Source organism: Lampetra fluviatilis, chromosome 4 (assembly GCF_964198595.1).
Source record: "Lampetra fluviatilis chromosome 4, kcLamFluv1.1, whole genome shotgun sequence".
In the NCBI taxonomy this organism is placed as follows: Eukaryota; Metazoa; Chordata; class Hyperoartia; order Petromyzontiformes; family Petromyzontidae; genus Lampetra; species Lampetra fluviatilis.
In genome coordinates this window covers 7900369-7972457 of record NC_136278.1, presented here as the reverse complement: position 1 = coordinate 7972457, position 72089 = coordinate 7900369, and the positions used below count along the sequence as shown (strand labels likewise).

Genomic DNA, 72089 nt, shown 5'->3' with positions numbered 1-72089 from the left:
TACATTGACTCGGCCTTAAATTAGTACTTGGTGTGGTGTGTGAACATCACAACTGGGGAAACAAAGGGCGCACTGCTGGCTACACCACCCCTTCAGGTGCCGTGCCGGCCTTCATAGGCGCTTGCAGGATAATGACTATAGACTGGAGTTGGTAGCAGTTATCATCCAATTTTTATTTTTCTTGGTCGTAGGGTTTTTATTTGCTTGGTGTGTATGTACGTGTGTGTGTGTGTGTGTCCGGCAAAAACAACCCCCTACCTCCTCGTGGTGCCGGGCGGCAACGCTGTGGTGGGCAGTGCCGTGGGGGGAGGGCCAATTTAAATTGGCCTTTCCCTTCAAGGCGTTGATAACCACCACAGCGGCCAAATGGGGGCTCTGGACAGGTGCAAGAGGCTGTTAACCCCTCCACCTTCAATTAATTACCACTAAACCACGATGGAACTTTTTTAATTAATAAGCTTGTGCCGGAGGCCCCGGGGGGATAGGCGTCTATGACGTCTCCTGGCCAAACCCCATTTGGCGGAGCTAGGAAACTGAATCGTTACCCTTGGGGCTCCCCCAGAAACAAAAAAACACTACGTGTGGCCCCGTGGAGTGTTCAAACGCTCACTGCGGAGGAGAGGCTGCCACTCCTTTGTCGGGAGCTGGACCGGTACCACTTGGATCTCTGTGGTATTCAGGAGGTCCGGTGGACCGGTCTTTGGCTCGATGCCACCATGAGGGGTGGACAGTCCTCTTCTCGGGGCAGGAAACTGACAAACAACAGGGAATGGCTCTTCTTCTGAACAAAAGAATGAAGGGGCGTGGGAGCGTGGCAGTGAGGTGTGGGAAGCTGTAAGCCCCAGGCTACTTTGGGCTCGCCTTCCCATCAACCAGAGGCATAGGAGTGGTGGTCGTGGTTACTTATGCCCCCAACGAAGACAAACATCCGTGGAGGGATGCAGGCAAGGCCGATGAGTCAGATGCCTTCTATAACCTCCTGTCACAGGTGCTATCTAAAATGGCCCATCGGGATAGAGTCATCTTGTTGGGTGACTTCAATGCCCGAGTTTGTCATGATGCTGGCACCTGGTCTGGAGTGATTGGAAGGCATGGGCTAGATCAGCTCAATAACAACGGCAGGAGGCTGCTAGATTTTTGTGAAGCCCATGGGCTTGTAATTACCAACACGCTGCGTTGGCTGGGCGATGTAGCCCGTATGCCCAGCCACCGCATGCCTAAACAGCTTTTGTTCGGCCGGATCGAGGGGGCTAAACGGGCGCGGCACGGGCTAGAGAAGAGATGGACTGATGTGGTACAGGAGGATGTGGAGCTGAGTGGACTTGCCGATGACTGGTACCAGCGGTGTCAAGATCGGCTTCTGTGGAGGAGGCTCGTGAAGGACGATACTGGGCAGTTGGAGGCAGTCGCCCTCCAACAACAACGGAGGGCGGAGGAGCGACGCTCACAACAACGAGCGGAGCGCCGGGTGGCTAAAGCACAGCAAGTTGGCACAGTAGGGGCACAGGTGGTGCATCAGCCAGTCGTCTCAGTCAGTCGACTTGTGGAATCTGGGTCTGCCCCGTGACCTCCTGCCAGCGGGCGTTCGACACTTCACGTGGCCTCAAGGTGCACATAGCCTGGCACAAGCGTCGTGGTGACGTCACCCCACTTAGTGGCGAATGGCGGTTGTTGTTGTTGTGTGTGTGTGTTGTTCTTATGTCGTGCCATGCGTAGCCCACCGCGTATATGGGATTTGGTTCTTATATATAATCAATGCACAGCGTTGTTGGATGCTGTTGGCATGAATGACGCTACTATACACAATTAAAGTGTTATTATTGCTATCTTAACGGCATGGCCTATCAAGCCCCATCTTAGCGCCATGACCAGTAGCAGGTGGCACAAACGTTGACGCAATTGCAAGGCAGGCAGATACACACTGGGTGCACATTGCATGTGACATGGGCATGGAAGGCATGCTGTGGTAATACTGTTGCTTTACAGTCTGATATATTAAAAATAATATTCAGGTGCTTCGATTTCCCCCCTCATTAATTGGCCGAGAACGCATTTATATGGAGAGGCCTGCAGAGTCATGGGACCTCCTTTGCCAGTATCAAAATATACTAATAGGGGTTTTTCCCCTTTTTTCTGGCAACAAAACTGACACCTTTTGCAAGGAATCATGCTTACATTAACCACAATACTTGCAGTCAAATGCAAACAAAAAACAATACTCTGATAATGTATGCATTGTCTTTGAAACTGATTGGTCCCATGATGGAGCTGCTCACCCCGAGCTCTCATTACTCTGGTAGTTGCGTTGCCTTTGAACTGTGCGCCTTTTGGCGTCATCTGGTCGAACACCATATGAGACTAGGCTCTAAATAAAGCTGTCTCTGGTGTGGACCAATCAGTTTCAAAGACAATGCATCAATTATCAGAGTATTGTTTTTTGTTTGCATTTGACTACAAGTATTGTGGTTAATGTAAGCATGATTCCTTGCAAAAGGTGTCAGTTTTGTTGCCAGAAAAAAGGGGGAAAACCCTATTAGGACCGCAGAGCTTAGGGGGTGGAATTTGGGCGCCAGCTCACCGTCCGTGGTTCCTCCTCTTGGCGCCTCCGAGTGATTCTCTCTCACTTCGAGAGCGAGCGGTGGCACATTACGAGTAGAAATTATCATTATTATTATCATCACTCAATCAATCTTTATTTTACGCGCTGCTAATTTGGCGCGAACCGAGCGGCGATGGTTTCGCCTTCCCCCTCGATGTTTTCACTCGAGCACAAAGCGTGCATGTTTCGGCAAGAGTTCACTTTGTCTCCCATCAAGGTCGTTGTAATGGGGTACATCGCGGCTCGAGCGCAACTCAACTCTGCGTTTCTGTTCCTGCGATCGAGTTTTATTAAATGAAAGGGGCAGCTTCTCGTTACGTTTGCACTCCAGTACTTGGTTTCACGATTTTTCTCGCATGTGGAAGCGGTTAATGAAACTCATTCAACAGCATAACTTCCAGTGCGATCGTCTTCGCTTGACAAGCCGGAGTTTATAATGTCACTGCACGGGTTTATAATGTCACTGCGAGCCACATTTGCACCACCAGCGCAGATAGGAAGGATGTCTATTCAACGCAGTCCCGTTGAAGCTAATAATTCGCAAAATATATTTTTTTTAAATAAAACTCCGCTCACTTTAAAAGTAACACATATTCTCTCTGCCTGGAGATGTGCTACTCTGGCCGAAATCAGTCTGAGAGTCGGGTAGAGTCATTGTTTTCGAAATTAAGAGGCAATAATTAGCAAAACAGCCATCACCATTGACAGTGTCCTCCGCCACATTCAAAGATACTGCTCTTGAAAACGTCTTCAGACTCACCGATGCTTTTTCTCGGCAAAGGACCGGTGACAATGTCAATTAACGGTGTTTAGTTTGACACGGGAACCTACCATTTTTGCACCATACGTATTGTAACAAGAAAACCTACGTGGACCGGTTAGTGATGTACGATCAAACAACAGTGTCCGACACCATGCTGGGGAGACCTTAAGCCAAGAAATGATTTTAAAAGTAATTCAACATTATGAGAAACTGTCTTGAAAAGAGAGTAAGGGGCCGTCCATAAATGACGTCACGCAATTGTTGACGATTTTTGACCCCCCCCCCTTTGTCACACGGTGTCACAAAAAGTCAGACCCCCCCTCTGCCCCCCCCCACCCAAATAAAACACGCTTCAAATCGCTTTAAACTATTGCCATTGTAGTGCGTATTTAATGTGCCGCTGCACTCTGATGTTGGAGGAGAAAACATTTATTAAAACGTCTATTTTATTAAGTAAAACGTGTTGTCTATATTTATTTAAAGTTGCGCATTTTGATGTGACGTCATATTTCTCAAACCCCCCCCCCTCGTCACACATCGTCACAAATGTCTGACCCCCCCCCCCCAGGTGCGTGACGTCATTTATGGACGGCCCCTGAGTAGCGTAGATTTACTCGACCGTGTTTAACATCACCCACCCCTCTTGTGAAGAACGAGAAAATGGCGATGGTTTCAGCCCCCCCACCCACCCACTGCCCCCACCAAAGACTCCACTTGTCCCCCGTTTATTGTCTAGATATTGAACAATTTCACAAAACTACTCGTACGCCTGAACTAAAAAAAACAAGCATTGGAAGCAGGGGCGGTTTCTTCATTAGGGCGATTGGGCGACGCACCACCAATGTCATTCAACCACAGAGTCACGCTAGCCGTCACTGTGCCTCTGGACATAGTCCAATAAGCGTCATGCTACGTTCTGTGGAGTACCGCCTCTTTTTGGGCGATTTCCCTCCAGCTGAGAATCGCCCCGAGTGGTCCCATAGACTTACATTCAAAGGTGTTTTTTTTCGAACAGGGGCGCTGCAATGCATTCTCTATGGCTTCCGGGAGGGCTCGCCCTAACGTGCTTACGTCATCATACGTGCTTACGTCATCATACATAAGCGCGTTTCATCCAACAATATAATTTGTCGCCACCTAGTGGAATCTTTAATAAAATAAACTTGAGTGGTTTGTTTTAATAGTGAGTATAGAAACAAACAAGATGTATTGTAAGAGTCACTTTATTTTTCATTAATATTAAAGAAGTGAAGTTGCCTTTACATGCTTAAGCTGGTAATTTATCCATTGCATGGGTGGACCTTATCCTTATCAATCATCCAGACATTTGCCCCCCCCTGAGAGATTTAGCAGGAGCCGCCACTGATTGGAAGGATTGTTCAGAGCATTTAGACAATTCTAAGATCCTCTAAGAACAGCACGGTGAACACTTTTGATCGTGTTATTTTAATTACTATCGTTTAGCGATTATGGGTTGTACATAGCTCATCATCAACATCACACGTCTCTGGTTCCATCCGATCAGAACGAGCCCTGACTCGGCTCTGCACGACACACATTTACTCCAGAGTTGCGATCGACTCGCAGACGGACACAATTAATGTTTTTAGTTTTCTTTCAATCTAAGTCGAATCCTGAATTTTCTTGCATCACCCTCGCCGCTGCCATCGTGGCTGGCTGGCTGTGTTCTCATAGCCGCGACACGAGCAGCTGTCCGACTGCGCTCTGAACGCACTGTGTGGGCCGGCTGATCCCTTGCGGAACAGAGCTGTCACCCTCCCCAGGCATGTGTGGGAGACGTGCCCTCGTGGGAGGCAGGGCGGTTGGGAGCGTGGCACGGGAACGCGGCGAGCGCAAGGAGCGCATTCCTGCGAGGCCGTGAGCGCGACGCGGCACTCACAGACGCAGCGATAAACTCCACGACCGCACTTTATTTGCCGCGTGACGGGCATGGGCCCGGGCAAACACAGCCCCATGAACCCCCCTTGAGTACACTCACCTAAACTTAATAACCCGGCTACAGTCTACATTATGGACTGCCAGTACACTCACTCAGATTAAGAACCAGGCCACAGTCTACATTATAGACTGCCAGTAGACTCACTCAGATTAAGAACCAGGCTACAGTCTACATTATGGACTGCCAGTACACTCACTCAGATTAAGAACCAGGCTACAGTCTACATTATGGACTGCCAGTACACTCACCTAAACTTAATAACCCGGCTACAGTCTACATTATGGACTGCCAGTAGACTCACTCAAATTAAGAACCAGGCTACAGTCTACATTATGGACTGTCAGTACACTCACTCAGATTAAGAACCAGGCTGCAGTCTACATTATAGACTGCCAGTAGACTCACTCAGATTAAGAACCAGGCTACAGTCTACATTATAGACTGCCAGTAGACTCACTCAGATTAAGAACCAGGCTACAGTCTACATTATAGACTGCCAGTAGATTCACTCAGATTAAGAACCAGGCTACAGTCTACATTATGGACTGCCAGTACACTCACTCAGATTAAGAACCAGGCTACAGTCTACATTATGGACTGCCAGTACACTCACTCAGATTAAGAACCAGGCTGCAGTCTACATTATGGACTGCCAGTACACTCACCTAAACTTAATAACCCGGCTACAGTCTACATTATGGACTGCCAGTAGACTCGCTCAGATTAAGAACCAGGCTACAGTCTACATTATGGACTGTCAGTACACTCACTCAAATTAAGAACCAGGCTGCAGTCTACATTATAGATTGCAGTAGACTCACTCAGATTAAGAACCAGGCTACAGTCTACATTATAGACTGCCAGTAGACTCACTCAGATTAAGAACCAGGCTACAGTCTACATTATAGACTGCCAGTAGACTCACTCAGATTAAGAACCAGGCTACAGTCTACATTATAGACTGCCAGTAGACTCACTCAGATTAAGAACCAGGCTACAGTCTACATTATGGACTGCCAGTACACTCACTCAGATTAAGAACCAGGCTACAGTCTACATTATGGACTGCCAGTACACTCACTCAGATTAAGAACCAGGCTACAGTCTACATTATAGACTGCCAGTACACTCACTCAGATTAAGAACCAGGCTACAGTCTACATTATAGACTGCCAGTACACTCACTCATATTAAGAACCAGGCTACAGTCTACATTATGGACTGCCAGTACACTCACTCAGATTAACAACCAGGCTACAGTCTACATTATAGACTGCCAGTACACACTCAGATTAACAACCAGGCTACAGTCTACATTATGGACTGCCAGTACACTCACTCAGATTAAGAACCAGGCTACAGTCTACATTATGGACTGCCAGTACACTAACTCAGATTAACAACCAGGCTACAGTCTGCATTATAGACTGCCAGTACACTCACTCAGATTAACAACCAGGCTACAGTCTACATTATAGACTGACAGAACACTCACCCAGCTTAATAACCAGGCTACAGTCTGCATTATAGACTGCCAGTACACTCACTCAGATTAACAACCAGACTACAGTCTACATTATAGACTGACAGTTCACTCACCCAGCTTAATAACCAGGCTACAGTCTGCATTATAGACTGCCAGTACACACTCAGATTAACAACCAGGCTACAGTCTACATTATAGACTGACAGTAGACTCACTCAGATTAAGAACCAGGCTACAGTCTACATTAGTGGTATATTATTTTTGTATTCACTTTATTTTTACTATTATATTTCTATATACGTGACTTCACCGAAAAAAACTAATCATATTTAAATATATAGTTTTGCTACTATTATTGACGTCTAAAAACAAGAGTGCGCAAAAGTCCCCACCACCAGAATTTGTGGTAGACCGGCATGGATTCACCGATTCCATTGGCATGGATTCACCGATTCCATCTGTCCACCACGTGCTCTGCTGGCGGTGATTTTGCTCTCTGGTTTATGGACGTTGTCTCATTGAATTAAATGGTAGGGGCTCACCGATTGGACCCGTTTACCGTGTGCTCTGCTATTGCTGACCGGCGCACCAATGTTTTTAAAAATTCTGCTCTGAAGGACGGCCATTGCCACTGTTAGCTTGCCGCATATTGTTTCAGTTACAATTAAAATAGGATTCATATTCTTAAGTTTTTTTCGGTAAAGTCACGTAGGTAAAAAAATTAATATTAATAAAAGTTAAATAAAAATAAAATAAAAATCACGACGTTTCGGAGGCAACACAAGCTTCCGTCTTCAGGTGGAACCGTCACAGCCACGACTGCTGCATCAAGTGATGATTTTTATTTTATTTTTTATTTTACTTTTATTAATTTTGATTTTAATTTTTTACCTACGTGACTTTACCGAAAGAACCTAAGAATATGAATCCTTGCAGTCACGAAAGCTTCAAATCTAGAATTAAAATACGAGTTGATCAATGGAAAATTCTGATCCATGCGTGCTGAACCACGCTGCTACTACCAACACCGATGCTCCAGCCCTTTGTCCAGCATTGTTGGGCTGGCCGGACAGCCACAATAGCCGCACTCCTGCTCTATGAAGCTCTGCACACACCGTGTGGGTCATGGTGGATGTTTTCACCAAACTTCACCACGTTGTAGTAGTAGGTTTTTACCCTTTCAACTGGTACAAAAACTGACACCTTTATACAAGGCATCATGTTTGCAATAACCACAACACAAGCAGTCAAAATGCAAACAAAAAAGAAAACAACTTTGATGATGATAATGATATGCACTGTCCTTGAAGTTGATTGGTCCACACCCGAGACAGCTTTTCTTAGAGCCTAGTCTCCATTGGTGTTGGACCAGATGACGCCAAAAGGCGTACAACTCAAAAACAGCGCAATATCAGAGTATTGAGAGCTCGGGGTAAGTATTTACACAGTGCATATCATTATCATTATCAGACTTGTTTCTTTTTGTTTGCATTTTGACTGCTTGTGTTGTGGTTATTGCAAACATGGTGCCTTGTATAAAGGTGTCAGTTTGTGTACCAGTTAAAAGGGTAAAAACCTACTACTATATTTTGCCACTGTTAAAGGAGATGTCTCATAGTGTTCACCACGTTGGTCAGTGCGGGACGGTGATATCATTAGTTGCTGCAGCGGCGGCGGGGTTCACAGCACAGCGCACTAAACCACTCCGCTCCACCCTGTAACTTATTAGCCACATATATACACACTTGCGATCAATCTCAACACAAGCTCGTAAAGACAACGTGGTCGCTTTGAGCAGGAGCTTTGGAATGCGAACCCCGGGAGTGAACATTGTTCCGAAAGGGCCATCGGGAAACATCAGTCTCCAGCTTCCTTGTTTCCTCTGTGGAATTATCAATGCATCGCTTGGTCCGATTGTTTCGATCGGCGGTTGTGTCTTTCAGGGTCGTTGTGCAGTGGCGTCATTGCCCGCGATGAATGGGGGATGCAAGTTGGGAGTAACCGCGGCAAGATTTGCGGGACACCCAGCTCGCTCGTGCCGTGGTTGCGCTGCTAAATGTTGCCTTATTGGGATTCGTGGAAGCACAAATTTCAACGCATTGCGTGCGCGGTACATGAATGGCATCTTTGCTGTAGCAGATCTTCACAAAAAATATGAGCACAGCTTGGGGCGAATTAATATGATCGTAAGCTGAGTAAATAAAATGAAGCTTCATATAATTGTCGTCAAGAAAATTAAGCAATTGAAGCAGTTTTAATATCGAATGCCAATTACAATTTGCAAGTACAGTACAGCAAGCGGTAACTCTATTTTATTTTATAATTATTCTTACACGCTTCTTATAGCGTCCAACCCCTACTTTGTGATTTTTGGAAGAGCAGCAAGAATACAAAACTCCGTGCTCATGAGAGCCTAGTTTCTTGAGGAAGCATAGCTTAGTGTTACATGGACATATTTATACTGGGATGAGAAACACGGTGTTCATTATGCTCACGTACGCGCTACTAATAATATTAATTCCTCATTTGAAATTTCCACAAAGCGAGAGCTGGGAGCGGCACGCGACCTCTGGTGAGATTTCTTGATCCCCTCAATCAATATTGGCGACGGCCAAAATAAGCCGAGCGGAATTCCTACGCGATATTATTATACATTGTATGTATTTTTAAGCTATGATTAAAGTGACTATAACCTTTAAAATAAAAAATAAAGACAGGATGCATTATCCATAAGAGCCATTTTTTGTTTGTTAGATCGCGTCAATATAAATGTGTCTTGCAAAACTCGCCGCCGCCCGACACAGCCAATTAGGAAGGGTTTTGTCACGTAAACAAAAAATGCCGATTATGGACTAAATTTTTGATTTAAAGCTTTCGTGACTGCAGGAATTCATACTCTTGGCTCTTTCGGTCAAGCCACGTAAATTAAATACTGTATAATAGATCACGACGTTTCGATCGCAACACTTCTTCTCATCGTCTTCTTCTCACCTGAAGACGAAATAATGACGATACACAGACTAGCCACCGCTGGAAAAATAACTCGTCGCGCTGTGTCATTTGCGGGGGGTTGTTTTGGCCATACTTCGCCGTAAGGGGGTATTTTATTAAATGAAAGGGCAGCACTGGCTAGCAAGGGAATTCAGGTGGCTGGATTCAGAGAGAAGTGACTGGCAAGCTGCGCTGAATTCGATTCCAGCCACGCCTACCATCAGGGGCACGTGATATCTGGAACTGGTTCTGGGTCACCTCTTGACCAACATGTGATCAGGCTCGTGAGGCACGCAAGGAAGCCACTGCTGCTGCTGCTGTTGCTCCAAACGTTCGCCCTCCTGGTCGGCCCAAAATAATCGCGTGCCCTGGACCCTAATCAACGGTCAATATTTACCTTTTTTGTTGTTGCAAATCTCAGTCGACTGAATGAACCTTCGAATCGCGTCAAACTTGGCGACAGGGTCAATTAAAGACTGCTAAAAGATTTGCTGATGAAAGTTTTGACGGTACGCTATTTTATCAGGGGCCGGTGTGTTATGTTGCACCGGTGTACCGCTGATACGTCCATGTACTGACCAGCATGGTGAAGTATGGTCGAATCACCCCCATGAACAAACGGCAGCATAGGGAGGCCTTCGTCCGGAAGTGGATTAACAAAAAGGCCGCACATTTTTATTATTAGAATGGAATATTTTAAGCAAATACATCTGGATTTCTATACTTGTAATTCACTTGTGTTTCACAAGTAAGCCAACTAAAGCTTTGCCTAAAAATAAAAATTGCCACAAAATGCATCTCAGCACAAAGACATAGCCTTTCCAAAACTCTGTCTCTCAACATTTGTTCTTTTGGCACTGCACGCACGAATGCATAAACACTTTAATAACTTGCACACGTTTTCACATTAAAAAAAGGCACATTGAGTTCAATCTAGAGTACATAATGCCTTCAAAATACCCAATGAACCCAGAGTAAATTAGGCGCGTGGCTAGGTTTTTTATATGGCTGTGTGGGTGAATCGGTGTGTACATCAGTTGTTAGATGATGAGTAGGTTAGGTAACTATGTTGGTCGATGTGTGATGAGTAGGTCGGTAGTTATGTTAGTATATGGGGAGTAGGTAGTTAGCAATGTTGGTAGATGGGTGAGTAGTTAGGCAAGTAGTCACTAGGTATGTAGATAAGTTGGTAGATGTTGAGTAGGAGGAGGTGGGTAGGTATGTAGGTATGTAGGTAAGAAGATGTGGGTGCGTGGGTAGGTGTGTGAATAGGTAATTTAGTGGCTTGGGTAGGTGTGTGGGCAGCAGAACAAGTAGGTGGGTAAGTAAGGTAGCTAAGTGGCTGGGTAGAAAGGTGGATAGATACGTGGGTGAGTAGGTGGAGTAGGTAGGTTAGTGGATAGGTCGGTGGTTGGACAGGCGAGTATATATGTAGGTATATTAATCTGTATATATTCACGTTTGTATATATTGTATGTAATCTGTATTGTATATATAACACTGTGTAACATTTATTTTTGTTCCTGAGTAGTAAGTGTTATTTCCTAATTGCTTATGCCTCATAAGTACAGAAAATGGCTATTATTCCCCACAAACTTTGCTTTTGTGACCAGGACAGTGATATTTTGAAATTGACCTATTTTCAATGAGAAAACGGGCGAATTTGTGTCTTTTCCTTCACATAGAGTCAGAAAAAACAACATATGAATCAAAATTAACATGAAAGCTGTCTCTGATGTGGACCAAACCCGTTTCAAAGACAATGCATATATTATCAGAGTTTGTTTTTGGTTTGCATTCTGACCACAAGCATTGTGGTTAATGCAGACATGATTCCTTGTAAAAGGTTTCAGTTTGGTGTTTCAACATCTCAACACCTGTTTTGTTGCCAGAAAAAAGGGGAAAACCTATTCTCATTTTATACAATGTGTATATAATCATGTTTGTTCATATAATCAGTGTATATATTCGTGTTTGTTTAACGTTGTTACCTCTACCAATACAATTCACCAGCCCACCCCAGCCCCTTGCCCCGTGGACTTGGCTCTAAGCCCATAATTAATTACTGTCGAAATAAAAAAAAACATCTTCACTCAATTTGCAAGGGGTCCAATTTTATATGGCAGTGAAAATTACATACGTAACATAAGTAATCGGCATCATAGATGCCTACAGTGCAGCCCAGAGGTCGCAACCGGGTACCCGATACCCGTACCCTACCCGATACCCGGCTACCCGTACCCGGCCGGGTACGGGTACCCGTTTGCGACCCTGGTGCGGCCGGGTACGGGTAGGGAATCAAAACCCGTTTGCGAACTCTGGTGCAGCCCCATTCAGTCAAACTCAATTGGATACGTTTCACATATAGTTGTGCTTGATATTAACTGTATGGGGTGCTACGGTGGCGAGATGTCAGTGACCTCGCCTGGTATGCAGGAGGCCGTGGGTTCGATTCCAACCCTGACGCCTGTCTATTTGAAGTTTGCATGTTTCTCCCCGTGGTCGTGTGGATTCTCTTGGGTCTCTCGGGTTTTCCCTCCATACTTAGAATCAACAACATGCGTTCAGAGTATATGGCTTCTTTACATTTAAACGTGATGATAAGCCACTTCGTTGAGATATCGTGTGTGGCCAGGCCGCTTCTTAAAAAGAGCTACATAGGTCAGTGGGCCTTACCTGGTAAAATAATAATAAAACGTTTTTGTTAATGGCCATTAACACCCCCCCCCCCCCCACATTTCTCCCACACACTAAAGCAAGGAGTGGGATGCAAGCATACATTTTGTTTTATCGCTGCTGACTTCCACCACAAAGTGGTACGCATTTCTTATCGACCCCCAGAGGAGTGATGATGGGCCGAGTCAACCATCCCAACGACGAGTTTGAATTCGCAACCTTCCGATTGCCAGCCGCTCCCCCCCCCCCCACAGCGCGCACAGAATGTGGCCCGTCTCACTGGTAACTGCGAGCATGGCACCGAAACCTTTGCGCATTGATCGTGTCCATGTGGTCGGAACGCCAAAAAACACCGTGATGCACGCGAAATGGCATTTGCTGTTTAAACAAAATAGCGGCCTGCGCTGATTAAAGCAATAGGCACACGAAGTCTTTAAGGCCAAGTACAGGGCCCGTGACTCAGCGCGCTGCAATGCGACCCGAGATTCCACTGGTTTCGTGCGCGCTTTTTTTTTAATAAATGGAATCTTCCCGCTGGGTAAAAGTCAAGCAAGTGCAAAAATGACATTTTGTGTTTGAAGTTTTTTTTTTGCGGACCAAAAATGTGGCCGATATGACCGCGTTTTTATATTTTTTTGCTTGCGCTGAAAGTTCGGGCAACGATCGTCGCAGATAATTAATAATAAATTAATGCTTCTAAGATCCGTTATACATTTGCTGTGTAAACTGTGCTTTTATTACAACCGTAAACCGGAGAGGTCTTTTGCATGTTTCCAGGCCCATCCTGTGACATTAAAGAAAACAAAGCGTTACTTCAGCCAGCATCCATATTTGTGTCACGCTATGTACGGTTACATTTGGAGCACACAGGATATTTACAAATCAATCTTGAACCCCGTGCTACGGTTGGCACTTATAAAGGGCGCGGTGGATACGGCTCACAGGGAGCGCGTTCGCCGTTTGCTGCGGAGATTCACGGTTCTAACTCCGGCGGCCAACCCTGGTTAATACCGCGGTGTGTAACAACCGTAAGAATATTTAAAACAATCTATAGGTTTTACTGGCAAAAAGGTCCCATGACGTAACCGTAAAAATACTACGCGTTGTCTGCGTCGCAGCGGACGTTAAAGATCCCGTGACGTCACTCGCAAGAGTGGGCCACTGTGTGCCAGTGTCGTGGTTCAAATTTTAAAAAGGAGCCTGCGGATAACTTAATTGGAATCTCCTCACCTGCTGATGGACGCTTGTGTTGCGACCGAAACGTCGTGTTATTTTTATTAGTTTTTCTCCCTACGTGACTTTATCGAAAGAACCAGAGATTATGGGATCTAAAGGGCAATGATTGCCCCCCTTCCTCCCCACCCCAATGCAAAAACGTTGTCAGGACCCTCCTGAAAAGGAGCCACGAGACTGGCTGAGGCTTTCCTGGTGCCTCAACAAGCGTAAGAGTCGGAACAAGGAGACTAAATATCACATGGAAATACAAATATGCTGCCATTGCGCTGAGAACCTGTTTCAATTCGAGAAATAATTGATTCCATGGAAATGAACACGTGATTAACGACTGCCCCTTTGACCGACTGTTCATAGAAGCGTTGGGTGTCAGAGATCATAATTTTGTATGCTGCATATTTTATCAAGATTTTATTTTTTTATAAAATCTATGGTGACCTGCACGCTCATCTCCTGTTTACAAACATCGCTTCTTGACATCAATTCATCCGAGCTATGGGCAAGATTGCCGTAGTATAAAACATTATTTGGTATTAATGTTTAAACTCGTGCACTGTATGGATGTTCTGCTTCAGTGAACCTTTAAAATGAAAACCAGGTTCATTTCCCGAAGACAAGACGGCCAAAATGTTGAGCGCTTTCATTCCCCTCAGTGACAGACAAGGGAATAAAAAAACTCCTTGGATTTCTTATTTCTTATTATTAATACTAGCCTGTTATAGCCCGTCCAAGGACGGGTGTATTGCAGTAAACCTAAAACATTCAAGCGAAAAGCAGACCACGACGTCATATTAATTGCATCAATTCGTGTGCAATTTGTAAGGCCGCGGTGACACAGACCTATTTCATTTGAAGGTTATTATCCCTTGTTCATCATGACGTCCTTTTTACTTAGATGTCTCAACAGCGTTACAGAGATTGCGTGATGCGAGGGTTCTGGCTTTGAAGCGAGGGTTGTAAGTTGACGCTAAGGAGGGGGGAGGAGGCGCCTCGCCCCCTACCCCCATGTCGAGTGACGTCACCCGCTCATGATTATTAATGAGGGGGGGGGTGTCCGTTTGGAGGGCGTCACCTGGTCATGATTATTAATGAGGGGGCTGGTCGACGTGGAGTGACGTCACGCACGTTACACACGAACAGACATTCTTGGCTCATTATAGTACAATTTTATGGGAGCGGTGGCACAGTGGTTAGCGCACTAAGCGACAAACCCGACAAGTGCCACAGCCAACATGAGTGGCAAGCGATCTGTGAACTGCTCCTGACCCCCACGCCACCCTCCCTCCGCACTGACCAGAGTGGTGAAGTATGGAGTAATAGGTTTTTACCATTTCAACTGGTACAAAAACTGACACCTTTATACAAGGCATCATGTTTGCAATAACCACAACAAAAGCAGTCAAAATGCAAACAAAAAAAACCAACTCTGATAATGATAATGATATGCACTGTCCTTGAAGTTGATTGGTCCACACCCGAGACAGCTTTTCTTAGAGCCTAGTCTCCATTGCTGTTGGACCAGATGACGCCAAAAGGTGTACAACTCAAAAACAGTGCACTCTCAGAGTATTGGGAGCTCGGGGTAAGCATTTACACTATGAGACATCTCCTTTTTGTTTGCATTTTGACTGCTTGTGTTATGGTTATTGCAAACATGATGCCTTGTATAAAGGTGTCAGATTTTGTACCAGTTGAAAGGGTAAAAACCTATGACTTTATTTTGCCACTGGTAAAGGAGATGTCTCATAGTGGTGAAGTATGGTTAAACAACCCTCACGACCAACACGGCATGCCGGGAGGTCCCCATCTAGCAGTGGATTGACAACGGATGAACATTTCTCCTTTTTCTCTCGGAACAAGTTAGAAGCGCGCAGCATACGGTGCGTGCATTAGCGGGCGACTGTAAACGATGCAATTTTTTTTTTTACAATAAATTCCGCTGACACTTCGGGAGTCATGGGATGAGTTGACTCATACCCGCACGAGTGTCACCCCCCTCCCCTACCCCCTCCCCTACCCCCTCACCCCCTTTGATTGTCCGCAAATTGTCAGCGTTAACAGTCCGTGACTGACTTGGGAAACCGTGGTGAAATGCCAACTCGTTGCCTCAATTGTGTTTTTGTTGGTAATACTCTTCTCATGCCATTCGATCCGGCGTTATTGCTCAACCTCTTCCAGACATTTACGACGTCTCCGCAGTTGCAACAAAGAAGGCAAAATGCGGCGCAGGCAGGGCATGTGGTATGAATCGTAGCGCACGTCCCGGAATTGTCTGCGTCATTCGTTAGGCGTGAAACCGCTGCCGGGGCAGACGAATGCAATGAGATTCACATCTTTATCCTCCTCCTCCTCGTCGCTGTGGCGAACAGCTGCTGCTCTACCGTGACACCAGCTATGAATGCCCGAGAATTTGAAACATCGTGTCAGTTTTGCTCGTAACTCTTTAGCACAGTTGCGAACGCATCGGTCCTGTCGGTCGTTCGTCTGTCTGTGTCTCTGTAGCCAGAGTGGGTGGGTGGGAGGGGGGGGGGTCACGATAACTGTCGGAAAGATAATCGAATATTAATCAGAGTTTAGTTGAGAAATGTGGAGCTCTTTCGAATGTTTCTCTGAAGAAAACGTGCCAGGTTGGTCAAATGTTTGTGGCGAGTGACGAAAATCTTGTTTAACGGCTGAAAAGGAGTCACGAGTTTTTTTTAAATGTCGATGACTACAAATTTCCGAAGACAAACGTACGCTGGAAAGCGCTACGTAATCTATGCATGTGCATGACTTTTCTTCCTTGTTTATCTTACTGCGTGCGCAACTCGGGGTGGTGGGATCGTCCGCCCGAAGAATTACGTTTGCCAGAAGAGGTTTTTTTGAGATTGAAGGCCCCTTTCTCTGGAGTTGGGCAAATGTTTAGCCAGGAGTGGAAAACCATCCTGAATGCTTGGCATTTTTATGACTGTAGGTGAAACATGTCATGGCATTTTAATTGTGAGCATTGTAAAGTTTGACTATGGAAGGTATTTGGCACAACACACTCGCACATTCCTTTGAACATCGTACTGTTTATATTATTATTATGTCTTACTGATAAATGTCAGCTTGTTCTGATATGTTGCCCAATATTTGACATCTGTTTGACAGAAATTTAATATTGCTGGAAATAGTATTGCTTTGTCTTAGCAGTACAATTTAAGTGAAAATGTTTTTTTATACATACATAGAACAAAATATACTCTGGAGGGAGATGTGACGGAGGAAAAGGCAGCATTATGATTTAATAATATGCACGTTTTGCCATCCCTCGTGGATTTTTTGGACGTAAATTCATGTTTTTGAAACACGTTTGCAAACTACAGTACAGTATTTTGCGACGCTCTTCCATTAACCTCCATTACTGGATTCTTAGTGAATTAAGCGTAATAAAAAAAAAGTGAGGAAATAATTGTACATGCTGCACCTGTTTAATGGCTAATCCTCATGCCAGCCAAGTCACGGCTGCAGTATAAAGCCCGCGGTTCAGCGTAAACGATCTTTCTAGCTCAGCAGAAACGTGACTACTTCTACCCGACAGGATTGTCCTTAGTCAAACGTGGATGCTTAATGACATGCACGGTCATTTTGCTCTCCATGCTAATCATGAATATATTATTCTGCACCCTATGCCGGCCCAGAAAACATAATTTAGCAAAGTTGTGCACCAGACTGTACGATAAATGTAAACAAATGTGAATGTGTGGCGGGGTAGCGGCGGTGTGGTTTTTGGCACGATGCACGCACTATGCACAACGGTAACCCGAGTTCGATTCCCAGCCATGGAGAACTTCGGGGGTCAGCACTATCTGACCCGGATCCTGGGACTTCCCTTTCTCCAATTTGCACTGACCAGCACGGTGAAGTATGGTCAAACAACTCCCCCACGACTGAGATGGTGCATCCGTGGATTGACAAAGGGTGAATAATTGGTTGCGCTAATTGTAAAACTAATGAGGGTGACCAGGAAAGATTTAACCGCACGAAGGTTGTGCTGCTGCTGCTGCTCACAAACAGCAGGAAGGCGCGACTCCCGTCATGCCTTGCAAGTGTAGCGCCAACGATTCAGAGACGGAGTTTCTAGGAGACACTTTCTTTACTAACAACTTTCACGGTCTCGTCCACACACTCTCCACAGTAGCTCACCCTGGCCTGCACACAACACCGGCCGTCTAACACTGACGGCGCTGACTGAGATAGCCAACTACTATCTTTCGTAGCGCAATTTCTAGCGGAGACGTTGAGCGATGACCGAGACGAGATGACAGCAACGACGAGACGAGTCCATTCCCAGAACCGGCAGCCTCGAGCCCCCCGCTCTCGGCTCCTTTTATGCTCCCAGCGCGGCCTGGCTCCGCCCTGGCCGCGCCTCCCTTCGCGAACCCGCTAGCAGGTTCCAGGGGCCTACAGATGAGGTCCTCTGTGACCCTTGCCCTAGTTCCTCCTCTCTGCCAACACACCGTACTCACACCCTCACCGGCGTGTGCACTGTCTGTCCACCACAGCTGCCGCTGCTGTCCACCAGCCGGCGCTAATACACTACACAAGCATGTCACGTGATCGCCACATTTGCACGTACAATGCTTTCAGCCTTGTCCAAACCACCAGCTCAAGGGTTGAACGTGTTGTTAAATCGATTTGTTTCCCGCCTGCACGCATTTTAATGTTTGTGATAATTTGCAGACAGTGTTGGGATTTGAGTCGCTTGGACGAAAGTGCAAGCGTCTATTAAAGCATTTAACAATTTGCTGCGTATGCAAACTGGACTCCCGTAGGAAGTGTAATGCAATTATACAAGACTGGCGGGACCTCTGCGACCTCCCAAGACTCATTTGGAGGCCTCTGCTCCCGTGCCGTTAGCTCCGCGTGTGTGTGACGTTCATTGTGGCAGCTCGCCGTAGCCTGTGAAATGCTCGTTGTAATCCGAGCCGACGCGAAACCTGAAGGCATTGCTTGCAGCCTGGGCAGGTAGGGCTTGTGACTGCGCACAGGTAGGGCTAGAGAGCACGCAGCGGCCAGGTAGGAATTTCCTTAATATCTTACGTGTTTTTTCTTTCTCCCACTCGTAGCATCAATGGGCTCCATTCAATGTGTGTATGAAGAAGCATTTGATACGAAAATCAGCAAAAGTCGGGGAGGGGGGGTGGTGGAGGAGGAGGAGGGGGGTCCTTGGTATCCTTTGCCGGGAAGCAGCCCACACAGGAACAGAACAATGTAAGTATTGATACACGTTTGGATTATACCATGGGAACAAGAGGAATTATGCAGATGCCAATTGTGTATGCGTGCACAGCACATGCACAAGAGTGCTCTCTCTCTCCCTGCCATTCAGGTCCGCCCCCGCTAAATGTTACCTAATACTCGTGCTCATATAGGGTCTATACGTATAGACAGGGGTACAGTTTCTCATGAAATGAGAATGAGACGTATTATTATTTCCCATCCCAACCAAGCCGTCATCCTCCCTCCTGATACTGCGATGCAAAGATTCCGTATAGCCGTAACGTCCGACCGGCTTTGTCTCCCTACTGGCAATGTTTACGCATCGCACCAGGTACTCATTTGAGGCTGAGTCGATCTAGGGGAGGCCCTGGACCGGTTAAGATAATCGTCACCAGTGTTGGCGGCGAGCGGCAATCGAACTCCGTTTTTCTCCCGCGCAAAGCGAGGCAACGGATCCATCTCGCGCCTGCTCACAATTTAATTTCACCGCTCAATCGCCTCGGTAGGCATCCACAAAGACTCCGTTCCATTCCGCTAAGAATCCGTTCCATTCCTTGGCTGCTACTCCGTCGTTATTCTTGACAATTGGTCATCATCCCATCAAACGGCATGTCCTTTCCAAGCCCACTCACTTTATTATTGGATATCCGATAAGGTGTAATTACTGTGTTGTGGTCACGTGATATAATACAAATACTGTAATGAAGTTTATAAAACAGCACACTTGGCTTCAGCCGGAGTAATTCCATCCTTGCATGATTGATTTCCCTACTTTAAGTCGACCCGTTAAATAAATTCACTGGGCAGCCAATAATAACTTGGATTCACACTTTGCACACAGCCACATTGCAATTCTGAGTAAGTACCCTCGAGTGAGCTCCGCATCTTACACCATTAATAAAGTGTGCGTAAAATAAAATGGACGATCCCTTTAGTCTATCCACAGCTGGATGAAGGAAGGGCCTCCCCGCCTCTTTCGGTCGTGAGAATACTTTGACTAAATCTTACTCCGCCACGCCGGTTCGTGCGCGTTGGTGAAAGGGTCCACAACTGGCTCAGATATCACTTTCCGCCAATGTTAGCCGTAGCTGGGAATCAAACTCTGGTTAGCGACGTTCGTTGCGAAGTGGGCTAATGCACCACCTCCGATTAGCACGGTTGGCTACGTTCGGTGCGAAAGAAGTTCAACAGGCAGTACATTACCACGTTTTAATGGTCCACACGCTGTGTTTAGTGATCGTTTATTAAATTCACTATTGATGCCGGGAGTAGAGAATATACGGAGATTAACAACATGAAATGTCGCAATAAGTGTTGATGGCCGATGGACAAGACTTAAGATGGAGTGGTAGTCAAGGGACAGAACGTGTCCGGGAGGGTTTAACCACCGAGATGGAGGGAGTTTAACCACCGAGATGGAGAGAGTTTAACCACCGAGATGGAGAGAGTTTAACCATCGAGATGGAGAGAGTTTAACTATCGAGATGGAGAGAGTTTAACCATCGACATGGAGATAGTTTAACCACCGAGATGGAGAGAGTTTAACCATCGAGATGGAGATAGTTTAACCATCGAGATGGAGAGAGTTTAACCACCGAGATGGAGAGAGTTTAACCATCGAGATGGAGAGAGTTCAACCACTGAGATGGAGAGAGTTTAACCATCGAGATGGAAAGAGTTCAACCACCGAGATGGAGAGAGTTTAACCATCGAGATGGAGAGAGTTTAACCATCGAGATGGAGAGAGTTTAACCATCGAGATGGAGAGAGTTTAACCATCGAGATGGAGAGAGTTTAACCATCGAGATGGAGAGAGTTTAACCATCGAGATGGAGAGAGTTTAACCATCGAGATGGAGAGAGTTTAACCATCGAGATGAAGAGAGTTTAACCATCGAGATGGAGAGAGTTTAACCATCGAGATGGAGAGAGTTTAACCACCGAGATGGAGAGAGTTTATCCACCGAGATGGAGAGAATTTAACCACCGAGATGGAGAGAGTTTAACCATCGAGATGGAGCGAGTTTAACCATCGAGATGGAGAAAGTTCAACCACCGAGATGGAGAGAATTTAACCACCGAGATGGAGAAAGTTTAACCATCGAGATGGAGAGAGTTTAACCACCGAAATGGAGCAACGGAAGGGCTCGTGTGTGGGTGCTATAGTGGGATTGTTAGATTTCAGGACCGTGGGAAATGGTGACGACTTGGGGAGGCTTTTATCCAGCAGCGGATTGACCATGGCCAATTATGATCATGACGATGCCTAGAAAAAGCAACGCAGAAAAGGAGTGAGGTGCAGAATTAGTCTCGATTTTGTTCAAACAGATTTTCCTTTGACTGTAACCAGTATAGGTTTTGGAAGGAAACCAAACTTACATTGGGGCCCATTCGGTGCAGACATGGGTTTATTTTTTTGTTGTTGTTGCCCTGAACACGGTCCCTTGGAAAGGACTCGCAGAATCAGCCGTTCCATTCCGCGAGTGGATGCAGATTGAACGCGATCTCTCTTTAAACAAAGAAGTCTAGAAAAAAAAATCAAACCGCTGTTGTCAGCTGCATTCGGGGCCAATAAAATTGCCAACGCGAGTTTTTTACAATTAAAATTCAATTCACTTTTTGGGGGTGGGGGGGGGGGATAATTGGCGAGGTGGGTTCGACGGCGTCATGTGGCCCTCGCTTAAAGCAAGCCCGATGTGTAAGCGAGCCCGATGTGTAAGCGTGCCCGATGTGTAAGCCAGCCCGATGTGTAAGCGTGCCCGATGTGTAAGCGAGCCCGATGTGTAAGCGAGCCCGATGTGTAAGCGTGCCCGATGTGTAAGCGAGCCCGATGTGTAAGCGTGCCCGATGTGTAAGCGTGCCCGATGTGTAAGCGTGCCCGATGTGTAAGTGTGCCTGATGTGTAAGCAAGCCCGATGTGTAAGCAAGCCTGATGTGTAAGTGTGCCTGATGTGTAAGCAAGCCCGATGTGTAAGCGTGCCCGATGTGTAAGCGAGCCCGATGTGTAAGTGTGCCTGATGTGTAAGCGAGCCCGATGTGTAAGCAAGCCTGATGTGTAAGTGTGCCTGATGTGTAAGCAAGCCCGATGTGTAAGCGAGCCCGATGTGTAAGCGAGCCCGATGTGTAAGCGTGCCCGATGTGTAAGCAAGCCTGATGTGTAAGTGTGCCTGATGTGTAAGCAAGCCCGATGTGTAAGCGTGCCCGATGTGTAAGCGAGCCCGATGTGTAAGTGTGCCTGATGTGTAAGCGAGCCCGATGTGTAAGCAAGCCTGATGTGTAAGTGTGCCTGATGTGTAAGCAAGCCCGATGTGTAAGCGAGCCCGATGTGTAAGCGAGCCCGATGTGTAAGCGTGCCCGATGTGTAAGTGTGCCCGATGTGTAAGCGAGCCCGATGTGTAAGCAAGCCCGATGTGTAAGCGAGCCCGATGTGTAAGCGAGCCCGATGTGTAAGCGTGCCCGATGTGTAAGTGTGCCCGATGTGTAAGCGAGCCCGATGTGTAAGCGTGCCCGGTGTGTAAGCGTGCCCGATGTGTAAGCGAGCCCGATGTGTAAGCAAGCCTGATGTGTAAGTGTGCCTGATGTGTAAGCAAGCCCGATTAGTGTAAGCGTGCCCGATGTGTAAGTGTGCCCGATGTGTAAGCGAGCCCGATGTGTAAGCGTGCCCAGTGTGTAAGCGTGCCCGATGTGTAAGCGAGCCCGATGTGTAAGCAAGCCTGATGTGTAAGTGTGCCTGATGTGTAAGCGAGCCCGATGTGTAAGCGTGCCCGATGTGTAAGTGTGCCCTATGTGTAAGTGTGCCCGATGTGTAAGCGAGCCCGATGTGTAAGCGAGCCCGATGTGTAAGCGTGCCCGATGTGTAAGTGTGCCCGATGTGTAAGCGAGCCCGATGTGTAAGCGTGCCCAGTGTGTAAGCGTGCCCGATGTGTAAGCGAGCCCGATGTGTAAGCAAGCCTGATGTGTAAGTGTGCCTGATGTGTAAGCGAGCCCGATGTGTAAGCGTGCCCGATGTGTAAGTGTACCCGATGTGTAAGTGTGCCCTATGTGTAAATGTGCCCGATGTGTAAGTGTGCCCGATGTGTAAGTGTGCCCGATGTGTAAGCGTGCCCGATGTGTAAATGTGCCCGATGTGTAAGTGTGCCCAATGTGTAAATGTGCCCGATGTGTAAGCGTGCCCGATGTGTAAGTGTGCCCGATGTGTAAGCGTGCCCGATGTGTAAGCGTGCCCGATGTGTAAGCGTGCCCGATGTGTAAGTGTGCCCTATGTGTAAGCGTGCCCGATGTGTAAGTGTACCCGATGTGTAAGTGTGCCCTATGTGTAAGCGAGCCCGATGTGTAAGCGAGCCCGATGTGTAAGCGTGCCTGATGTGTAAGCGTGCTCGATGTGTAAGCGTGCCTGATGTGTAAGCGAGCCCGATGTGTAAGTGTGCCCTATGTGTAAGCGAGCCCGATGTGTAAGCGAGCCCGATGTGTAAGCGTGCCCGATGTGTAAGCGTGCCCGATGTGTAAGCGTGCCTGATGTGTAAGCGAGCCCGATGTGTAAGCGAGCCCGATGTGTAAGCGAGCCCGATGTGTAAGCGTGCCCGATGTGTAAGCATGCCCGATGTGTAAGCGTGCCCGATGTGTAAGTGTGCCCGATGTGTAAGCGAGCCCGATGTGTAAGCGAGCCCGATGTGTAAGCGAGCCCGATGTGTAAGCGAGCCCGATGTGTAAGCGAGCCCGATGTGTAAGCAAGCCCGATGTGCTCAGACATCATCTCAGTTGGGGTTTTTTTTCTCTCTCCTTCTCTCTCTACCACCGTGATGCTCCGTGGACGGCAGTCGTGTGGGTCTGGTTATACAATTATCACTAATGGCGTTTGGAAACCCTTTGACAGGGGTAGGTAGTCACAAGCGCACCTGCACATACCGGCTTGCTTCAGTGCAACATTAATGCTGTGTTACATTAAACACGCTCTTCTGGAACGCGGCCATGCTAACAGTTACAATAAGCTAACGTTTTTTAGTCTTAAATTAAAGCCAGACAACGGGAATTGATTTATAATAGCACTTTGGGGTTTTTTTCGCCGCACTTCAAGGTATGTAAACTAGCAATTGTTGCATGGTATGTATACAAATTTCAGTTGTTGTTAATGGATATACCCTACCGGCTTGTAATATTTGTGATGTTAATTTTCTTTGCAGCCCTTGCAGAAATTCACGTGGTATTGCAGTTAGTATATATATTTTTTAAATTTATGGATACATGAACTTTAAGCGTTAAACAACACACATAACACGCGTGAAGAGCACCAGAAGCCGTTGTGCAAATTCAAAAAATCATCAGAATTTCCTGCGGTGGTGTATCGTTGGTCCTCTCGTCCGAGCTCACGGTCAAGATTCGTTCGAGCAAATGCGACCGACTGGCAGCAGCAGTGAGCGACAACAGTGGACTGGTTTCGTCCTCATTGGCACTCATCAGCACGGTATAGTTGTCAACCAAGCCAACTTCGTTTGAAGCGTATAATTGCTGCACGAGCGTCTGTTTTAATGCACATGGCAGCTGATTGTGGTTGAGTGACCAGCGTTGTATTTTGGTCGGCTTTAAAAGATAAACGTGGTCCACAAATGCAGTAGTCGGGTCGATGTTAACAACGAAGACAATCTGACAACCGTATTTTTGGGACGTTAATTCCCCAAATATGAAGGCCCAAATGTTGTTAGTTGGGTTTACTCTTCAGTCAGGCCGAGTCCAAATGTTAACATTGCTTTAATCTCTTGCCGAAAACATCATCATCATCATCAGTGAGCCAAGTTCTTCGCCTTGCCTTGGACTGTGATCCCACGGTGAGTAAAGTACACGAGTTGATATTCGAGCCACGAGTTTCTCATCATCGAGACGTTAATGCAGCTCGCTGCTGCAGCAACAACAGCAACGATTTAAATGCGAATGTATGTCATGCAACTCGCATCTCAAGTCATGTTGCCCTAAGTGAATGGCTGTCTTGGTTGTATCCGTGATTTAACCAGGAGATGAAATAAACCCATTGAGACGCGTATGAAAAAAAAAACACTGCCTCTTTTGCAAGAGGCGACCCTAGTCAGAGGGGGAGGTGGATGGGTTGTCAGGGCAGGGAAACAAAGAAGGGGGAGGGGGAAAGAGAGGAGAGAACCTCCCAAGCAACAGCTGATGTCGTCCAAAGAGCAAAAACCAACACGCGAACTCCGATCGTCCTCGCAGCAGCAGCGACGGATGTTGGTTTCCTGGCCGTCGAACAAAGGCGGTCACCGCATCGCGCGCTCTCAGATGCGCTACAGCGGCCGTCTGGAACGCTCTTCCTTCCGAAATTTGGAAACCACCAGAGGCTGTGCACCTTTAAATCGTCCGGATTGAAAACTCATTTCTTTCGAACGGCTTGTTGCTGTGCTGAGTTTGTTGTCCTTCCCCCGCACCTCCGACGAGCACGCTTGGCTACGTACGGTGCGAAAGGAGTGCAACGTGCCGTACATACGAAGCAGCAACCCTGGGCCCAACACCAACAAGAGCAGCGGCGACGGGCCCCAGGTGCAGGCGGGGTACCGTGGGCCATGCCCGGCAGTGATAACGAGGCCCGCGGGCAAGTCGAGCAGGGGCCGGACCCTTCCTATCCTGCGTTTTGATAAAAAAAAAAACATTTTACTTCTGATTCAAGCAGGCATGTCCGGATCGGCGAAATATTTCCACGCCCGCCATATACCAACACCCAGAATGCCCCTCTCGCGGTGGGGTTTTTTTGGGGCACGGGATAAGTCAGTCGACAAAAGAGCCGGCAAAATATTCAGTGCTGAAAACCAATCATTCGAAAGATCCGTTCCCTTTGGGGCAAGCGTCACGGCACCCAATCGCTGGACCCAGGGCTTCCATTGCAGACGGAGCTGTCCGGGACTGCGTTCCAGAAAGCAACGTATCCCCCCAGGTACCCACCGGGCGCTATAAAACATTCTTGTGGGCACGCACACGGTGACTAGATATTGACGCAAAGCTTTCGTGACTGCATGAATTCATATTCTTTGGGTCTTTCGGTAAAGTCACGTAGGAAAAGGTGGGTGATGACGACGATCGCTCGTGATGCGATCGAAACGTCGTAGTTTTTGTTGTCATTTTCTTTGAACCCATCTACGTGACTTTACCGAAAGACCCACAGCAGGTGACTAAATATTTTCCTGAAAGCTCCTAGGGCTGGGTTGTCGGCATAAGGGACTAAACCACTAGAGTACAAAGTTACATATATATCTACGCATAATAATTCGATGTTATCGTCGCCTCAATTTCTGTAATCTAACGAACAGGTTTATAGGACAAAGAGTAGGGCGAGATGGTTGGACGTGGCGTGCCAAAAGTAATTCCCGACGGAACAGTGATTCCCGACTGTTCCGTCTGGAATGAAGAAGTGGATGTTGCCCAAGGTCGTGCACGAGCGGCGTACGAGGACCGGGGCGCGTTCACCATCCCCGGCGTGTCGGAATGAAAGCGACGGCAAAAAAAGGAACTCCAATCGAGTGAATCCAGGCGACATACTCACGCCGCAGTGGCGAGATGTTAACAATCTCGCCTGGTGTACAGGAGGTCGTGGGTTCGATTTCGACGCTGACGCCTGCTGTACATTTGGCGTTTGCACGCTTCTCTCTCGCCGCGGTCGCGTGGAGTTTCCACCCCCTCCCCCCCCCTCCGCATGTATAAATCAACGTGCGTTTAGAGGATTGGGCTGCTGTACATTTACACACGATAAGCCACTTCGTTGAGCCATCATTTCGTGGCCAGTTCGCTTCTGAAAAAAGAGCTACATAGCTCAGTGGGCCTTACATGGTAAAATAAAAAAAAACTGTTTAGTTTATAGTTCTAGGACAGTGCGTGATGGTGATGATGATGACGAATGGCCGTGTGCACTTTGAGCAGCAGTAAGCAAAGTCTCGGCTCACGACACGCAATCGTTGCGGCATCTCCGCTGGGTTTGTAGTGCCCTCTCGTGGCTGTCTCGGGTCACTGCACTCAGAATCTGAATATTTGTACTGGAGGAATCCGATGAGCTATAAAGCTCTTTTTCAACAGACAGTCCACAGACTTCGCCGTGTCGACAGATGCAAAATTAATGACGAGCGAGAGTGTGCAAAGGGTAGTACTGTACTGAACTCCCATGTGCTATCGCCGAATTAATGCACGTCACATTAAAGGAAGCTAAGCGGGTATGAGCCTGGATAGCGCTAGGAGGGATGTCCCTGGCTCTGGTGATTGTCTATTTTTCACTTTCACTTGTCAACCTTGGAATACATGGTATTCTCGCCCCCCCCCCGCCCCCACTCCTCGGATGAGATATTTTTTTATTCATCAGAACATCATGAAGGTCACTATTGAGAAGGCAGCCATTCGGTCAATTAGTTCACCAGGGCATAAAACCACGTGAGCTGGAAGGCAGCCAGTTGCCCAAGCTCTGTGGCCTGCTAGTAGGGAACAACACATGCTGGGTACAATCCCAATAGAGTTCTGTAATGTGAGGGTGGTTTTTCAAATTTGGTTAAATTTGGAGCGTGACGCAGGCACAAAATGGGCCTACTCTTGCGAAAGACATCTTGGGATCTTTAACGATGACGCGTATATATATATGTTTTCTATGATTAATGCCGCAGATATATGAACGATTAGGGTGGCCTTTGGATTCTTATTATTGATCAGTACCGGGTTGGTGAAAGCATTTTCGTTTTACCCTCCCGACTGAGAACTTTGACAAATGGCACCCTGCTTGGATGGGTGATCACCATGCAATGGCGGAGCCAGGGTTTTCAGGTAGGGGGGGCAACCCCTCCGGCAATGAAACATGATAGAGGAGTTGTTAGTAAGTGACGACTTGTCCCTTGCTTTTTATTCGACGCGTGTGCGGCGATGGCGCAGCCATCGATCGAGGGTCGAAATCGAACCGCGTTGTGTGATCGGCATCGCGCTCGCTGAAGGTGTTGATGCCTTCAGGGAAGTCGTGTGCTCTGTACGCAACTGCGCATAATTATGAGTCACTTATAACTGCTTTGTTGTTACTTATTGCCAATTATGGACTCAGACTATTGTCCTGTCATCTCATAGAATCCCTGGCACATAATAATATGCTACACAGTGGCAGTGGGGGTCGCAAAATGCCGATTTATTACGAATAAACCCCAATGATCCGATATAAATTAGGGATTTCGATCGGATCATTGGGGGGTGGGGCATGTGCCACTGCCACCATGCACAGGTTGTTACAGGCTGCCGCGGGGCCGACATCATGGACATGCCGCAACATTCGCTGTTGTAGCGTACATTTTCTATGTTCCCTCGTATGTGTCCCCCCCCACCAACCCGCACGGACCAGCGTGGTGATGTTTGGTCAAATAATCCCCACGGATTTGCACAGCGCGAGGAGGCCCTCATCCGTCAGTGGATTGACGAAAGTCCGTACATGTATGTGTGTTGGCGTGATCGACTCCCAGAAACATTGTTTTTTACACCACTGTTTTACAACGGGCTTTGAGTCTCATCGGTAGAGAAAGTGGGGCTTGATAATTGTTTTTTTACCCTTCTATCTGGCAACAAAACTGACACCTTTTTTACAAGGAGTCATGTTTGCATAGACCACAATACCTGCAGTCATAATGCAAACAAAAACATAACTCTGATAATGTATGCACTGTCCTTGAACTTGATTGGTCCACACCCGAGACAGCTTTCCTTAGAGCCTAGTCTCACATGGGTTGGACCAGATGACGCCAAAAAAACAATTATCATATTTTTTACTGGCAAATGAGGTTCCAATGGTGTAAAAGTGGGGCTTGCTAAACCGATACTGCTGGTTTCCCTCACGGTAGAGAGGCCAGAACCCTCCACCAACATTACGGAACCCGTTCGACACCAAACAGAAAACGGTGCGCAAGCACAATAGTTTTTGCACTTCGCGTATTTGCTCTTGCATCATCTGGTAAGTATTCTACTCCCTACACGACCCGCCACCGACGGCGTGGCGAAGTATGGTCAATCAATCCCCACAAATGTCACGGCGTGTGGGAGGTCTTCATCCGGTCGTGGATTGAATGAGAGGCTGTCATTTTTTCGTCTTTAATTAAAGACATCCAGTGTTGCTCATTCCTTTTTCAATTACATAATGGACATTGCAGTGCACATGGTTACTTTCCCAACGTACAACTCACGTCATCTCAGTGTCGTGTCGACAAGGTCCGTGGGTTGTGGTTGGTAGACCGGCTTGCTTTGGACGGCCGACAGATATCGTTCTACGTCCTCGTGTCACAAGACGGCGGCGACTTGATGGAACGCCGACAAACCCCGCACGAACGCCATACCTCCGTGTAAAAGCGTGGCATGGAAACGCAAGCCGCGCATTCCACTTTTTGATTTATTAAAACCACTCCACGTCACTTGACATGTTTGGCATTTGGTAACAAGCACTGAGAATCATTTGGCAGACGCTTGGCGCTCCGTTCACAGGCTTGGCCAGGCGAGGCCCCTTGTCTCCACGGCAGGCGCCAAACCATCAGCAGCAGTCTTGCCATTCCTAATTCAATGTGGAGCAGCTGATTCTTTTGGAAATCAGTCGTGCGTTTAATTGGGCGTGGCACAGTTTGGTACAAGCAGACGAGCCACCAAAATCGATAGTTTGGAAAGGTGCGTTTTGTCGTATCAGACTGCTTCGTGTTTTGTTGATTGTCTTCTTCTTGGTTCTTTCGGTAAAGTCACGTAGAAGGGAAACAATAAAAGAATAAAAATAAAACATAATAAAATAATTCTCACGACGTTTCGGCCACAACGCAAGCAGCCGTCCTCAGGTGAAGAACAGGTCTGTCGGAAAGACAGCGTCTGAATGGGCACCATCAGGCTTGGCAGCGTATATTTAAGCTGGGTTGGAGGGGGGAAGGGGCGCCTTGACAAATGAATTTGCATATCAAGAGGAATTTAGCATATTTATGTTGTTTGTCATTTAGAGGAGGTCTCATTGAGGAGATGGAGCAATGACAGTCAGCTCATTGTGCAGCTGCCAGGTGGATTATTACTTTGCCGGATCGTGAGAGATGGCAGTGGCGGTTTGGAGAGGCCTGCATCCAGCAGTGGATTGATCAAGGCCGATGATAATGATTAACACATTTACAATTGTGGCTCATTTTTTAAAACGTGAACTAGCAGCGATCATACACACTGACAATGAATGACATATGCAGGAAAAAACAATTCTAAAATAACACGTTACGCAAATCAGAAAAAAAAAGAATTGCGAATTTAGTTTTGTTTTGATGTGCTTTTAAACGTTTACGATGAATACTTACGATTTAATTTATTTAATAGCATTTGTACAATACTTAAACATCCGTTGTAGTTCATGGAAAATGAAAACGACATTGCAAATATTTTCTAAACTGCATAAAAAGTACACACACACGTATGATAATGATTAGTTTTGATGGTTCCGTGAAAAATGAGATGATAAAATAAAATGCAAACAATCCGTACACGCTTGCGACTAAGCATAATTCTTTCGCTTGAAATGTACCTTCGAATTGAACAAGACTTATGATGCCATGCCCTTGCGAAGGGCAGGAGGTTGATGGAAAGTTTATTGATGGCCTGGGACTGCTTTGTGTCTGCCATTAAACTTTACTGCTTGCATGAGCTGCATGGTCAGAAACGGACAGCCTTGCAGTATCGAGAGAGAGGTCAAATATTTATTTTGCGATGTGGCGGGCCCTGACTGTGACATTTGTGAATGGCACAGATTCGTGGTTTTATCGTTGCTGATGGTGTTGGTTGTGACAAATGGCCATGAAAGCCATCAACATTGAAATAACCTCAAATGCAACCTCTTATTTTTATAAAAATATATATATATTTTACAGCCCTAGTCAGTGCACTGCTAGATGAAGATTTTCTCTACATGCCTTGGAGTATGGTTTGACGATAACTTCACCATGCTGGATGGTGAAGGTGGTGCCCAGAATATGTTTCGATATCACTCACCACTGATATTAGCCATGGCCAGGAACTGAACTCAGGGTGGCCAGGCTTATAGCGCAGTGCAGCAACCACTGCACCGCGTCACCACCCGCATTACTTAATACAAATCTCTGGTTTTTCTATATTCTTTGAAAGTCTCATACACGGTGGCAGTTTGACGAAACTATTAATTCCACCTAAACTTTTCCAATCTCGCGGGATGTGTGCTGGTGGATGGAATAATAATCTAATAATAGATGCACAGAGGCAACGGTGTGATGATAATGCTGCAGTGCCAGGCTCCACCAGACCAGATTCTCCTGGGAAGCTGCACGGGCTGCGTGCGCCCATCTGGCGGAGTAATCTCTGATGATGAAGCCACTGCCAGCGCAGTTTCAGTCACCCACCGCGTGCAGGTGAGGAGTGGGAGTCGTGCTGCAGTGGTTTGCGAACTGCGTTGTGAGCCCGGTGACCTGAGTTCAATTTCTGGCCATGGCGAACATCAATGTTGGGTGATGTCTGAACTGGTCCTGGGTCCACCCTTCATCAACCCACACTGACTAACGTGGTTAAATGTGTCGTGGGGAGGCCCTCACCCAGCAGTGGATTGTTAAAGGGCTGTAAGTTGGTTTTTTTCAACGATTATCACGTACATTTGTCAATTTATAATGGAAAACCCAGGGTGGGTTTTTTGTCTTGTCAAACTGGAGAAAGTACTCTGGGCCGGATCCATCCAACCCAGAAAATAATTCCATACTCGGCACACCACATCCAGTATACCTGGGCCTGAAGCTTGACCCCTTGGCTTGTGTTAGGGGGGCATAGGTTAGAGAGGAGACACCCAGGTATGTGCCCTCTGTCACCTAATTTACATCGTAATGTGCCAGCAACCAAAGTTACCCAACACTGCATGTTTTTTGAAATTATGCGTGGGTTCACATGCAGTGCAATTCACTGCTGGATGAAGATCATGGGGATCTGTTTGACCACACTTCTCCACGATGGCCAGGGTGGTCAGCCCAGAAGTGGTTCAAATACTACATATAGCGATGTTAGCCGTGGTCTGGACTCGAACTGAGGTGGCCGGGTTCAGCGTGCGAGTGCCACCTCTCCACCCGGGGCCGTTCGCCAACAAGACGAGAGACTGGAATGGCTTCGTCATCTCGTGATGACGCGGGGCACCGATATCACAATGCGGGTGGGTCGGTGCGGGGTAAAACTGGGGGAGAATTTACAAAATAAAAAATTTGACATTCAAAAAAACAATCTCATCCGTGCTCATTGTTGTCGCGACAACTCGCGATAGAGCGTCAGAGCAAAGCGCGCACGGCGCTTTGCGATCGAGCGGAGGCCACACGCTGGCCCCGAAACTGAACGCGACAACAAGGCGATTGTGACATTTTACCCGCGGAAATTTTTTGCGGGCCCGCATCCAGCCGTCTCGTCCGTCTTTTTAACAACGGAACTCTCCCCCCCCTCCCCCCCCCCCCCATTTTTTTAACGGCGCGCAGATCCACGGTCACATTGCCGCTCGTAGAGTGCCGTTGACGCGAGCGATAATTCACGGTGAGATGTTGGAGGTGGTGCTGGTGGTGGTGGTGGTGCCGTAGCGTCCGCTGCGCGTACGTAGATCTCGCCTCCCGCACCAACCCCCCCCCCCCACCGCGTCCCGTCCCGAATGGGCCATCCGACCTGCCGCTCGAATTCCGTGCGCGCGTCGCTCCCAACACACTCCCCACCCCCCATCCCCCCGCAAGTTGTCGTCACGAAACGCTGCCGAAATAGATGGGCAGTGGCTGCCCTTAAAGTGTTTGTCGTGGTGGCGTGGGAGGTGGTGGTCTGCGTTCTGTGTAAGAGGTAAAGGTGCAGCCCTGCTACGGCTCGCTCACGCCGTGCGTGTGTTTAACGTGGCCTTAAAGTGCACCTAGCCTGGCACAAGCGGCGAGGTGGCGTACGGCGGTTGTTGTGTCTGTGTGTGTGTGTCTGTACCCTGGAGGTGCTCGCTAACAGCACTTGCCCCTACAGTCTGTTAAGGCTATATGGGGGATCTTTGTCTTTGTACGCTGAAGGGGAGCGGTAGTGTAGCGGTTAGCGCCCTTCGCTACAAACCCGGCGACTTGGGTTCCAATCCCCCTCGCGGCCAACGCCAGTGACGGTTATCTGAACCGGTCCTGGGCATCCCCTAGGTCGACTCAGCCTCAAATGAGTACCTGGTGTGATGTGTAAAAGCATCGCCGCTGGGGAGACAAAGGCGGCCCGTTGTGGTGCTGGCCACCCACCTCCTCGTGTGTCGTGCCGGCCTTCATAGGTGCTCGCGAACAGCACTTGCCCCAAAAGTCTCTTGAGGCTATACGGAGGATCTTTGTCTTTGTTTGTGTGCAGTGAGTTTGTGTGGCCCCTCGCTGCTGCTGCTCATGCTATGGAGCTTGGATGGTGGCAACGTGGAATCGCGGCCACTTCTTCAGGGCTGCCCGGCGATCAATATCGATCGTGAAGACGCGTTAACTTTCTCTTGACTCTGTTCAAGTTCAAGTTCATTTATTAGGTATAGCCCTGTGAGCCATTCGGCTCTTGAATCGGGTGCAACCGCAACGAACAAAAAACAAAAACATGAACAAAAAAACATCTTAAAGTGAATATGTGACTGAGTGCAAACAGAAAATCCAAGAAAAGACAGCAAAATATTGCAGAAAAAACACCGTACACCAACGTTGTGTGCAAAAATCCGTGACGTGAAACCGATGGCACAATAAGATGTAATTATTACTAATATAATGAGCCAAGAATGTCTGTGTGTAACGCGCGTGACGTCACTCCACGTCGACCAGCCCCCCTCATTAATAATCATGAGCAGGTGAGGCCTTCCACATGGACCACCCTCCGTCATTAATAATCATGAACGGGTGACGTCATCTCGGCGTCAATTTATAACCCTCACTACAAAGGCAGAACCCTCACGTCACGCGATCTCCGTAACGCTGTTGAGACATCAAAGTAAAAAGGACGTCATGATGAACAAGGGATTATAACCTTTCAATGAAATAGGTCTGTGTCACCGCGCCCTTACAAATTGCACACGCATTAATGCAATGAATATCACGTCGCGGTCTGCTTTCCGCTTGCAAGTTTCAGATTTACTGCAATACACCCGTCCTTGGACGGGCTATAGGCTAGGATTATCATAACGACGATGACACTCCATGTCCTGAAGGGATGCTAATATTTTCTGGTTTTACTCTCCTGTCAGCCAGTCCTGGTTAATGCAGCGTGGACATGTGCATGTACAACCCGATTGTCTCTCTAACACGTAGGCTTTCGCGACCAATATTATTCATAATCAACGTTTTTGGGTTTAGATCGCGTTATTTATAAATGTGTCGTAACCCTCCACCACCCGACACGGCCAATCAGTAAAAAAAGTGTCACGTTGACAAAAGACAAATAGTTCACTGCTTTAGCCCACCGGTGTGTTGAAGCGTGAAACCACAACATTTACAATTTTTGAGTACGACGTTTCGCTGGTAATTGCATCCAGCATCATCGGGCAATTCGCCCGATGAAAATTGTAAATGTTGTGGTTTCACGCTTCAACACACCGGTGGGCTAAAGCAGTGAACTATTTGTCTTTTGTCAACGTGACACTTTTTTACTGATTGGCCGTGTCGGTTGGTGGAGGGTTACGACACATTTACAAATAACGCCAACTAAACCCAAAAACGTTGATTATGAACGATTGTCTCTCCACTGCTGGATGAGCACACTCCACCCCCCACCCGACACCGGAGCGGGACATGGAGGTTATTTGCCCGCACTTTACCATGCTGCTCAGCGCGGATGCGGGAAGGGTTAGGGAGTAGGGCTGAACGATTAATCGATTTCAAATCGAAATCGCAATTTGAAACAATTCGATTAGCAAATCGCAAAGGCTGTTATTTTTCGCGATTTGAAAAGTCCTATTACTTTCTTATTGGAATTGTTTTATTTTTTATTATTATAACTTTATTTATTTCACTTAACAATTGTTCTATGTTTGATTGTTCTATTTCAATTGAAACATTTTTTATAAATACGTGTTGGAAGCAATTAATATATTTTAAGTTCTCATCCTTGCATCAGAATATATAGAGCAGTTCATATTTTGATGGTATCATGTGGTAATGCTCCATCACATGTTTTAAATCTATTACACAGTGACTATTAAACTGAAGCTTAACTTTAAAAACATTCATCGCAAATCAAATCTCAATCGCAAATATCTGCCAGAAAAATCGCGATGAGATATTTCCCCCCAAATCGTTCAGCCCTATGAGAGAGTACGGACAGGAGAACGTATCGATACATGACAACAAATGTCAATAGGCGCACCGCCCTCCACTGCGCACCACTCCACCCCACGGCTCCGTGCGCGATGCTCACGTGTCCAGCCTCGATCAGAGGTCGCAACCGGGTACCCGATACCCGTACCCTACCCAATACCCGGCTACCCGTACCCGACCGGGTACGGGTACCCGTTTGCGACTCTGGTGCGGCCGAGTACGGGTAGGCCGTGCGTCACTGGTGAGTAACTGTTTGTCACTCATTTCCCAACGTCTTGTCTCTTCTCACAATTCAAGTTCCTAGAACCAACCCACCCGCGCCTGCAACATGGCTTCATCCCAGAGGTCGCAATCAGGTACCCGATACCCGTACCGTACCCGTACCCGGCCGGGTACGGGTACCCGTTTGCGACCCTGGTGCGGCCGGGTACGGGTAAGGAATCAAAACCCGTTTGCGACCTCTGGCCTCGATGCTGCTGCTAATGCTGCGTGCATCGTACGGGGCCGCCGACGATTAAGGGTTCAGCATTGTTTGGGGTGAATTGCGAATAAAAAAAATATTCATGCTGAAAAACCGCAGCAGCTTTAAAAATAAGTTTTCCACATTTTGCCAATTTATTTACGACAGATGCTCAAGCTTGCTGGGCTGTGTAAACGTTAGCGGGCAAGACGCGGGGAGTGAGAGGAATGACACACGTATTTAGGGGTTCGTGTAGGTCAACTCAGGCCGAAATGAGTTGTGAACGCACGGTGCGGCGTGGCCAGTGTCTGTGCTTGTGGAGACAAAGGTCGTGACCCCTGTCTAAATGTCAAACGGGTCGTAAAGCCATTTCCCCACTCGAATGAACATTGAGGCATTGGTGCTTATTTCACGTTTACAACCCTGAGGCTGTTTGCGGAAATTCCGCGTTCCCACGGCGGGGGCGAGTCGATCTATAAATCAAGCACTGTTGACTTCCCCGCGAAGTGGTTACTCATTTCATCCAACACGCAACTCTCAACCCTGACGATCGCGAGCCGCCCACACGTGAGACGTGCGATATCGCGAACCCACCGCCACTCCCGCTACGCTGCACGTGTTTGCGTAACGATGCTCGAACGTGAACACCGTAGCAATGAAAATAATGAGAGTTTCGACGGCGAGGCGAATCACGTCGTTTATGAAACATTCAGTGCTAGATGGACGGTACACGGGCCGTAAATAGGAATATTTGCTGATGAAGTGTTTTTTTTACACGGAAATAAAATTATTTACGAGGGGCTTAGCAGCATTATTAAATTTATTGATGTGCTCACAGCTGTTGGAACTGCATTTGCACGCATTGTGTCGCCAAAGTCACCGGCATTTGTTGGACAGTGGAGTCGTAGTTAGCACACTGCGCTCGCCGATATGTGCGTATGCATGTGTGTGTTGAACTTCGTTCTCACCGTACGTAGCCAACCGTGCTGATCTGATCTCCCTGCGCGGCAGTTTTAACAACGATCCAAGTTTCTTTATCCCTCCCCCGCAATCCCCTACCCCAATCTCGGCTCATCTAGCCGTGTAAACCAAATGCGTCACAGTTGGTAGATCGGCAGGTCGCGTACATCGGTGCAGAATGTGGACGCTTCCAACGATTTCCGAGACGTCTGACCAGCGTGGAGGAGTAGGCCAAATACCTTCAAGAGGGGACTGTCTAGAGCTCCCTCTAGCAGTGGATGCCTTTCCGACCACGGTAGCGTGAGCAAGCAGCTGCAGTGCTGCACCTTTACATTCGCGTGACGATATTAACGGCCACTAATTAGTCTCCAACAGATCCAGCGATTTTCAATATTATATATATTAGAACAAAAAAAAACTTCTCTGCAGAAGTGTCCTTCCGAGGACCCACCGATGTCCAGTGATGTCGGCGGTAGGGTTTCAACCGCAGAGCACAGAGAGAGAGAGAGCGGAAGCAGAGTAAAGATCTAGCAGTGGATCGGCCCGGGGGACGCGCTAAGGTTTCAGCGTGGCACCGTGGCCTTGAGCGCCTTTCCCCGGCGGAGTGCTCTCTCGCGCGGCGGGAACATCGCGCGCACACCTCTCCAACTAAATTGCCCGCTTGGCGTTTTCCAGCGGAAGCCTCTTCCACCGAAAAGCGCTCGGCTTTGAAAGGCGCTCAATTACGACAGCGTTCAATCAGCGGGCTCTGATGTCCCTCGTCGGAAATCCACGTTGAACTTTTTTCGCACCGTACGTAGCCAACCGTGCTTATCGGAGGTGCGGAGGAAGGACAACAAACTATACACAAAAGCAGTTCTAAAGAAATTAGTTTTCAATCTAGATTTAAAAGTGCATCTCTCCAGTGGCTTCCTAATATCGGAAGGAAGCGCATTCCAGACGGCCGCAGAAGCGCATGCGACTTCTAAGTAGCTGGATTTTTTTTGTTCCAACTCTCCGCATGGCCCCGTGGGCAGTGATGCAGACAGCTCGCCTTCACAGCCATTGCGTTGATTTGTAATGTGTGCACGTGCGTCCTTATCCACGGAAAGCTCACGTTCTTCTGGGTGTTCCTCAAACTTTCATCATCCCTCGCTATATTTAAATATATTGTGTATACATTTACAGATCGTTTCCGTTCAAGTTTGTATTGCTTTTTTGCTACCAAGTGATCGGCGTAACGCTACAATTGTAGTTTGTTCCCGTTTTTTTCCTCGGGAGAAGAGACTTGATGGGCTTGCATCTGGCTCTGATTAAAGTTAATGGACTGATATCCCAGCGGGTAACCTAATGGATGGCTTATCATGGTTGGAAACCATTTATTGGCCACGACATAGGCACGCTGGGCTGCTGAACGTGAACGTGGCCTTCCATGCCAAACCTTTGACGAGATGCTACATCCAGGAAGCGGCCCCGTAGCCAGAGCCGTCTTCAATGGCCTCATGCGTTGGGCATCGCGGCCTCAGCCGCCGGTAATGCACTGCCTATTGGCTGAGAGAGAGAGAGAGAAGGAAATCTATCCTCGGCACCGCTTGACCTGTGCTAGTGGGCGGCAGGGGGGGGGGGGCTACTGACTGACCTTTAACGAGAGCGGTTGATCTACTCGCCTCACGCCAGGAATCTCCCTTGAAGGCCTTCTCTTCTGAAAATGCCACCAATCTCGCCCCCTGCATTATTCATCGGTCACGGGGAAGCGGGCGGCTTCCGCAGACTCCGTCGCCGTGAGTGCTCCAACGCCTGGCGGCGTTCCCTTCGCCTGCGAGGGACGGCGCTCTAATTAGCACGGACATTAAGCGTGAGCGCATTTACCGTTAGCTGCGCAGAGGGACAATTAAGCCCCACTGGAAGCCATCACAGGATTACGGGACAATGTTCTGGAGCTGTGGAATATCAATGGGTTAAGGAATGCCTACGCCCATTGATGTCAAGGATGTATGTTTTGTGAAACAATATACGTTATCTTAAATATGTACTGAATTAAAAAAAAAATGTTTGGCAATGTACAATCGCTTTAAATGAGCAGTTCCATGTATGAGAATTGATCTTACTCATGTTTGGAGAATTCCTAATGTGGGAATTGGCTATTGGTTGAAAGCCAGACTCAAGATGTGCATGAATTATTCATGATATGAAGGAGAGAGAGAGAGAGAGAGTGGGGGGGGGGATTGAGAGAGGTGGAGAGAAAGGGGAGGGAGATGAACAGATCAAAAGCCAGGCTGACCAATAATCAGATGGAGACGAGCAGAGACCAAATAAAGAAAGGAAAAATTGATCGAGCCAGGCATACAGCGAGAACACAGTTTGTGAGGGCATAGCAAGGGATATAATTATAGTGCAGGGTTTGTGTGCGTGTGAGAGAGAGAGGGAGAGAGTGCGTGCGACGGAGTGCGAGCGGCAGGGCGAGCGAGCGTGCGAGCGAGCGCGCAGGAGAGACGTGAGAAAGGAAAGGCGATAGAGAAGCATTGCCGATCTGCGGCGTCGCGTCTGACATCAGAGCGCCGCCGTGCAGATGTCTCTGGAGGCAACCGCCGCACGCTCTCCCCGTTACGACCAACCAGGTGGAATCGTCGCAACCCTGGCGCTTAATTAAGGAGCCCCCGGTGATCGATTCAGAGGTGCGAGCTCGCTGCGGTGAAGGCTGCTGCTGTCGCTGCTGCCACCGCCGCCGCAAGAAGGGAGGATGCAGCGGCCTCTGCTCGTCGCGGCGCTCCTGCTGCTGCTGGCTGTGCCGTGCGCGACAAAAAGGACGCCTGGAAAATGCTGGCCCAAGTGCTCCTGCGGGAAAGGCACCGTCATCTGCAAGTCGGCCGTCGTGCCCCGCAACCTCCCGCTCGATGCCACCTCGTTGTACGTATCCCAGCGCCGCAGTGTCTCGGGCGCGCGCACGCACCGCACCGCATGCACTGCACGCACCGCACTGCACGCATCGCATCGGCCAGCTGTGCACACACACACTCATACCGTCGCGTGTGTAACTCTATTATGTCGAGATGTTTTTCGGGGGACCTGACAAGAGTGTGGTTATTTTTGGCGTGGGCCGTGCTGCGACCGTTCGACGCGGGCGTGTTTGAAAGACGCAGAACGCACGCGGCGAATTTTATCTGGGAGGCTTTGAATTATTTTTTTTGCGCGGTGCAAAAAATTGTGGAATCGGTATTACGTGCACGTTGAATTGCGGTGTCATCCTCGCCTTTTTTGTGGTCTATATTTAGTAGCGGGCGCGCTTTAGCCCGCTAGTTAAAGTCGCCATGGGAACGCACGCAGAGACATGCGAGCGGCTCTTTGGCGATGCGAGGCTGCGAGCCACAACGTCGGATATCAGTGGATGTGCATTTGCTAACGTCGCATTGTGCGGTAATTGGCACCGTCTCAGGGAAAAGTGCCATCCGTGATGAATGAAAGGGATTTCGGCGAATGTTATTACGCGCTGCTGATTAATGTCATGGGTTGTTGAACAACTAACACTGCATTGCATATTTTACCAGGCCACTGATGGCCGCATCATGCTCCATGAGATCATTTTTAAAACTATTTACAAGTGCGTTTTACACGGTGATGCGTGCAATTTGGATTGATGTCGCGGCCAAATACCATCTCGAGATGCCGTATAGCAACAGTGGGAGTATTTTATTTTATTGAGATGAGACAGCCAGCCGTGTAGGCGGACCTAAACAGGGCAGGAAGTCAACAGCACAGATGGCTGCAACGTTTTCCGAAATTATTCACTGCTTAACTGAATGTAACATTCATTTTGGTTGTATGCAACACTGAACCCATTTAACGAGACTCACAATGGGATATTTGTGTACGTAAAACCCTGCAATGATTGTGGTGGGGGGGGGGGGGAGAACTCAACTCATTTTTTAAATGATCAAGCTCTTTTGAAAACACAGCCCATTTTAATATTTTTCAAACAACCCACGTATTTAAAATCCATATATATCCCTAAATCATCCGAGTTAATTAAAAATTCTGCCTTTTGCTCTGCCAAGGGAATTTAGCCCAGGATTGCACGTTCAAGCGTTTACAATATTGAATTTTACATTGCGGCCAAAAAAATGTTCAATCATTCGTACATTTGCCCGTGTTTTTTTCTCTCCTCTTTTCTCTCAGAACCTTTGACGATGCCGACTTCAGTCAGATTGCCAACGGGACATTTTCTCACTTGCCAACCCTTCACGTTCTGTGAGTTATACCAAGATGTACGGTGCAGAGTTTCAAAGAGCTCCGTCTCTCAAAACTGTTTATGTTTTATTTATGTATATTGATCTATATGCAGGTCGAGTGCAAGGCTCAAATAATCAATTTGTAAGAATTTTCAAAGATGGCAGGAGAATTGCAAGGCTTATAATAATATATATTTAGCTATATATTTTGAAATTTAAGTTATGACTGCGTTGGTTTTTGCGGTTGCGCTTCAGCGCTCTCCGATGCACTTCCGGGGTGTGCCGGGTGCCCTTTTGCTTGATGTCCGACGTTTCGCTCCGCATGCCGGGAGCTTTCCGTTCCTGAAGAAGCTCCCAGGACGTGGAGCAAAACGTCAGACATCGTGCAGAACAGCACGCGGTAATATAATAATCATAATAATGTGTCGCTTTATATAGCGTGGTTCATGCAAATTGCATCTCAAAATCGCCGAGGAGCCGCAGGCAAAGCTGGAAGGCAGCCAGCCGGTGAGCTGGCACCAACAATTTGTCCCGAGCTCTGCAGTCCTGTATGTATTACGATGTTTTTTCTCAACCAATTAAATGACTGTTCATACGACGCGCGGGAGTAAACGGGAACACGCAGAGAAAATCCACGCGTGCGAGCGGCCAACGCTCTATCCTGGGCAGAAGGGATGGGCGGCATTAGTCCACACTTGACTCGACTGCGTTCTCCTGGCGAGCCGGGGTATGGGCACCCCCAGCGCCGACGAGGAGGGAGTTTCTCAACACGTGTTCGATCTAAATTTCGATTTAAAGCTTTCGTGACTGCAGGGATTCATCTTCTTGGTTCTTTCGCTGAAGTCACGTAGAAGGGAAATAATAAAATAATAAAAATAAAACATCATAAAATAATTCTCACGACGTTTCGGCCACAACGCAAGCAGCCGTCCTCAGGTGAAGAACAGGTTCATTCAGACGCTGTCTTTCCGACAGACATGTTCTTCACCTGAGGACGGCTGCTTGCGTTGTGGCCGAAACGTCGTGAGAATTGTGTTTTGTTATGTTTTATTTTTATTATTTTATTATTTCCCTTCTACGTGACTTTACCGAAAGAACCAAGAAGACGTGTCCGTACCACCAACACTCGCTGCCTCTGCAGTGCTCGATCACAGGTCGTGGAACAACCGGACAACACGTAGGAGGAAAATTCTAAATACGTTACAGTTTTTAGCCGCATTGGGACCTCTCACTCGAACAACTCCACTGTATTCCTCTGCATGTAAACTAAACTAAAGTATGATAATTGTTTTTTTACCCTTCTATCTGGCAACAAAACTGACACCTTTTTTACAAGGAGGCATGTTTGCATAGACCACAATACCTGCAGTCATAATGCAAACAAAAAACATAACTTTGATAATGTGCACTGTCCTTGAAGTTGATTGGTCCACACCCGAGACAGCTTTCCTTAGAGCCTAGTCTCACATGGGTTGGACCAGATGACGCCAAAAGGTGTAAACTAAAGTATTTAAGATTTTACCAGTGAAGGCCCACTGAGATACACACCTCTTTTGCAGAAGCGACCTGGCCACAAATGATAGCTGAACCAAGGGGCTTATCGTGTGGACAATTATTGCAGCTAAATCATCTAAATAATCTAATAACGTGAGATGCCAATCCAGTTCTGGAAAGTAGAAAGGGACGAACATTTATTTTTAAAATTTCTGATTTGAAATAATAGTCAAAAATATTTTACAGCTGCTGAATGAAGGTCTCCCTCGCTGTGGCAGTCATGGGGGTCGTTTGACCATACTTCACCACACTCGTCAGTGAGGTTTGATTAAGGTGGGTAGGTGGGTGGGCAGGCAACCAGTACCGGTTCAGATATCACTCGCTATTCAAATTAGCCGTGGCCGGGAATCAAAACTGAGTCACGAGGTTCATAATGCAGTGCTCTATCCACTGCACCACTGCTCCCCACCTTCACCACATACCACAAATTCACCGCGCTGGTGCGTACGAGCTGGATAAACTGGAAGGTGTCTAAACCAGTGCACAATTCTAGATTTGAAGCTTTCGTGACTGCAATGATTCATATTCTCAGGTTTTTTCGGTAAAGTCACGTAGGTAAAACATTAAAAGTAATGAAAGTAAAATAAAACAAAACAAAAATAAAAATAAAATTCACGACGTTTCGGAGGCAACACAAGTCTCCGTCATCAGGTGGGACCGTCACAGCCACTTGATGCAGCTAATCTGGCTGTGACGGTCCCACCTGATGACGGAGACTTGTGTTGCCTCCGAAACGTCGTGAATTTTATTTTTATTTTTGTTTTGTTTTATTTTACTTTCATTACTTTTAATGTTTTACCTACGTGACAGTGCACAATTGCCTACTCTTCTGGATGTCACGACGTATTATAGCCAGGGTCCACTTTGTCGCAGAAGGGGGCACTTTTCGCCACACCACTTGGCATTATAAAGGTGACAAAGGGACTGCAACCATCGGTGACTGGCTGGCTACACGCCAACTACATCCAACGCTGACGTATTCAGCTGCTGCATTAAGATTTCACCGGGTTGTTTTATCTAATGCCTGAATAATCGGTATTTTTTACGACAGTCATCTTACATTGGTGGAGTTTGGCATTTATGGACTTAATTTTCAACAATATACTTGTTTTTATTTGTATCTTCCTGGGTCCTCCGGTCAAATGTAATTGTTACAGCAAGCATTTCATTACACAGAGACACACTAATAACTCTGTGTACGTAGCTGCACTCCACCAGCAATCGATATTTTTTCGGAACGAGTCTCGAGTTAATGGTAACGCCGGAGTAATTTTACTGCTCTGCTCTGGGGATTGCACCGAGCCAACGACGCAATTGGAGTGCAGTGCATCGGTGTGGCCTTCTTTTTTTTTAAATGACGTGCGATGACGTGTGCCACGTGGCGTTTGCAGCCTTCTGGGATCGTCAAGCTTTTCCATAAGAGACGACGCATTCAAGGGCCTCATCAAACTTCACTACCTGTGAGTATGTGCACACGTATGAATCCCGCAAGCGCCTCGTTGCCATCGCCATCGTCATCACCGGCCGTGGTCAATCCACTGCTGGATGAAGGCCCTCGCAAGCCGCCGCCGCTACCTCTCACGGTCCCGCAATGTAGCAGTCCACATGCCGCCTGCACACGAGCTGATTTCGTTGCTCCATCTCTTCGTTAGACAGCCCCTGAGACTTATTCCATTCCATCTGGCTGCCACTCCATCATTACTCGTGACCGTTGGTTATCATCCCTTCTGGTCACGTGTCCTGCTCAGGCCTACTCACTTTTCTCACCAGTTCTAACGATGGCATTAGCCTGCGTATGTTCGCTATTAATTCACGTTGTCCTCTTTCGGTGCCTAAGTGTGATTATGAACATGCATCTCCGCATGCCTCTTTGCAAGGTGGTCAGTTTTCCCCTCCCATTTTTTACATGAATTTACCACGGATTCTGAAGCATACATCATACACAGCAGATAGTGCGCACCGAAACCATCGAATCACCGCACGTGCGTCGATCACAATCGGCTACCTGGATCCCGCACCTCCGATTATCAGCGTATGGTGCGAAAGAAGTTCAACGCGCGCTGTGCATCTCGGGTGGTTGTATCCTGTCGACTGTCGTTTTCTCCACCTTTCAGCTTCATAGAGAACAACATCATCGACGAGATTTCCAGGAACGCGTTTCGCGGATTGAAGACGCTCACCCACCTGTGAGCGAACCCACCGTACTCTAGTTGGCGCGCGGGACATTTATTAAATTATTTGCTCGTTATATTTTGTTGATTATTCGCGATATTTTAATTTGCTTCATAGCCACGGTTTCCAGCGCACGGGACAGTTCCAACAGGAAACTTAGAGCGCCCGACGATACAAGTCGTACGCTTTCTTAATCATTCGTATAATGAACACAAGAGGTGGGGGGGCAGGGGGGGTTGGGAAACTTGCTTGTAAAGAGCTGTGCATGTTGGTTGATCTGAAGCGATCAACGATGTGGGCTTCCCAGTGGCCCTGGCCTCCATGGGTGCATTTGCCATTTTCATACACTTTGAAATTAAGCCCAAACGCGAGAACGGTTGTGGCATTAGCAGAGGCAAGGCCGGTGCTGCTTCCAGTTTGGGCACTGTTTCAACACCGCTTTCTGATTTTCCCAATCAATGCTTGGTAAGAAAATCGCAAAATGCTCACCGGGATCTCACTGGTCGAGAGATAAAGACGCCGATTGATTCCGTCGCGCCTGCTACGCGTTTTGACAGAGATTCCCCATCGCGTATGCCTGACCGCAGTTCCTATGGAGAGTGAATGTCCATACGTCTCTTCCTGGAAGCTTTTAGCTTCTGGTTTTTGTCAACTTACGCAAATGGATTTTTTTTTTCGAAGCTTGCCAGAGACAATTTGCGTTCGCCTTAATATCGCCGTGTTATGTAAGTTGTTAATTTATTTTAATTGTTAATGACATTTCAGTACGGGGCATAAAATGTTGCTTGGTGCAGCTGGGCGCGGGCAATTTCTATAAGATTGCGTTTTGCCCGCTCTGTGTTTCATTTGCACCGCACAGCCGCAGGCACGCACAATATTATTGCACAATGTGCTGTGATGGCTGTTTACTCTCTTTTTTTTTAAACTGCCGACATAAAGTGGTCCCATAAACGCATGGCATGGGGCGGGGTGCCCTTGTTAAAAACTAATGACACTCTCGGGGTATGGGACATTCTCTCCGTTTCTGTTATTGTTGCTGTTTTATAACGCACAGCCGAGCACGCTGCGTTCACGCGACCCACATGAGTCCCCGTCGCTGGCGTGTGATGTCCGTGCAGGTCTCTGGCAAACAACAAGCTGAGATCGCTTCCACGCGATGTGTTCAAAGGGTTGGATGCCATGACGGACGTGTAAGTACATTTACATCTTCAAGAACCGCGAACGCACGTTACCTTGGCGGTGGCACGTGGCGTTACCTTGTGCCAACCTTGCGGGGCTTAGTAGGTGGCAGTACAGCAAGGATGCTTTAATTCTAGATTTGAAGCTTTCGTGACTGCAAGGATTCATACTCTTAATTCTTTCGGTAAAGTCACGTAGGTAAAAAATTAAATTAAAATTAATAAAAGTTAATAAAAAATAAAGTAATAAATTATTATTTTATATTTTAATTAATTTTTATTTCATTTTTTTACCTACGTGACTTTACCGAAAGAACTAAGAGCAAGTATGCTGTTGATCGAAACGTATGGTCTTGGGAGCATTATTCCCTAACCGTGGGCTTTCATTCGGCAGGTAGTAACTCACCCTCACAGCGGTACCAGCGATGGTGACCTTGCAGCTTTGAGATTCGATAACGAGTTATTTATTTTCTTCTCATTTCCCCCCCTCCCCCTATCTCGTTTGTATTGTTTCTCACTTATTCCGTCTAAATCGGCACAGTTCCGCCCGTTCCGTTAACCTGCCTGCGGCATTGGCATACCATCAGCGCATATTTGGCATGCAAAAATCAGTGAGCGTAAAAAAATTGTATTTCCATCGACGTAACGTGATGTGCTGGGTGTTCGCCGGGTGCTCCAGTGTCCTCCCACACACGCGACATTCAAGTAAGCGACTGGACAATAACCCCAAGCATGACCCACCCCCCTGTCCACGCCTGTGATAAACAAAAACCCCACCGCTAAACGACGGCCTCCTCCCCACGTCGCGTTGGCCACGGATGTTTTTGGATCGCTGGTCACGGTGTGGCTCAGTGAAGTCAGGGAGCATGGAAACGCTGGCGCAGAGTGCAGTGCAACAACAATGGATATTGCCGCACTGCCGTCACTGCCGACCTTCAGCAGGCTACAACACCTGTTTGTGTACACGGTGGCTCGCCCATCCAAGCGCTATCCAGGCTCCCACCTGCGTAGCTTCGGAGATCTGACGAGATTGGGCGCATCCCGGGTGGCTTGCTCGCAGCGTTCGTGCGCTGCCATCACGGTGACGTACACGCGACACCCGCACGCAAGCCTGCGACGACGACGACGAGAGATCAAGCAAAGAGGGCAGGTTCCGCGAGCCACCTATGGCAGCGTAAGCCTTAGCAGGCCGGGAACCCCCCCCACCTCCTTGCCTACCTTCTGAGATGCGCGCGTGGGCCGCGGTCTTTGCAGCGACCTGCGGGGAAACGCGCTGCACTGCGACTGCAAGATGAAGTGGCTCGTGTCGTGGCTGCATTCCACCAACGCGTCGGTGCACGACATCGCCTGCGCCTCGCCGCCCGAGTTCGCGGGGCGCAGCACACGCAGCCTCAGCGCCAGCGACTTCTCCTGCATCACCACGGGTACCGGCGATCCCGGGGGCATCTCGCCGCGCGAACTCTTGGGCTAAAATGGAATTTCGTGTTTTTTTTTTTTTTGGGGCCGAGGAATTTTTCCCAATGTTATTCCGCTTTGTAGCTGTTTATTAGCATCTCCCCCTGCAGAGCGCTATGTATGTGTCTACGTTGAACTTCTTTCACAGCATATGCAGCCAACCGTGCAAATCCGAGAGCAGTGCCAGCCGTCGATGTTAAGTTGAATGGCCCACGGAAACGGATATATCACATCTACCCCTGAGATCGCTTCAATTGACATCTGGTCCCCGCAGCAGAGGGCAGTACATTCCGATTAGCACGGTTGGCTACGTACGGTGCGAAGGAAGTTCAACATGCATACATACATTCCCACTCGCTCAACTACTACAATAAGCATTAATTGTAGGGTTGTCATTAGTCAGCGGAGGAAATTCCACATTTATATGGCAGGAGCCAGTTTATCCATCGGACAACCACTGGTAACTCTTCCAACAAATCTTGATTTGAAGCTTTCGTGACTGCAGGAATCCGTACTTTTTGGTTCTTTCGGTAAAGTCACGTAGGTAGAAAAATAAAATGAAACAAAAAACAATATTTCACGACGTTTCGATCGCAACACAAGCGGTCGTCCTCAGGCGGAAAAAATAATCCAGCAGTGGAACTGCTGGCTGGTTATTATTTATTTTATATTTTATTCTACCAAGAAAGTTTTGTTAATTTTGTCGGCCTTAGAGGAAACATTCGGAGGGGTGGCCCCGAGGTGAGGTTTGAAATCGCGATCTTCCGTACCCATTCCTGAATATAATTAAAATAGAAAATATAATTCAGATAAAAACACTTTTTTTTCCAGCATTTACTTGCGGCCAGGCCAGAGGCTGATTGAATGCAATGAAAACCCTCTTAACTGTGTTCCTACCCCCCTCCGCCCCCCCGAGTCAACCCACATGAACTCCAGTTATCCACCTGGCGGTTCAAGTGCGGCCAATATCTACCATTGCCGTCTGTTTAACATTTCTCACGCGACTCTTTAACTATTTAAATCCCTCCATGTTCTTGCCACACTCAATCGTGCTTCTCTCATCTCTGACTACTCTGTCCCATGTCGTCCTCTACGCTCACAGTCTCTCTCGATCTGTGCCTCCCTCGGCCTGCGCCCAGTCGCGCTGTCTTTCCATTTCCCTTCTCGCGTCCCCTTCACTTGGAACAAACTCTCACCGCACGAAGAGCAATCGTCTTCACTGACCTGATTCCGTTGCTCCCTTAAAACAAACACCCCATCTCTACTCCCTGGCCCATCCTGCTACTGCTACTCCATGGCCCTGCCCCCCAGCTACGAATAGGCCTACCGCAACCCCTATCACTACCCCTGTCACTACCCCAACCCCTATCACTACCCCTGTCACTACCCCAACCCCTATCACTACCCCTGTCACTACCCCAACCCCTATCACTACCCCTGTCACTACCCCAACCCCTATCACTACCCCTGTCACTACCCCAACCCCTATCACTACCCCTGTCACTACCCCAACCCCTATCACTACCCCTGTCACTACCCCAACCCCTATCACTACCCCTATCACTATCCCTATCACTACCCCTATCACTACCCCAACCCCTATCACTACCCCTATCACTATCCCTATCACTACCCCTATCACCACGCCTATCACTACCCCTATCACTACCCCAACCCCTATCACGATCCCAACCCCTATCACTACCCAACCCCTATCATTACCCCCACCCCTATCACTACCCCAACCCCTATCACTATCCCAACCCCTATCACTATCCCAACCCCTATCACTACCCCAACCCCTATCACTACCCCTATCACTACCACGACCCCAACCCCTATCACTACCCCAACCCCTATCACTACCCCTATCACTACCACGATCCCAACCTCTATCACTACTCCTATCACTACCACGACCCCTATCACTACCCCAACCCCTATCACTACCCCTATCACTACCACGACCCCAACCCTTATCACTATCACTACCCCAACCCCTATCACTACCCCAACCCCTATCACTACCCCAACCCCTATCACTACCCCTACCACGACCCCAACCCCTGTCACTACCCCTACCACGACCCCAACCCCTGTCACTACCCCTACCACGACCCCAACCCCTGTCACTACCCCAACCCCTATCACTACTCCTATCACTACCACGACCCCTATCACTACCACGACCCCAACCCCTATCACTACCCCAACCCCTATCACTACCCCAACCCCTATCACTACCCCAACCCCTGTCACTACCCCAACCCCTGTCACTACCCCTACCACGACCCCAACCCCTATCACTACCACGACCCCAACCCCTGTCACTATCCCAACCCCTATCACTACCCCTATCACTACCCCAACCCCTATCACTACCCCAACCTCTATCACTACCCCTACCACGACCCCAACCCCTATCACTACCCCTATCACTACCACGACCCCAACCCCTATCACTACTCCTATCACTACCCCAACCCCTATCACTACCACGACCCCAACCCCTATCACTACCCCAACCCCTATCACTACCCCTATCACTACCACGACCCCAACCCCTATCACTACCCCAACCCCTATCACGATCCCAACCCCTATCACGACCCCAACCCCTATCACTACCCCCACCCCTATCACTACCCCAACCCCTATCACTATCCCAACCCCAACCCCTATCACTACCCCTATCACTACCCCAACCCCTATCACTACCCCAACCTCTATCACTACCCCTACCACGACCCCAACCCCTATCACTACCCCTATCACTACCACGACCCCAACCCCTATCACTACTCCTATCACTACCCCAACCCCTATCACTACCACGACCCCAACCCCTATCACTACCCCAACCCCTATCACTACCCCTATCACTACCACGATCCCAACCCCTATCACTACTCCTATCACTACCACGACCCCTATCACTACCCCAACCCCTATCACTACCCCAACCCCTATCACTACCACGACCCCAACCCTTATCACTATCACTACCCCAACCCCTATCACTACCCCAACCCCTATCACTACCCCTACCACGACCCCAACCCCTGTCACTACCCCTACCACGACCCCAACCCCTGTCACTACCCCTACCACGACCCCAACCCCTGTCACTACCCCAACCCCTATCACTACTCCTATCACTACCACGACCCCTATCACTACCACGACCCCAACCCCTATCACTACCCCAACCCCTATCACTACCCCAACCCCTATCACTACCCCAACCCCTGTCACTACCCCAACCCCTGTCACTACCCCTACCACGACCCCAACCCCTATCACTACCACGACCCCAACCCCTGTCACTACCCCAACCCCTATCACTACCCCTATCACTACCCCAACCCCTATCACTACCCCAACCTCTATCACTACCCCTACCACGACCCCAACCCCTATCACTACCCCTATCACTACCACGACCCCAACCCCTATCACTACTCCTATCACTACCCCAACCCCTATCACTACCACGACCCCAACCCCTATCACTACCCCAACCCCTATCACTACCCCTATCACTACCACGACCCCAACCCCTATCACTACCCCAACCCCTATCACTACCCCTATCACTACCACGATCCCAACCCCTATCACTACTCCTATCACTACCACGACCCCTATCACTACCACGACCCCAACCCTTATCACTACCCCAACCCCTATCACTACCCCAACCCCTATCACTACCCCAACCCCTATCACTACCCCAACCCCTATCACTACCCCAACCCCTGTCACTACCCCAACCCCTGTCACTACCCCTACCACGACCCCAACCCCTATCACTACCACGACCCCAACCCCTATCACTACCCCAACCCCTGTCACTACCCCAACCCCTGTCACTACCCCAACCCCTATCACTACCACGACCCCAACCCCTATCACTACCCCAACCCCTACCACGACCCCACCCCCTATTACTACCACGACCCCAACCCCTATCACTACCCCTATCACTACCACGACCCCAACCCCTGTCACTACCCCAACCCCTATCACTACCCCTACCACGACCCCAACCCCTATCACTACCACGACCCCTATCACTACCCCTACCACGACCCCAACCCCTGTCACTACCCCAACCCCTATCACTACCCCTACCACGACCCCAACCCCTGTCACTACCCCTACCACGACCCCAACCCCATCACTACTCCTATCACTACCACGACCCCAACCCCTATCACTACCCCAACCCCTATCACTACCCCAACCCCTATCACTACCCCAACCCCTGTCACTACCCCAACCCCTGTCACTACCCCTACCACGACCCCAACCCCTATCACTACCACGACCCCAACCCCTATCACTACCCCAACCCCTGTCACTACCCCAACCCCTGTCACTACCCCAACCCCTATCACTACCACGACCCCAACCCCTATCACTACCCCAACCCCTACCACGACCCCAACCCCTATCACTACCACGACCCCAACCCCTATCACTACCCCTATCACTACCACGACCCCAACCCCTGTCACTACCCCAACCCCTATCACTACCCCTACCACGACCCCAACCCCTATCACTACCACGACCCCTATCACTACTCCTATCACTACCCCAACCCCTATCACTACCCCTACCACGACCCCAACCCCTATCACTACCACGACCCCAACCCCTATCACTACTCCTATCACTACCACGACCCCTATCACTACCCCTACCACGACCCCAACCCCTATCACTACCCCTATCACTACCCCAACCCCTATCACTACCCCTACCACGACCCCAACCCCTATCACTACCACGACCCCAACCCCTGTCACTACCCCTACTACTACTACTGCTCCCTGCCGCAGCCCCCAGCTACGACCAGATCTACCCCAACCCCCAACCCCTCTCCATCACCTCTACCCCCTGCTCTCTCAACCGTGACACCACCACTTGCAATAATGACCCCACTCTCTGTCTCAGCCACATTAATCATTTTTACAATTGCCGTGAAGTACCTTGGATGAAGGTGCTATATAAATGTAGATAAGATAAGAGGAAAACCTCTTGTTATATTGCTTTTGCTGTGACTGTTGAGAACCAATCATGATGATGGTGATGATCAGCTTGTCGCGATTTGCTGCTGTTACTGATGACGATGGTGATGCCCATCTCAATGCTGCTGTCGTGGCTGCAGCTTGATTAATTGGTCACCGCAGCCATTCATTTCATCGCGTTATCCACCTTAAAAAAAAAAACATGGATGAGACCAGTTACTGAAAGAGGCAGTAAATTGTCCCTACGATCCACATTCATCCATGCTTTATGGCCCGGATTAAAAGGAGCGATTTGCTTGGATTAACACAGGAATAGGGTCCGCAAACTAGCAACCCCCATATCACCTCAGATGAAAAAATAAATCAGGCTTTCCCTACGGTTTATTATAAGAGCATGCATTATGGTATTTAATTCCAGAGCTGTTCCCTGTCATGTGAAAGTCGTCTCTTGTGTACGTGGAGGGAATCGTCGATGATTAACCCCGCTCAGCCTGCTCTGGGTGCCTGTGGTACAGCCCAGCGGTAAAAATCCAATTGGGCGGAAAAAAAAACCCAATAAAAATGTATTAAAAAAGTACGCGGCACGGATCCCTCGACGTAAATCCACGGCGCGGCGTGTTGCGCACTGCGGCACAGACTTAACCAAAACGCGTCTCCTCCTCCTCCTCGCGCGTTGGTGAATTTGCCATCGCGCGCCCGCCTCTCCACGTAAGGCCCTCCGGTCGTGCCCGCCCCGAGTGATACCAACCGTGTCGGAGCGACGCCGTTCTGTTTTACGCACTCGCTGGTACGTGACGAGGGCCTGGCGCCGTCTCGGGTGGCCAAGCCTCGAGGTGGCGCGGGGCAGCGCCCACAGGTCAAGGCACTCAGCCGGCACCGCCCGAGATGCCGGATACAAAATCGGGGTGTTCGAACGGCCCGCGATTAAACCGGGATGAGTGCGGCACGAGCCGGTTTGTCTGTACCAGGGTCATCGAATGCCTGCACGGAACAAAAAAAATTCAACATTGAAGTTTTTTTTTTTTCACTGAGCTTGCCTTCACCCAGCTCGAAGAATTATCGCTTTGACTGTCATGCGACGAACATTACTCTCATAATATGCAATGTGGGTGGGACAGCGAGTCCCTTAAATCAGTTTGATTGATATGCACTGAACACGCTTTTCAGGGGGGCATATCCTGTATTAGTTGTGCTCCTCGTATGGACATAGAGGACGTTTTAAAGTGACCTCGAGTGGTGTTATTTGCTGGGACTTTTTCCTAAACAGTGTGACATACTGCTAGATGCAACAGGTTAACTCGGGCTTAAATGAGTACCTGGTGTGTTAACATCACCACTGAGGAGACAAAGTCGGCCGGGCGTGGTGATGGCCACACTCACCCACTCGTGTGCCATGCCGGTCTCAATAGGTGCTCGCCAACAGCACTTTCCCCAATGGCCTTTGTAGGCTGTACAGGGGATATTTGTCATTGTTGTGTGATATTGTGTGCGGGGTTTTGCCCATACCTTACCCCTCGTGGCCGATGCCAGCCTTAATGTATGCACGTTGAACTTCTTTCGCACCGTACGTAGCCAACCGTGCTCATCGCAGGTGCGGGAATAGGACAACAAACTAAACACGAAAATCAGTTCTAAAGAAATTAGTTTTCTGTCTAGATTTAAAAGTGCACAGCTCCAGTGTGTTCCTAAGATCGGAAGGAAGAGCGTTCCAGACGGTCGCAGAAGCGCGCGATGCAGTAACCGTCTTTGTTCGATGGCTGTTCGTTGACAGCTGCTCGCTGACACACTTGCCCCTGCTGAGGCTACACGGGGGGGTTGGTGGGCGGTCCGTGCCGTTTGTGCGTTTTGTGCGTGCAGAGTTCGTGCTGTGGCAGACCTTGCCCATGCAGTCCATGTCTGTGGAGACGTTCCCGTACAAGGGCGAGGTGAACGTGGTCGTGGCTCAGCCCCTGGTGGGGAACTGCACCGTGCTGGAGTGGGACCACGTTGAGAGGGTGTTCCGAGTCTTCGATAACATCACCGGTACTACGGCTTTGCTCGCTTGGTGCCCGTCACTTTTATTATAATGATTATGATGATGATACTTAACTTGTAACACGCCGCTGCACGATAGTCACTCACTCTCGTAGGGACAGAAAGACTCAGAGGCGGTGATGAGCCGGCAACCAACAATTGCCCAAGCTCTGCGGACCTCTATATATTAAGATGTTATCGGCCAATTAATGAGTGTTTACATGTGGGAGGAAACCAAAGTACCCAGATAAACCACGAGTGCGATACGGGACAACACTCTATCCCAGTGTGCTTCACTAATTTTCAGAGAGGGGGCCACTTTCACATTTGTGTATTGTTGGGGGCCGCACGTCAGGGGCCGCACTCAAGGCCACCAGGGGTCACCAGTGGCCCCGCGGGCCTTGCAATGAAGAACACCGCTTTATCCTCTACAACAGGGGTCCCCAAACCCCGGGCCGCAGACCGGTACCGGCCCGTAGCCTGTTAGGAACCGGGCCGCACAGCAGCAGGAGGTTAGAGCGGTGAGACCGCGCGTGGCCCGTCCCAATTATTTTATTATTCACCACTTCCATCCGCGCCTCTTCCCCGCACTGCGCACTTGTTTCAGTCACAGTGTTGGTAAGCCCACAAGCTCTAACCCCTAGCCACAATGAGTAAAAAACAAACGTCGCTGGAGAGCTTCTTTGAAAAGTGGAAAAGACCCAATGATGACCCCCCTCTACCCCGGTCCGTGAAATAATTGTCTTCCACGAAAACCGGTTCCTGGTGCCAAAAGGTTGGGGACCGCTGCTGCGTCTACAAGAGCGAACAGGTGCACTGCCTCCTCCTGGCGAGCCAGGGTACGGCACCTTCTCGACTCCCACGGGAAGGGAGCTGCACAACCACATTTGTGTGATTGACCAACCCTCTGTGACTCCACCGTGCTAGATTACAGGCCGCGTGCAGAGCCACGACCACATGGCACGCGTTCAGGAATTCAAAACCGTCATTCATGTGTCAATCCACTGCTGGATGAAGGCCTGCCCACGCCGTGTCGGTTATAAGGGTATTGTTTGAGCATACTTCAGCACGCTGGTCAGTGCGCGTTGGTGAGGGTGGGGAGCAGAGACATTGATAGGGACAGCACAGGCGGTCCTCGGACCTACGTCCGGTTACGCTCCTAGAAAAGGTGACGTATGTCGAAACGACGTAAGTCGAGACCGATTTTCCCAGAGAAACGATGATGCAATAGGGGGATACGTTCCTGACCGAGGGTCAGATATGCAACTTTTTACAGCTATGAGTACAAATAGCATATTTTATCAACTACCTATCATATTTAAAGTTTGATTCGAAAGTTCTTACTTACGACGGCGTGGCAGCCAAGGAAGCGAACGCATCCTGGAGGACGTCGACTGCGGAGATGGAGCGATGAAATCGGTGCACGTGCTGGGTGGATCGTTACGCTGCTCGCAGGATCGCACGAGATGACGACGGCTTGAGCCGGCCTTCATCCGCCGCTGAATCATCCATGGGCGACGACGATATTAATAACGACGGCGATATTAATAACGACGACGATGTTAATAACGACGGCGATATTAATAACGACGGCGATATTAATAACGACGACGATGTTAATAACGACGGCGATGTGGTCCAACGTGAATCTTTCACCGAACGCGGGGCGCCATCATTTCTCTCCCCCCTCTGCAGGACAGTCGATCATCAGCTGCAAACCGATCGTGATCGAGGGGCAGATCTTCGTGATCGTGGCACAGCTGTTCGGAGGCTCGCACATCTACAAGCGGGACGAGCACTCCCACCAGTTCCTCAAGATCCAGGACATCGACACCAACAAGATCCGCAAGCCCAACGACGTCGAGACGTTCGACATCAAGGGGGAGCATTTCGCCGTCATCGCGGAGAGCTCCAAAGCGGGAGTGACCACCCTGTACAGGTGCCGCGCATCGCCGTGCCTACGTTTCCCGAACTCCCTAACACTTCTAGATTTGAAGCTTTCGTGACTGCAAGGATTCATATTCTTAGGTTTTTTCGGTAAAGTCACGTAGGTAAAAGATAAAAATTAATAAAAGTAAAGTAAAATAAAAATTTAATGAAAATCACGACGTTTCGGAGGCATCACAAGCTTCCGTCTGCAGGTGGAACCGTCACAGCACGCTTGCTGTATCAAGTAAATGAGAGATTCCAAGAGATCCAACCCCGTATATATACTGGTTGAGGGGGGGGATGGGGCACGACAGGCCCCCTTTTAAAATCCTTTATATTAAGTTCGCTTGCTTGCTTGCTTAGGACCGTGCAAATCTTTCGGTCGTTTTTTAACCCACTTCCCGTGATCCAATCGAGCTGACATTTTGCACACAGACTCGTTGTGCGTGACAATTTATTTTCGTGAAAATTTTTTTCCAAAATTTTCCACTTTTTAGGATTTTTTTTTTCATATTTCATTTAAAATACCAATGTGATAAAAATGAAACTCTTACTCAAGAAAAACAGAAATGAATAATAAAATAAAACCGATGCCACGCATATAAAGGATTTAAAGTGAAAAACCTTGTTTTTACGGGCTAATTCTTTTATTATTATGGTAAGGTTGGTTCGGCTTGAGACTACGGCTAGTCTACAGCCAGTCTACATAACAAAGGCTCAGTCCTTTGTTATGTAGACTAACCGTAGTTTCAGCCGCACCAACCTTACCATAATAATAAAAAGGGGGCCTGTCCTGGCTCACCACCCCCCCTCAACCAGTATATATACGGGGTAGTATCTCTTGGAATCTCTCATTTACTTGATACAGCAAGCGTGCTGTGACGGTTCCACCTCCAAACATTATACAGTCAGCTGTCGATGGTCCAGGGTGATGGGGGCAAGGCGGGGGGGGGGGCAGGCAGTAATGGGTGACCCGGATTATAAGGAAACGTGGATGCGTGGATGATGCAAGTCATGTCTAAAATAGGCTATGAGACGTATTTATCGCTTGTATGTGTGTGTATATATGTAGAACTTCTTTTGCACCGTACGTAACCAACCGTGCTAATCGGAGGTGCGGGGGGGGCAGGACAACGAACTGAACGCAAAAAAGCAGCTCTAGAGAAATTAGTTTTCAATTGAGATTTAAAGTCTATAGCTCCAGTGGCTTCCTAATAACGCGCGTCGAATAGCGGGTTTGGCGGGGTGAAGACGTAGAATGTGTCGCGTTCAGCGGTTTATTATTTATTTATTAACGCCATCGGTCGCCGAGCCACGAGGGAGGAGAGGCTGGAAATAGAAGCTGGCGCGTGCGTGTAAAGAGCGCGAACGAGCGTAGACTACCGTCATCGCTCCCGTCATTCATTTTTGTTCCCGAAATCAAGGTCAATCCAACACCCACACGATCCCCGTACAGGTAATCTCCGTGCTGTGTTTTCACGATGCTTTGAAGGGGGCGTGCACGGTAAAGTCTCATCTGAGTAAAATTTTCCTAAACTGAATTTTTTTTATTTTACCATGTAAGGCCCACTGACCTGGCTACAAATAATAGCTCAACAAAGTGGTTTATCACGTGGAAATATATAGCAGCAGCCAAACGTTATAAACGCGTGACGTTGATTCATAATGTGGAGGGAAAAACCGGAGAACCCCGACAAAAATCCACGTGAACACGGGGAGAGAGAGAACACGCAAACTCCAAATATACCGACATCAGGGTCGGGATCGAACCCACGACCTCCTGTATACCAGTCGAGGTAGTTAACATCTCGCCGCCCCGCGACGCCCCTGGCCAACCAATAAGAATATTATTCTTAGGTTTTTTCGGTAAAGTCACGTAGGTAAAACATTTTAATGAATAAAAGTTAAATAAAAATAAAATAAAAAATCACGACGTTTCGGAGGCAACACAAGCTTCCGTCTTGTGTTGCCTCCGAAACGTTGTGATTTTTATTTTATTTTAATTTTACTTTTATTAATTTTAATTTTTTACCTACGTGACTTTACCGAAAAAACCTAAGAATGTGAATCCTTGCAGTCACGAAAGCTTCAAATCTAGAAATAAGAATATTCTCACGGCGTTGCCCACAATGCCCCCCCCCCTCCCCCCCCCCCCCCGCTCTCCCCGCAGGTGGAACGGCAACGGATTCTACTCGCTGCAGTCCTTGCACCACTGGTACCGGGACACGGACGCCGAGTTTGTGGAGATCGCCGGCAAGCCGATGCTCATCTTGGCCAGCAGCTCCCAGGTGCCCGTCATCTACCAGTGGGACTTTGCGGCCAAGCAGTTCCTCCAGAACCCGCGCTCCGACATCCCCGAGACGGAGGACGTGATCGGAGTGAAGAGCTTCAACATGGGCGACGATCTCTACGTCTGCCTGACGCGCTTCATCGGTGACTCCAAGGTAGCGGAAACGTTGATGGTTACTCGTGTATGTACGTCTGAGCTTCTTTCGCACCGTACGTAGTCAGCCGGGCTCATCGGAGGTGCGCGGGAAAGGACAACAAACTCAATGCAACAAGAAGCGGTTCTAAAGAAATGAGTTTTCAATCGAGATTTAAAAGGGCACACCTCCAGTGGCTTCCTAATATCAGTAGGAAGAGCATTCCGGACGGCCTCAGAAGCGCACCTGAGCGCGCGACAGTAAGGTGATCGTTTTTGTTCGACGGCTAGCCAAAAGCCGCTGCTGTGAGGATGACCGGAGTTTGCGCGATGGTGGTTTGTGCCCCTTGACGAGATCAGCGAGGTGTTGTGGCTCGTTTGTCGTGAGCGTTGTGTGTGTAAAGAGAGTGACCTCATAACGTGGGGCGCCGCGTGAGGCCCCCCGACCGTGATCGCGTGAACCGGGTGGCAAAAATAAAACCTGTCACGTCGTGGTCATCGTTGCTGGTTTAATAACTTTTTTACATTTCCCTGGGTGAAATATTTCTGGAATAGGGGAAAAAATGTTTTTACTGGTGAGGTGGCTCCAAGCGATGGGGGTGGGCGGGGGGTGGAGAGCGAAACGTCAGACGTCGTGCCAAACAACGGGCGGTTCGGTCGACCCGGCGAACGCTGCCGGAGAGCGCATCGTCACGTTGCGAAATTGAACGTATCGCGTCGTATCATCACCTTTTGTGATAAATTGCGGCAAACCTACTGCAAGGTCACGACGATGGGAGGGCTTTTGCTTGTGGGAAACCACTATCGCGACAATCGGCATATCTTGAATAAATCAATATCATGTCGTGAAAATAAATGTCACGGTGACCCTGCTTTGGTGGCGGGCTTCCGCTCGTGGCAAGCTGCGATCGCGACAATCGGTATATCGTGAAAAATTAATATCACGATGACCCTGTTCCAAGGTGCTGAATTGTGGGGGGGGGGGGGGGAGAGCTTCCGCTCGTGTTAAACCGCTCTCGCGACAACCGGCGTATCTTGAAAAATCAACACGTGACGTGGCCACGATCGACCTGACGGCGCCGCTGCCCCCCCCCCCCCCAGGTGATGAAGTGGGACGGCCTCCGCTTCACGGAGGTGCAGGCGTTGCCGTCGCGCGGCTCGATGGTGCTGCAGCCGCTGAGCGTGGGCCCGCGGCAGTACGCGGTGCTGGGCAGCGACTTCGCCTTCTCGCAGGTCTACCTGTGGGACGCCGAGGCGGGCGCCTTTGCCAAGCTGCAGCCGCTCAACGTGCAGGCGCCGCGAGCCTTCACCATCGTCTCCATGGACAAGGGCGTCTTCCTCTTCGCCTCCAGCTTCACAGACAGCACCAAGATCTTCCAGCATCGCGTCATCGACCTCAGCCTGTAGTAGGGGCGGGCGGGCTGGCGGCCGAGTCGATGGCGGTGGCATGAATGGGCGCAGACGCTGTGGCTGTCGTGGGTTTAGGGACCCCTCCAGAAATGTGTAGTTAGGCGGTTTGTGGTCATGGCCAAGCGAGAAACCCACGCGATATTTCACACATACGGTCAACACAACAGCAACAGCCGCCATTCGTAAAACTAAGTGGCGGTGACGTTACCACGGCGCTTGTGCTCGGCCAGGTGCACCCCGAGGCCACGTGAAGTGTCGAAGGCAACACGCACACACACACACAGTCAGCACGCACACACACACACAGCACACTCGGTCAACACACTCGGTCAGCACACACACACAGTCAGCACACACACACACAGTCAGCACACTCGGTCAGCACACTCGGTCAGCACACACACACAGTCAGCACACACACACAGTCAGCACACACACACAGTCAGCACACACACACAGTCAGCACACACACTCGGTCAGCACACACACTCGGTCAGCACACACACACAGTCAGCACACTCGGTCAGCACACACACACAGTCAGCACACACACACAGTCAGCACACACACACAGTCAGCACACACACTCGGTCAGCACACACACACACAGTCAGCACACTCGGTCAGCACACACACACAGTCAGCACACACACACAGTCAGCACACACACTCGGTCAGCACACACACACAGTCAGCACACTCGGTCAGCACACACACAGTCAGCACGCACACACACACACAGTCGGCACACTCGGCCAGCACACACACAGTCAACACGCGCACACACACACAGTCAGCACACTCGGTCAGCACACACACACAGTCAGCACGCACACACACACACAGTCAGCACACTCGGTCAGCACACACACACAGTCAGCACACACACACAGTCAGCACGCACACACACACACAGTCAGCACACTCGGTCAGCACACACACACAGTCAGCACACACACACAGTCAGCACACTCGGTCAGCACACACACACAGTCAGCACACACACACTCAGTCAGCACACACACACACAGTCAGCACACACACACACAGTCAGCACACACACACAGTCAGCACACACACACACAGTCAGCACACACACACAGTCAGCACACACACACACAGTCAGCACACACACACAGTCAGCACACACACACACAGTCAGCACACACACACAGTCAGCACACACACACAGTCAGCACACACACACACAGTCAGCACACACACACACAGTCAGCACACTCGGTCAGCACACACACACAGTCAGCACACACACACAGTCAGCACACACACACACAGTCAGCACACACAGTCAGCACACACACACACAGTCAGCACACACACACACAGTCAGCACACTCAGTCAGCACACACACACAGTCAGCACACTCGGTCAGCACACACACACAGTCAGCACACACACACTCGGTCAGCACACACACACAGTCAGCACACACACACAGTCAGCACACACACACAGTCAGCACACACACACAGTCAGCACACACACACTCGGTCAGCACACACACACACAGTCAGCACACTTGGTCAGCACACACACACAGTCAGCACACACACACTCGGTCAGCACACACACACTCATGCGAGTCGTAGACCCCCAACTCCCAACGTGTGGCTGCGTCCCTCCCTGGCTCTGCGACGTGGCAGCAGGGTGATTGTGGATGTCGGATTGAGGCGTTTTGCAGTTGTATGTATTAACAACGCTCTCCAGCTCAGGTTGACAGTGTTCATCCATTAGCTTCGTCCATCTGTTTTGTCCGTAACGGGGAGACACGGTAACGCTCGTGTCCAATTTGAACCGATCTGCAGTTTAACGCTGTGTTGCCATGGCAAACCGGCCAAAAGTTTAATAACAAAAAAAATAACTTGGTTGCACAAAATTGGTGGAGACAAACCAGAGCAAACAGGACCATTTGCAAAATATGTAAACAAATCTTTGCCCTGACGGCCACCGTCAGCTTCCACGCGGCTTGCGATAAACTGCGTCCGACTACGTGCGTCAGTTGGAAAGCGTTACGGAATCCACACGTAAGCGTGATTTTTTTTAGCGTTTTTTGACGAGCGACCGTCAGTCTCTGAGCGCCGTAGGAATAACACCGCTCCCTCCCTCCAGGCCGGGTGGCTGTTCGCTTTAGGCGCTACGGGAGTCAGCGCTGTTGGTTCTACCCCTCGACTGACACCCCGATTCTAGATTTGAAGCTTTCGTGACTGCAAGGATTCATACTCTTAGTTCTTTCGGTAAAGTCACGTAGGTAAAAAATGAAATTAAAATTTATAAGAATAAAATAAAAATCACGACGTTTCGGAGGCAACACAAGTCTCCGTCATCAGGTAGGACCGTCACAGCCAGATTTGCTGCATCATGATGACGGAGACTTGTGTTGCCTCCGAAACGTCGTGATTTCTATTTTATTTCTATTAATTTAAATTTCATTTTTTACCTACGTGACTTTACCGAAAGAACTAAGAGTATGACACCCCGATGTTTACGCGTCACGAGCGAAAACTGTGAAACGACCTCGCGATGAAAAGGCCCAAGCGAGTAATTCACACATCGTTGGGGAGGAGCGGCGGTGCCCTGGTTAGCACATTGCATAACAAGTCACGGGAACCCGAGTTCGATTCCCGGCCACGGCTGACATCAGTGGCGAGTCCTGGGTGACCTCCGACCCCCCCTGCCACCTAACCCCCCCCCCCTGTTCCCTCCGCTTGACCACCGACCTGGTTTGAGCAACATGGTGAAGTATGGTCAAACAGCCCCAATGACCAATACATTGTGTGTGTGGGGAGGCCTTCATCCATCAGTGGACTGATATAAAAATGTCATAATTAATTGGAGTCTTCTCTGCGGTCGTTATTGTTAAATGTGGGCCTATGAATATTCATGCCTCATTAAATCAGTTGTGGGTTTGATAGGGATATTGCGTTGATATAAATTGATTTGTGGGTATAAAGTCTGCATGCCAATTATGCCATTTCACTAAAAAAAAATCACGTAGCATGTTTCATAAGAAATATATTATTTTATACCGGCATTACAACAAGCTAATAGTGGCTTGTGTATAATACTATAATCGCCTAATCTACTCTAAGCAAAATCTACTTATCGCCTTTAAGAAAAATTGCAACGGCAGCACCACAATATATAACATGTACTGTACACAATGATTGTTCGTTAATTAATAACAGTGAAAGACAACGATCGGGATTTGGGATATTGTAAAGTAAGAATGCACGTTCAGGCCTTCTGTTGATATAATTGGTGACATTCCCATTGTTGTGTGCATGCGGTCGGACGGATGACGCTCAGCCGACTTTTGACATAACGCATAATCAGTTGTAGTTATCGCGGATTTAGTGCTATTCTCTTTCTCTCTCAATATACAGGGGCGTGTGTGCTAATAATGCATCTCATCTGGGCGTTCAGAGGCGTCTCCACTTGAATCCGGTGGTTGAGATGCTGTGGATGCAAGATTCCCTGAAACGTTTAGGATGTCTTGGTAGCAAAGGCATGGCGACATAGCAAGTTTTGCAGTGTCACACTCTGTCGGCAGAGAACACAGGGGCATAATATAGGTTTTTTTGGGGTAGGTCGCGTAAATGTGTCGTTACACCCGCCACCAATAAGTAAGGTTTGTCACATAAACAGAACGTGCCTGGCTGCCGCCTGATGATGCCGGCTGTAATTACTGGCGAAACGTCGTACTCAGATTGAAAATGTTGTGTGTTTGCTGTCCAACTCACCGGTGTGCTGTACTAGTAACGAATTGGCACGTTCTGTTTACGTGACAAACCTTACTTAATTGGCTGTGTCGGATGGAGGCGGGTTTAAAGACACATTTATATATATGCCATATAACCCAACAAAACCCTCTATTATGGATGATATTTGTCGCAAAAGCCTTCTGCGTGCTAAACACGGGAGCAGGATGAACGCTGGAGGTGCGTGCCTCACTCTTTTCACTCTCTCACTCGAGTGTAGGTCAGAGGTCGCAACCGGGTACCCGATACCCGTACCCTACCCGATACCCGGCTACCCGTACCCGGCCGGGTACGGGTACCCGTTTGCGACCCTGGTGCAGCCGGGTACGGGTAGACCGTGAGTCACTGGTGAGTAACTGTTTGTCACTCATTTCCCAACGTCTTGTCTCTTCTCACAATTTAAGTTCCTAGAATCAACCCACCCGCGCCTGCAACATGGCTTCATCCCAGAGGCCGCAATCGGGTACCCGATACCCGTACCCTACCCGTACCCGGCCGGGTACGGGTAGGGTACGGGTACGGCCGGGTACGGGTGCGGGTACCCGTTTGAAACCCTGGTGTGGCCGATACGGGTAAGAAATCAAAACCCGTTTGCGACCTCTGGTGTAGGTAACATACCCCGCAGTCCGAGTGTAACGCTGCATTGATCCGGCGATTCAACTGGATTCAACTGCATTATATTGCTCACGATACACATAGAGTATCGTGTGGGTGATCGATTTTTTTTTATTCGAATACGTTGCATGTAATCGAGTTCATGTGAACGACCGCAGCCACGAGTGGGGTGTTTCCGATATTCGCCACCGAGATACAAGCCAAGGGTTCAATCCTGGAGTCGAAATGTGACCCCTGGAAGTTGTGACCATTCGTCGACGTTTAAGATTGCGCCAATCGTTGAATGTCTCGTCGACTGATTGCTTTGTCGATGATTGTTCTTGACAGCGACACGGCCGCCCTGGACAATTCACTTCCAGTGGCGGCTGGTGGTGGCTCCAGGGTGAGGGGGCATCCATCGTCCGTCTCGGGGTTTCCAGTCTCGGGTGACAACACGTGCATGATGGGATAACGAATTGATCATTTGAACACAAAGGCTACGTGTGGTCGTGATAATGACAACGCTCACCAAGTCAGTTCTCCTGTTTTGGACGGAGCACATGAATTGGTGGAGACAGCGCCAGTGATAAAGCGAGTGCGCTCCAGATTTGTATTTTATTGGGTCTCCACGTGAGTCCGTGGGCCTCGATACGAACCTAAGGGGCAGCGAGTGCTGATGGTGAAGTCGCTGCTGGTCCAGTCTCTCAACTAAAATCCGGCTGCGAGCTGCATCATCTGTGGCTGGAAAACCCGAGGTGGAATTTGTTACCTTCTGAACGCCGAGGTACGAACCAGAATCGGAATATTTGATTCATACTGGAGGAAATCCGATGAGCTATGAAGTAGAACCGCAGATGTTCACCGGTAAACACTACGAGCAAACACAGTCCCGTGAAACGTGAATGAACATATTCTTGGTTCTTTCGGTAAAGTCACGTAGATAGAAAATACAAAAATAAATGGAAAATAATAAAATAAGAAAAAAAGTGAATGAACGTGTTGTCGAGGCGGGCCCATCTAGGATCGTGAGATTGCGGAGTCTGTGACCTCAGTGGTGCTCCAAGTGGCTGGCGCTAATCCAGCACTGTGGAGACAGCAGCAACGGTTGGTGGAGCACCGCACGGATGGGCTGTGAAGCTCCCTTTCCAGTTGGGCGGCGCTTAGGTGCCCGTACGCTGGCTCGCCAGGAGACGGCGGTAGAGCAAATGTAGAACTCCCTCCGGACAGCCGCAGAAGCACATCTGAAAGTGCGCAATGCACTGACTGTCTATAGTTGGATGGCCAGACAAACGCAGCTGCAGCGAGGATGACTGGGGTTCGTGCGATGGTGGGTGCCATCACTGCATGTTGGGCATATTACATCGTGTGTGAGGGATGCCATTTGAGTACCATCATGACACGCTTGCTTGACCGCACTTGGAAGTAGTTTTTTGTTGTTGAACAAATCTTCAATCGTATTCCGGAGAGCCCATAGAACAAACACACATCCTAATCGGTACATTTCTACAAGTTTAGGGCCCAAAGGTGCATCTACAAGATTACAGCCTCAGCGTGCACCTACATCTCTAAATCAGCTCAATCCTCCCGTGAATCACGTGACTTGTGTGTGGCCACCCCAACTCGGAATCTCTCCCTTCTCCCCGCCCCCTTTGAAAACAGACGCTGCTCCTCTGTCCAGCTCACTTATGCTCGCTCCTTCCTTCTTTCTCTCTCCCCCCTCACCATCATCGCAATCCTCTCATCCCCGACATCTCGGCCTGGCCATTTCTTCTCCCCCTTCTCCTCCCCTTCCTGCACTGGCGCTGCTCCTCCGACTCCTTTCTTCCTGGTGCGTTTGTGGGGAACTGTCATCCCGAAATCCCTTCCTTTTCCGTCTCTTTCTTTTTCCCCGTTCGTGAAATATCCTTCACTCGACTCCGCTACGCGTGGGTTAAAATGTTTATGATTACAGCCCAAGTTTGTATCCGCAGTATCAGAGCTCTTTATTTGGGATGTTGCTCCCCCGTTTTAAATTGACTTTGCGCCCTCCCGAAAATTGAATCCTATGATTTATCCTGCCCCAGGTCTATGGTACATGGCTTGTAATTATATAATGACCCAACATTAGTGTAGATATGGTTCTCCTACGAACAACACTTTTATTAATACAGTACTGTATTGCAATTCGCTACGACGCTGTAATACGAGTACTAGTGTAGTATTGCAATGATCCCTATTATAGGGGGCTGTGGAGGCATATTTCAGCAACAATTCAACGATCCCAGTAGTTTTTCCATGTTGCCAACACCAACACCGAGTGGGGTGCCCAGAACCGTGGTGGTGTATCGCAATGATTGAATCCACTGGGTGTACCCTAGACATGTGGCTCAATTAATAATTTACCTCCCCAAAAATATCTTTAATTGTTAATTCCACCAACGAGCCATAATTCCCCACTACAGCACAAAATGTAGATTTTTTTTAAAATCCCGGGTGTTTTTATTTCACCATGACCAGCGACGGTTGCAAATGTGTGAGCTGTGATGGATGCAGGTGTTGTCTGACCTGTGTGCCGGAAGATGCACATTTCTACAAAGGGCAGCCTTCCCAACACGAGCTTTTCTCAAGGAATACGAGAGTGCAAATAAGCACGGCTTCCCAAAAAAGAGAGAATGTGTAATATACGGTTGACTTGCTGCATGAGTAATAGTCGCGTGCGGTATGTGACGGCGTATGATGGACAGGCTTACTTGTGCAGCTTATGGGAAAGAGCGTGTGGTGCAAGAACGCCTGGTTACATGTTGCATGATTAATATTTTCGTTGCGATGATGCACGAGAATCACCGTTACGTCTATGAGAAGAGGAAGTGTGGTGAATGGTTGATTAAAGCACGGTGAAGATTTGAGTGCGGGGGACGATGATGCACGCTCACGCGGATTATTGTAAGGTGCCTTGGAGTAGTTCTTTGACGTCATGCGCAAGATCAATTGTGATTTGTCGTTTGTTATCCTTGTTGTGTGTGGGGGGCCAAATGCGGTCTGGAAAACTGCTAAATCCACACGTGTTCACATTGGCATGTTACGATCGGCGCTCCAGTGCATCCGCCTCATCATATTCGTCACCGGTCATGATCTATCCACCGCTAGATGAAGGCCTCCACAAGCTCTTACCGTCTCTCACGGTACTTGCGACGTAACAAACCGCCTCGCACCTGCAACGGAGCTGATTTCGACGCTCCATCTCCTCTCCGGACGTTCTCTCTCGGAACCCCGTTGCATCCCTTTGGCCCTGCCACTCCAGCGCCATTCTTGACCGTCGGTCATCATCGTCCCTTCCAGGCGTGACGCGTCCCTGCCCCAAGCCCACTTGCTTTTTGTTTTACAAGTTTGAATGACGTCTTTAGCCTGCGTAAATTATCTCATCCAAGTGTTCCTCGCTCCGTCCCGCGGTGTACTTGCACGCAGTCGTATCTCCACGTTTCTTTGTTTGACAAAGATCGTGGTGTTTTGGAACCACTCCTCACTCGACCTTTATCACTGCCACGGTCAGCAAACGATTTACAGTTGAGCAGAGCTTTCCCCGGTACGACTTGAACCACCACAATCCACAGCGTTCGTAGGAAGCTTCGTTTGCACTCGGCCCGGTGAAATCGTTTGTTGCAAAAAGAGAGAATCGAATGAAGGTCATTTACTTGAGCTGAAAGTCTGAGCCGAAAGTCACGAGATGTGAACAAAAGAATATCTGCTGGTAAATTAAGTTGCACGTCGTGGCGATGCCGCTGAATGAGTTTGACAAATGTCATGAACGGGATGTGTGCTCCAAGGTGTGTCTCGTATCGTTCGACTCGCGGTGATATGAACAACCTACGGTCAGCAGACGTGTGAATGCTCGATGTTATACACGTTTAAATTACAGAAGAAATAAAAACATTCACCAATGTCCTGTGTTTAAACGGAGAAGCGCCACAATAAAAGTAATATTATTATTTATTAACGGTCAAAGCTTGTATCACGATTGTATCGCACTGGATTAACAATAAATGCACTTGCTTATTATATAATTCTTTGGACGCTTTCGTGGTCGCTGATGATGATGGCAGTCCAGGCCCAACAATGATTTAGGTTCAATCGATGAAAGCGTCTGTCTCCCAACTCTGGTCAGATCTGGGAGTAGGGAAGTCCGTGCACTGCGGGATAAATATTGGGCTTTGCTGCACTGCACTCTATCGGCCAACACGAAGCCCTGCCGCTGAAACGTTGGAGGCGGTAACCCACCCAAGCCAGCACTGCGTCTTGCCTATGGCGGAGTGAATTGCGAGGTACAGATGCACTGTTCTGCACCGCATATCCAAGTTTGTTCGCCAATAACACTGTGGGCCCCCCCACCTCCCACTGCCGAATGTGGTGTGATGCAAGCACCTGCCCTCCACAGGCTCAACTCTGCTTCTCACATTCGTTCATTGGGCCACCATTTAACCACGTGCCCGTTTTAAGAGCTGTGTTCGTCACCGAGTGGACGCAAACTGTGAAGGTTACGGAGGCCAATTGGCTCCTCCCCCCTCAACCAGTATATATACAAGGTCGGATCTCTTGGAATTTCTCATTTACTTGCTACAGCAAGCGTGCTGTGACGGTTCCACCTGAAGACGGAAGCTTGTGTTGCCTCCGAAACGTCGTGATTTTTATTTTATTTTACTTTTATTAATTTTAGTTTAATTTTTTTACCTACGTGACTTTACCGAAAAAACCTAAGAATATGAATCCTTGCAGTCACGAAAGCTTCAAATCTAGGCCAATTGGCGTCCGTACCTTAACATTGCACATCCATTGCACAATTGTGACAAATGCCTTCGAGGGGAGAAAAACAATGACATGCAGCATTAAATGAACAATTTTTTTATTATACGTAATGGCATAGCCGTACATGTGTACCGGTGATGCGTGTAACTAAACGTGCGACGGAATTTATAGAAACGTAACTGGTGCATCGGCGCGCCCATCGCCATGATCGTGATGTCAGTTGACACGTCTCACTACGAAAGGGTCCTTAAAGTAGCAGCTCGACTGCGAAATCGCCCTTTTGCCAGTATCAAAGTATAGAAAATAAGAATCGGTGTAGGCCAATCAGTTTCAAAGACGATGCATATACAGGGTGTTTGAAAATGATGGACCCAATTTTAAAGCAGTATATTTCACGATGGCAGCATGTTACAATTACACAAAAAGTTACAAACGGTTTAATGAGTTATCAAGTTTTACTAACCATTTTATAAATGCTCTATGTGCCCTCCACCTGCTGTACGGACAACATCGAGACGATAGTTGAATTAGTCCCAAACGCCTCTCAAAGTGTCTTCTTCCACTGAAGTCACCGCTGCCGTGATTCTGTTTTTGAGGTCATCCATATTAGTCGCTCATGGTGGCACAGAAACAACACGGTCTTTGGCGTATCCCCACAAGAAAAAGTCGCAGGGTGTGATTTCTGGGGATCTTGGGGGCCAAGAGTGTAGCGCCAAGCCTTGGGGTCCCGTACGACCTATCCAACGTTGCGGCAGTGCGTCTTGCGAATGACTGAGGCTAGGGGCTGTTTGTGCGCTGGGAGAGGCATCGAGCGGAAATCATTTGAAACTCTATGCCCCGCCCTCTCTATGCCCCGCCCTCTCTATGCCCCGCCCTCTCTATGCCCCGCCCTCTCTATGCCCCGCCCTCTAAAGTGGTAAGAGTTTCATTCATGGGCGGTTCGTGGTTGCAGAGATATAGCGATTTCAAATCGGGTCCCTCCTTTTAAAAACCCTGTATTATCAAAGCATGTTTGTTTGTATGTTCACCACAAGTCCGTGTGGTTGATGCTCGACTTGATTCCTTGCGAAAGGTATCTCTTTGTTGTTTGAACATCTTAACACCTGTTGTATTGCCAGAAAGGATAAAACCTATTCATATTTTTTTCACAATAGTGAACTAAGCAGTGCGCACGATACGGCGACGATGATGGCGACTTGCAGCCACGTCAACGGTGTCGGTGCAGCTTTGCGTCCCAGCGGCTCGGGTCGGAGCCAGCGCAATCGTCGGTGTGCAGCAGAGTTTGGGCCAATCCGTTCCACACCGGTTTCAGAGGAGGTATGTCTATCCTATGTTCTCCTTCTGGGAAAGAATATCCATTGCCCTTAGGCAGAAAATATTCAGGAATATCGGTTGCCCTTCCGAGTGTGTGTACCCCCCTTTATGTTTTGTTACAAAATAATCTTTCTGTGCACGTAACATGAATAATTTTTTGGACTAAAACCTTCGTTTTAAGACCACTTTCCAAATGCGTGAAAGTCACTCGGTTTTCTTTCAGTATGGTTTTACTTTCTCATGCCATCTGTTTGGTCCTAGCCTTGTCGAACCAATGTAACACTTGACACTAACCCCAACACCCAGTTGTAGGCATGGTATAATAATCATTGCACATTACAAATGTGACATTTAATTCCAGTCTTTCAAACAGGCTCTCGATGTGAAATGCAGCTCTTGTTACAGCCGTCACAAAGTGTTCCGTATCGCATGGCACCCACAGAGTATTCGAGCGTAAACTGATTTGCGTTTTCATTGCCAACGATGTGAACCTCAACTGAACACAGCCTCTTGAAACCCTTTACATAACGCGCGCATGTTTATCGCATGTGACATGCGATGAATTGCGATGGAAGTGACAGGCCGATTTCGAAAAGTGCATCCCCTGCTCTGCTCGCGTGAGCCCGATTGCCTCGACATGCCCAAAGCTCTGCTGCGGGAATTATAGCATCCTAAAAAAAAGCAACCTTTGGCTATTTTGTTTCCCCTAAAGTTCCAACTGCCGCATTTCAATCGTTCAGACGTGCAGTCCCGAATCAGCACCCCCCGAAGCAACAAACTTGTAGTCGATTCTAATACACGCACACACCTAATCAAAACAACAATACAAAAACCCAGCCGATTTTTAGATGCAGTTGCAAGTAAACAGAAACCTGTGCCTCACGCAATAAACAAAGGGAATACAAAATCCACGTGGCTTCATAGCGGGTGTGGTGGGTGTTCGGGATTGTTACCTGCTACATACATTTGGAAAGCGTAACTCTTTTTACGTGAGAGATTTCATCGCAGTGGTTTTCAGATCTCGGTCAGCAGGGATCGTGGAACCAGAACCAGAGGCCGACCCTAGAATCTCCCCATGGGGGCAGCCCCAACGTTTCGCGCTCTTTGAATAGGGCCCTACATTAATAATGCTAACAATGTATTGTATTCTCTGGCGAATATCGGTAGAATTAAAAAATATTGGGGTCTCAAAGGGGTGGCGAAGGGGGGGAGGGTGCACCCTCGTCCCCCCCCCCCCTCGCTGCCACCCCAACCCCTGGATCCATCACTGACCAGAACAGGCAATTGAGACAGCACACTTTGCAGGGTTCGCCCAAGACTGTGTTTACGCCAAATCAGTTTGGTTTTGTTTAGTCCGGGACGCATGGAGGATTGCTCTATCTCCGGGAAACTGGAGTGTCTGTGACCAAAAGTATTTTTTTCAACTTTATCTCAAAAGTGTTGTTCCTAAAGGCAGTGAGTGTCGATGGTTCACTTCTCACTCGGTGGAGAAATGCCTGAGATGCATCACCTTGGAGGTTTGCCTCACCGCTGGTCATGGGATATTCTGGAAGAAGTTTTCTCCAACAACGCATGTTGAACT

General features: G+C 48.6%; 1 protein-coding gene across 1 annotated transcript; it reads left to right on the top strand.

Annotated features, from left to right (window-relative positions):
• Positions 1-38870: 38870 nt before the first annotated feature.
• On the top strand, positions 38871-68454 carry LGI1 (leucine rich glioma inactivated 1). Its single transcript, XM_078855489.1, has 10 exons — positions 38871-39552; positions 40819-40890; positions 43817-43885; positions 44540-44611; positions 45716-45787; positions 47030-47199; positions 54124-54288; positions 55975-56218; positions 58379-58652; positions 59732-68454. The coding sequence occupies exons 1-10, from the start codon at positions 39386-39388 to the stop codon at positions 60035-60037; spliced, it is 1611 nt and encodes a 536-aa protein (XP_078711615.1). The 5' UTR covers positions 38871-39385; the 3' UTR covers positions 60038-68454.
• Positions 68455-72089: the final 3635 nt, after the last annotated feature.

Excerpts from the sequence above, each read along its gene's own strand:
- LGI1 (XM_078855489.1), top strand. The coding sequence starts at position 39,386 with ATGCAGCGGCCTCTGCTCGTCGCGGCGCTCCTGCTGCTGCTGGCTGTG. Across the intron at positions 45,788-47,029 it reads TTGGATGCCATGACGGACGT|CGACCTGCGGGGAAACGCGC; the intron begins GTAAGTACATTT and ends CGGTCTTTGCAG. Across the intron at positions 58,653-59,731 it reads GCTTCATCGGTGACTCCAAG|GTGATGAAGTGGGACGGCCT; the intron begins GTAGCGGAAACG and ends CCCCCCCCCCAG.